Below are 72,089 nucleotides of genomic sequence, written 5' to 3' on the forward strand. Positions count from 1 at the left end.
TCATAAGTCATAAGGTGGAAGACAATGTTGAGTACCACAAAGGGAGTCAGAATAAGTACTCAAGTTATTTTAAGAGAAGACCCTAGCACTTCGGATGTTGGAAAGTATTTATAGATGCAGAACCCATCTTGACTTCAGTCATCTGATCACCTACTTTGAAGAAACCTCAAGAGTCTAAGATATGCTAATTCAGAACTGGAGGCCTTTAAACATCGAAGTGCATTTTCATGGAAGAGTAAATTCTTAGGGGTTACCCATGCATCCTATAATCACCACGAACAAGGGTGGAAATATGCAAAGCCATGGAACGTTCTAGAGCTATCTACCCTGGGGGAAGGTTAAGTTTCCTCTCTGATGGGGGCATCCTTAATAGCAAAGATGCCTTGTGTTTTGTGTACCATTGATTGTATAATGGTCTTCAACACCTCAGGATCGTTGTGTTGGCACCAGAACAGCCCCATAAGGAAGATTAGGAGGACTATTTTGCACTTTAATTGATTTCTTGAAACATTTCCTAGATGAGACCATTATTTGCATTTTCCTGATGGCTAATCCAAATGTACATCTTCTAATGGTTGGGATGTGACACACAATAAATTTGTGACAGTAAAAGTAAAAAGAGTCACAATACCTAGTCCCAAGTCTCCAGATGCTAAACCACCTTCTTTTCCTATTATCTGCCTATATGAATAAATGAATAGGCAGACTCATGGAATACAATTTCAAAGTATTACAAAAATTCAATTAAACCTACATGGAAACTGGTAATAGATGAGATAACTCTCAAAACTCCTTGTACTAGAATTATACAATACAAGGCAAAATCTAAATCACAAACATGACTGCCATTTGCCTAACCTTTATATCAGTCTTTGGTAATACAGGATCCAGAACAACAGATTAGCATTCAAATCCTTATTTTTCCAATTTACTAGCTATGGAAATCACTTCTCTATGACTCAGTTTTCTTATCTGTCAAATAGGGAATAAAAATACTCAATAAAAATACCCCAAAATACCCAACAACCACCTTGGGCAATTATGAGAACCAATGATATAATGTATGTAAACTGCTTAGCATGGGGCCTGCCACATAAAAATCCAAATTCACTCTTATTACTATTTTATATACATTTAATGTATTCTATACAGTACATTATTCCATATACAAATAATGCATTTTATATACTGGTTCTGATCTTTTTTAAAAAAACTCCAGAAAAGGTGGTGTTAACCCCTTTGTATAGGTAACACAATGCAGGTTCAGGCCAGACATATGACTTGCACCAAATTAAATAGCTGCTAAGTGTCAGAAACAGGTCTTTCTGATCCTGGAGTTCAGGTGTTTCACACAAGGCATTCTGTCTCTCAGAGTCACCTTGGCCCCCAAAGAAGCCATCATGCTGACTGAAATAACTCCCATCCTACGTCAGTTTCCACTGCCAACCCAGCACTCAGCTCTAAACTCGAGACTCCAGTAAGGCTGCCCCAGACAGAGACAAACCAACACGAACATGTTTACAACATGCCTTTCACCATGGAAACTGGCCATTTTGATGGGCATATTTTAGCAGGAAACAAAGTGGCTTGCTTTCCAGAGTGCTTGCTCTTGCATTTCATAACGGAAGGAGAAGAGCAGCATTTTTTTTTTTATTGGCCCATAACCTTTCAGTTATGTGAGTTTGGCACAAAATGACAGCTGTTAGCACAGCAGGCCACCTCTTGGCATTCCAGTGATGGCTATATTAGTGCCACCTCAGGCCCAGACCTGTCATAAGCCTTTCGTGAATCAAAGTGCCACTAATTTTCCTCTTATAAAGACCACAAGATGGTATCCAGGCTGTGCCTTTCAATTTATATTGTTCTGTCATGCAGCAGTGAGATCATGAATTTTAAATGCCTACTGTGATTTGGTCCTTTAACTGAACCACGGGCCTGATGCCATTACAGAGAGAATGGTGCAAAGTAAGTATAATAGTATTTTTACAGTGAAATCTACTTACAATAAATTCTGAGAATTGAGAATAAATTTTATGGAAGCTCCTCATTAACTACTAATTCTCCCTTCTCCTCCTTGCCCTCGCCTCACCCTCTCATGCATTACATAAACCTTATCTTAGAGGACTCAACATAGGACTAAAACAATCATCTCACTGCCTTCCATAGATGCTGGCAATAAAGAGGAGATGGTGGCAATAAGATAGAGTACAAGGGTAGAAAAGGAAAGAACTGGAGGCAAGTGTTGACTATGGCTTCATTAATAATTCATAATCTGTCTCTACAAACCCAGGCTTCCCCTAAACTTATTCTCTCAAGGGATGTAACCAATACTCTCCTAAACACCCAGGATTGAAGCAATGAAACCAAACCTTTGCCCTGTTCTCACTTCACCACTCACACGCAGCCACTAGGTCTGTGGATACTTCCTTCACAATATCTCTCAAATCCAACCTTTGTTTCCATTCCCACTGCCACCACTTTCACAGAGGTCATTATGAACTAACTACTGAATCATTGCAATTGTTGTTTATTTGTAAAGTAGATAAGAACTCAGCTCTTGATGCAAGAAAATCTAGGTTCAAATTCTTAATCAGCCACTTGCCAGCTGTGTGATCTTGGATCATTTATTGAATTTTGGAAATACTGAATATTTCCAAACTGACCCAAAGAAGAAAGAGAACAATGAGTGGCTACCTCTAGTGTTGTTAAAATAATCAAGATAATACATCCAGAGTGCTTACATTATTTTTTGACTATTTTGCATGATCCATTTTCTCCCTCTTTACTTCACTCTACATACCTATTTTATGTGCCAGCAAATTTGGAAGACTCAGCAGTGGCCACAGGTCTGGAAAAGGTCAGTTTTTATTCCAATCCCAAAGAAACGCAATGCCAAAGATTGCTCAAACTACTGCACAATTGCACTCATCTCACATGCCAGCAAAGTAATGGTCAAAATTCTCCAAGCCGGGCTTCAACAATATGTGAACTGTGAACTTCCAGATGTTCAGGCTGGGTTTAGAAAAGGCAGAGGAACCAGAGATCAATTGCCAACATCCACTGGATCATAGAAAAAGCAAGAGTTCCAGAAAAACATCTATTTCTGCTTTATTGACTATGCCAAAGCCTTTGACCATTCTACAATAAACTGTAGAACATTCTTCAAGAGATGGGAATACCAGACCACCTGACCTGCCTCTTGAGAAATCTGTATGCAGGTCAGGAAGCAACAGTTAGAACTGGACATGGAACAACAGACTGGTTCCAAATAGGGAAAGGAGTACATCAAGGCTGTATATTGTCACCTTGCTTATTTAACTTATATGCAGAGTACATCATGAGAAATGCTGGGCTGGATGAATCACAAGCTGGAATCAACATCGCCAGGAGAAACATTAATAACCTCAGATATGCAGATGACGCCACTCTTAATGGAAGAAAGTGAAGAAGATCTAAAAAGCCTCTTGATGAAAGTGAAAGAGGAGGGTGAAAAAGTTGGCTTAAAGCTCAACATTCAGAAAACTAAGATCATGGCATCTGGTCCCATCACTTCATGGCAAATAGATGGGGAAATAGTAGAAACAGTGGCTGACTTTATTTTGGGGGGCTCCAAAATCACTGCAGATGATGACTGCAGCCATGAAATTAAAAGATGCTTACTCCTTGGAAGAAAAGTTATGACCAACCTAGACAGAATATTCAAAAGCAGAGACATTACTTTGCCAACAAAGGTCTATCTAGTCAGAGCTATGGTTTTTCCAGTAGTCGTGTATGGATGTGAGATTTGGACTATAAAGAAAGCTGAGCACTGGAAAATTGATGCTTTTGAACTGTGGTGTTGGAGAAGACTTTTGAGGGTCCTTTGGACTGCAAGGAGATCCAACCAGTCCACCCTAAAGGAAATCAGTCCTGAGTGTTCATTGGAAGGACTGATGTTGAAGCTGAAACGCCAATACTTGGCCACCTGTTGTGAAGAGCTGACTTGTTTGAAAAGACCCTGATGCTGGGAAAGATTGAGGGCAGGAGGAGAAGGGGACGACAGAGGATGAGATGGTTGGATGGCATCACCAACTCAATGGACATGAGTTTGGGTGGACTCCGGGAGTTGGTGATGGACAGGGAAGACTGGTGTGCTGCAGTCCATGGGGTTGCAAAGAGTTGGACGTGACTGAGTGACTGAACTGAACTGACATACCTATTTTAAGTTTCTCTTACTAAAATAAAGCAGCAACAGGTCATATTCTGTTCCAAAACTGAACTATACTCCCAGCATGTGAGATGAATAACAAATACCTTGGCCTCTCATTGAAGACCTTTTTCTATCAGCTCCTAAGTTATCTTCCCACCCTACCTCCATTTCATTACTGTTCACAGGTCATAGCACTCTTTCCCCCTTCATTTCCATACCATCTCCATCATCCAAACACGTGCAAATTTAATCTACTTCAAATCCAGCATCCTTCATAAATGTCTTCTTGACACTTCAACTCAAACTAGCCTCCTTTCTCCACCAAACCCTATTTCCCACATCATTTATGTTGCAAGGGACATATTGCCAAACTTGAACTCCTTTTTTCAAGTATTTACATCTTATATTTGCAATTGAATAAGGATGTTTTTCAGTTGCAACCCAAGGGACCACCTTACAAGTGAAATGGTCTCAGACAAAAACCTTTTGATTCTTTAGTAAGTGATTTCTTTTGGTTGCAGTCCAAAATGTACACCTCACATGACACCTTACTTGATAAATTTCAGGAGAAAAACGGCTTTAAACAATGTGAACTGGGACCCAGAAAGGGCTAAGAAGATTTCAGTGTCCTTGATGTGGTAGTAGCCAAAGTGAAGCCAGTGGTGACTATCTAAGATTGAACACCTCTTCAATATAGATGTCTAATGCAGGTCACTGAAAACAGGGAAAGGGGCTCTTGGGTTTATGGCCATATGTTAATGGACAGAGATAGAATCCTTACCTCATGGGAAAGAGACCAAGGAGCCAGGATCTACCTCACATGTTGAGAGAGCAAAAGAGGAGAACCCTATTGTAGGTGACATCCTTAGTATTCCTGTTTCTAATGATGGAATTCATACCACAAAGCATGTTGTTCGAATGAAGCCTTCATATCATTCATTATGAAGTGAATCATAATGAATAAGAAATAAATCAGTTGTGAATAAATAAATAAATATCAGTGTGAATTGATTCTATTTTAGCCTTATAAAATAGAATCACACTGCATGTCCTTCCTCCATCCTTACCAAGCACGCAATCTGTTTTCCCAGCCCCAATTCAACAACAGTGTCTTTGTCCTGATCCATTTGACAAGTTATAAAGCCAAGTCCCTCTTTCCCAGAAATCAGTGACAGTTGGGCCTGGAGCACCAGAGAGTGAGCCGAATCAAAACCAGAAATGAACCAAACAGACCAGGGAAAAGTGGTGGTAGGTTCTTCTCAAAAAACTGTATCACCATGGCAGCAAAGGCGCAGCACAGGGAGGTCAATGCGAGATAAGGATGCCACAAGCGAAGAACAAAATAGCATAACCAGGAGAATGATGCAAGCTAACTAAAGGCAAATGTTTGGACTGTGGTAATCTTCATCATCATCATCATCATCATCATCACTGTCCCCGCTCTGGACCTCTTAGCCCCCTTAGAAGTGTTTCGGAATTCAGAATTTGTGGACTTTTGAGTCTATTGATAATATTAATTTAAATGCATCTGTATTTCTGCAGCAAATCACAGTAAGTGGGATTAAATAGAACCAGTAAATAGCTTCACGTCAGTTCAGGTCAGGCTTTGCCACCAAATGAGTTTTGACTCCAATTTACAAACAGAACAGCTTTTGTTTTTTCAGAATGTGGGGTAGGGGTGGTGTTCAGAATTACAAATGAGACTGTGTACTAAGAAAACATGAAGTGTCAGGTGATGAAGGGTATGAGGATCTCCACATCCCTAGGAGATTGAATCTTGGATACTGGGCATCATCTCTACTGCAAAATGATGAAGCTGAGGACCCAGGAGATTAACAACATTCTCACAGCCATCTCAAAGTTCGCTTACAACTTGAAAACACAACTATAGATAGGTACCTAATTTAGAGATAGAGATCCTCTTTTTTCTGACTATACAAGTAGTCACTTGGCAAGCCATTCACATGCAGTGAACCCAGATTTCAAAGAAAAATTTTATTTGAGGTAGATCTATTTAACTATATTCTAGGGTCTGTATTCTTCTCATATTACTGATTGATTGGCATTGCCATTGCTCTCAAATTGCTATTTTGGAATTCTTCCTTGATGACTTTGGGTTGTATTGGAATAAAGAAGGTCTGTTATTTTGATGTTGACCATTTCTTCTAATGACTATTTTTAGGGAATATGTCTAAGGTTATTTAAAAAGTCATTTGATTCTATAATATCACCAGTAATTATCTGGTATCATGAGGTCTGCAAGAGAAAATTTTGTTTAAAAGACTAATTTTTAAAAATGGTATGAGAAGAAAAGATCACACTGTCCTCAATACAGTCTGTAGATCATATTTGTGCCTAACTATTATGTATGGATGTGAGAGTTGGACTGTGAAGAAGGCTGAGCGCCGAAGAATTGATGCTTTTGAACTGTGGTGTTGGAGAAGACTCTTGAGAGTCCCTTGGACTGCAAGCAGATCCAACCAGTCCATCCTAAAGGAGATCAGCCCTGGGATTTCTTTGGAAGGAATGATGCTAAAGCTGAAACTCCAGTACTTTGGCCACTTCATGCGAAGAGTTGACTCATTGGAAAAGACTCTGATGCTGGGAGGGATTGGGGGCAAGAGGAGAAGGGGACAACAGAGGATGAGATGGCTGGATGGCATCACCAACTCGATGGACGTGAGTCTGGGTGAACTCCGGGAGTTGGTGATGGACAGGGAGGCCTGGCGTGCTGCGATTCATGGGGTCTCAAAGAGTCGGACACGACTGAGTGACTGATCTGATCTGATTTGATTATGGAAGTACAACAAACAATTACGTGTCTACCTGAACATGCAGGGGACAGCTTTACTGACAGACACTCTGTCCCTGCACATTGGCGCTTTGCTCTTTCACCTGATACTCACTCCCTCCTGAAGCCACTCCTTTATGTAGACATGCATGTGCATGCGTGTTCAGTCGCTAAGTCCAGTTCAACTCTCTGTGACCCCTGGGACCATAGTCCACCAGACTCCTCTGTCCATGGGATTTTTCAGGCAAGAATATTGGAGTGGGTTGCCATTTTCTTCTCCAGGGGATATTCCAGACCCAGGGGATTGAACCTGCATCTCCTGCTTTGGCAGGTGGATTCTTCACCACTGAGCCACCTGGGAAGCCCCCTTAAGGGAGCGTGCAGCTCCAAGTTAGACATTCTGTAAGCTCAGTGCCCTTGGCTCCTACTCCCAGCACCACTCTAAAGATGCCTCTCCTTTAGTCACTCTTGCATCGTGACTGACTCAGCTGAAACCAGATTGGGAAGGACAAGACAACAGACCAAGGGGGAGTGGACAGAAGCCACCCACCTTCCCTACCCTCTCCCCTATGCCTACTTTCTTGAGTTCCTAGGTCTTCTCATCAATGACCTCACTCTGTAACCAGGCAACATTCAGAGCAATTTTAAAAGCCATGACCCTTAAGAAATTCATCATCCAGAAACTTCTCCAATTTTCATGGTGCCCAAACTCTCTCCCTCAAGTAGACAGATCCTTTTGGAAAATAAATACCTATTACTTGAGATTTGTTTTCCCCAAGTATTGGTTTTCAAGAATAGAACCTAGTCACTTGCCACATCTATTTCCCTTTGGACTTGAATGTTCTGAGAAGTAAGTTGATTTCTCACACTTGAAACAACAAAAATGCAGTCGGGAGAGAGTGGAGTGTAGCTAGGCTAGGAGAAGGAGAGGCAGTCCTCCTGCTAATGTGTGCATGTGAAGATTTTCATTTGACGACTATTAATAGTAATGAGGGTGATCTGCCAAAATCCCTGTGCACTGAAATGAAAATATATGCTTTGGTATAGAGATTTCCTCTTACACTGTTGATAATTCATTATATGATGTGATCAACTTATACTATAATAATGGCACTTATACATCACACTTTGAAGATGCTTTTTATTGACTTAATGTGAATATTATTGCCATCGTTTATTACAGAGAAGTATCTTGTAGTAATTGAAATACAATACGGTATCATTAATCATCCTGAATACAAAATGTTAACTTTAAACTGGTCACACTGTATTAAATGCTCCTCTACCCATAAAGCAATTTGATTTGCAAGTCTGTAAAAACTGGATGTTTAGAATTTAGTGGGACTAGCACTTGGAACACATTTCTCTATGTTAGACTTCTCAACAGTTGGCTTTAACTGAAGTAAGTTTTATTGTTTCATTTGGCCAGGTTTTCCCTTCCAATGTGTACTTTACCGGATAAAAATGATTGTTTGAAGTCATTTTCATACAACATAAGAACAGGATTGTTTTCCCATCTCTTTAAATTGACCCTGAGAACTAGTTACCTACCTTCTTCATATTTGCAAGATTTAACAGACTGGGACCTTAAATAAAGTAAGTGGCACTGTCAGAGGAAAATAATTCATGGAGACTAGAGGTACGATTACAGATCTCTGCCCAGACATTATTCTGGTGTGCACTGCTCCAAAAGTCTCATTTGTTGTCAAATAGTGACTGATATTTTATAGGTTAAATGATTTGATTAAATTTTATAGGTTAAATTATTCATATTTCTTTTCACTCAACTGTATCTAATTAAAAAGTCACTTATAACCTGCAAACCACAGGTAAGGTTAAAAGAAGTTTTGTTTTTTTTTTTCTTTAGCTGATAATACACAAAGGAAGAATTATTTGGTTTTGGATATAGCATTTATTTTATAATGAAGAAACATTTCCGTTTACTTTTAACACATCTTTTAAATCAGAAAATATTTCTCAGACATATGACAATTTATCTACATTATTAAATTGTTGAGTGTTTAAGAAGCTGCTTTCTTTATTTCAGTCATTTACAAAAATAACTCACTGGGTGGTATTTTTATATTTTAAAAATTTGTACTAAAATTCCATTTTGGTTCAAAGTCTTTTGTGGATTACAGAAGTAATGTGTGCTCATTATAGATAATCTAAAATATACAAAGAAAAAATTAAATCACCCATAGTGCCTCAAGGCAATACTTTCAAAGGCCCATGTAAGCATTTTGAATGGTGCAGAGATGTTTAAAACATGCTCTGAAGACTGTTGCCTTTCCTTTTTATTCAGAAAATGGCTATAAGCAGTTTAGCAGCCTCTGTGTCATAGGTAACGGAGTGATTCTCTGTCATTTTAAATTCAACTTTTGTCAGTAGTACTTCTCTTCACAGAGACATTTATTTTTGACCACTTTGCAAAGAGATTAAAATGAAAATGTATGAAGAGTCCCAGAAGGTATTCTGCTTTGAAAAGCTGTTTACTTGCCTTGGGCATGATTTGGGAGGGTAAAGGTCAAGGATGAGTCACAGGAAAGCCCCACGGGCTGTCCATTCAGACGTGCTCAATACTCTTTCATCTCTCTCTGTTTTTGTTGACACCAGCTGTGTCTACCTTAATCCTCCTGTGAGTTTACATCTTTTTTTCTTAATAATCTATAAGCAAACCATAGAAAAGGGGCTTGTGCTGACTAGAAAGTAATGGTGGGGGAGCAGGTGATGGAAAAAAAAAAGGCAGAGGAAAAAGAAGTGTAACGGGCAGCAAATTCCTTTTTATAAAATGTCAGAGAAACCAAGAACATTTGACAAGATTTGATTTGACCCAGAGCATCAGTAGAAGCTGTGATTCTTAAATATCCAACACCTGAAACAAAGCAATGTTAATATGCTGAATTTCCTAAAGAATCTCAAAATGTTTCCTATAGATTTCTTTTTTGTAAGTGTCATAGATGACAAATATGTTTCATGATTTGAAGGCTTTGGTGATCTTCAACTTTAAATACAATTAACCTAGGAGATTATATGCAATGCTGGTATTTCATATGCAAGTTTCCAGACAGTAGGGCTATCTAAGTAAGATGTTCTACCTGAATACTCCCTTTCCTAAAGCATGAAAGTAAGGGTGACATAGAATTTAATGGATTTTAAACCCTTTAGTGTGGGAAGCATGGGAAATAGGTGATAGAAGGAAAACTGGTACCTTTTAGGCAAAAGAAATATGTGAATGCATGGAAAAGACAAAAGAGGGGAGTTTAAAAGAGAAAGAAAGAAAACCAAGAACAGAGACAACAAAAGTCCTGGAAAACTTTACTGACATCGCCAACTATCTGACAAATCCAATTAAGAACACATTAATTGCTTGACTCTAGATTGATACATTTATTGATGGATAATGACCAGTGGTGGCCCCACCTGTGGAAGGCAGCTGCTGAAACTCTGACTTTAGGTTTGTAGGAAAACCAGTGCTCATGCTGTGACCCACAAGGAAAAACAAAGGGCAACAAAGGCATCAAAGACAGATACCCTAGGCAACATCTAGGGATTTTTCAGCAGAATATTATCTCTTTTTTCTTCCAAAGGAAAAAAAATCTTTAATATGAGCCATCAAGGTTGGGGTGTGATGGAGAAAGGAAAGAAGAGTTGTCTGTCTCTCTGGAGAGATGGAGCTGAGCCTGGAAGTGATGGGTAGGGCTGAGATGCTGAGTGCCCTGCAGTAACCCATGGCAACAGCCATTCCCAGAACAGCTGTCAAGCAGTGACTTAAATGGATGACCCAAGTGCTTGGTTTGTTTTTATTTGGTTGCCTGTTTTTTAACCTCCTGATATATGGCTTTGAACACTGAGAGACACTGTTTTTTGCAAGAAATAAACTGCTAAATATTTTAGGTTGAGAATGTACGTTTTCTTAAATACCCAAGGGAAACAATTTTACTTCCAGGAGCACAAAGAACTAGTTCACGTATTACCCTTAAAAGCCCAGATTCCAAAATTTAGTGCATGCTTTGTGCAAATACTATTATTCGAATTAATGCTTTTTCAGGTTTTAAGAAAATAGTGCTGCCAAGGGCAAGTTCTCCATTCCTACCCAGCCTAGCAGAGGCTCAGTACCTGGACCTGAGCCTTAACTCTTCCACCAGCTATTAGTTCTCCAATTCAAGGCAACTATGGACCCCCTCCACTCCCAGTCTGTACATCTACAAAATAAGCGTGATCATAGCAGCACTATGAGATTTGAATTAATGCAGGGACAGCACTACACAGGGCATGGCTCCTGATTAATGTCCAGTAAAAGTGAGCTAGCTATCATTACCGTTTTTATCAAGTGCAAAATGCCATCACTGTATGATACACCATCGTTTTATATGCCACTAAAACAAACAATGGATGCAATACACTGCAACGCAATGCTTTCTTACTTGGCTTTTTTTTAATTTTCTACTTCTGCAAAAGTTCTTTTAAAGTTATATATATATATTATATAACACTCTAATGCATACATTAAAAGGGAAATGTACATTAAATAAATACCTTTGTATTCCTAAAAATCTTTTTAGCATTGAAGCTGGTTCCACTGAATTTCTTTTTGAATTATCAAGGCTCTGTACATAAAAACACTAGGAAAAATTGCTGATGATACAAAATTGGGTTTATTAAACTGCTGAACAAGGGAAAACACCACCTTGATCGAGTCTCAGCAACGTTTTTAAAAGAGGAGACAGGGTAATTTTAGGATTTAGGGAGGTCTGTGAGTAGTCAGAAGGTGGTTAGGGGCAAAAGACTGTAAGCAGGATAGGTCAAGATTTGTAATGAGATGAGTTGCCAGAAGTCCCATTATCTTGAAATGAATGGGTCTGAATAAGCTGATGTTAAAACACTTAGTTTGCCATGTATATCATGGTTTGTATAGCTTATCTGCTTTGTAATTATACTACAGTTTTGAAAGCTGTGTTTCTGTTTTATTTTTGACCCATTGTCATCGATGTCCACATTTTTCCACCCAATGTCATGCTCTGTGCCCTTAAGGCCGTTAGTGATGCAGTACCTCTTAAGGCCTCCAGGATTCCTTTGCACTGCTGCTGCTAAGTCGCTTCAGTCGTGTCCGACTCTGTGCGACCCCATAGACGGCAGCCCACCAGGCTCCTCTGTCCCTGGGATTCTCCAGGCAAGAACACTGGAGTGGGTTGCCATTTCCTTCTCCAATGCATGCATGCATGCTAAGTTGCTTCAGTCATGTCCGACTCTGTGCAACCCCATAGACGGCAGCCCACCAGGCTCCTCTGTCCATGGCATTCTCTAGCAAAGAGTAGTGGAGTGTGTTGCCATCTCCTTTGCACTAGCTGGCACCTGTTCTGAAGATTTCGATGCCCATGTACATTGGCAACCCCACTGACAACCACATTTCAATGGCTGTCCTGCTTATGGTGATCTTGAGACACCTCCTGATTTCAGAATTGACAAATATGAAAAAATGTGTCTTAGAATCAGTGAAATACAGTAATAACTTGATAACAACAATATCTAATTCTCATCTTGAAGAGAAGAACCAACTATATATTTATGTTCGCATTAGAGAATAAGCCACTTACAAGAGATATGTGAAAGATCTGTCATAAAATTACAGGACAAGAATTCTTATCCCTATAGATAAGCCCATATACCCCCTAAATGAGTCTGAAGGGGAGTTTTTATTGTTTGGTTTGTTCTGATCCTTATCATTCTGGCATTAATTTTGTTTCCTTAATTTAACAGTTCACTCACTTTTCAAATCTTTTTCTAGTAAGAAGGTATCTGATCAAAGGAGAAATAAGCTAAATCATGTAGACAGGAAAGTCTGACGTGTCCTGCCTATAGTATTGTCCTGCCATTGTATGAAACTAGAAGAGATATAGATACTCAAAGGTATGTTTTTAATTGGATTTTTAAAAAACAGGTAGCTTTAAATTTCATTCTGTTGTTCCTTTCCCAATGGCAAAAACTATTAATAAAAATGAGCACAATGAACACTCTCAAGAAGAGAAGTCCAGAAGCAAACAATCCCTCCAGACCCTGACCTTCAGCCTTACTGTGATTTCCAAGAACCAGTGAGTATGTGTCTCTGTGTGTGCCTGTTCATATGCTGGAGGGAGAGAACAGAAAATCCATTTCTAGTATCAATATTATGCTTTCCTCTGCAAGATTACCCAAGTGTCAGGCTTACAGAAAATGGTTATGTCACCTTATGACTAGAATGGGTCAAGGAAAAAGTCTCATATATTACCAGGGAGAACATGACGTTCTTTGGAGATTCCATATAGTAAATGGGACTCTGTTCCCTTCCTTATCTGATAGGGACTCAAATTAAAATAATACTAAGTCAAAATAAAGTGTAAAGAAACTCAACAATGTCCTGATTTCTCCATGACTATGTTGATACATTTTTTGAGATGAAAAGTCTGGGTTTTTTTTGTTTGTTTGTTTCTTAACAAAAGAACTATGAGCTACCCCTCCACTGCTAATGTCCTGAGCATATGCTTTGTCTGCCTACTGGGTGATCCACACTGGGTGGCATCTTGGTTTGCTTTTGGATCCGGAAATGCTCTCAGCTTTAGGCTGTGCAGAACAGAGACATTCAAATAAAATTGTGAACTTTTTTTTGTGTTCATTTATAAGCAACGTCCCTCCCCTACCCCTATCCTAACCTGATGTCAAATGGGTTGCTTTTCCAAGTATGATTTAAATTTTTTTCACTGCAGATTATTCACCCTGTTGGGTTTCTTTATCTGAAATTATCCCCGGGGAAACTCTGTGTTTGAAGCACAAAATGATATGAAAAGTCAAGCTAAAAAAAAAAAAGGCAAAGCTAAAAGCTGAAGGCGGATGTTGGAAGCAGGAAAATCATTCCTTGAACTCCCCAGGAGTTGATCAAAGAGACAGCCATAAATTGCAACAAAGGCAGAGATCTACTCTGCTCTGAAAGCCAGCCAGAAACACTGGAAATGTTTCATTATTTATTTCATTAATTCTGTGATAGCAATCTCTACTGACAAGATTTGCAAATCTAATCATTTATTAATGAAACGTGTCTAGTGGGTTGTGCCCAAGATCTTCCTCAGGTCCCAGCCTCTGAATGGCTGAAACCCTTTGCTGGCTGCCAGCTTTCTCTCTTGCCACAATACGACATTAGGATTTCCAAGGTCCTCACCAGGGACTCTCTCTCTGAGCTCATAGGCATATTCAAAGATGGCTGCCTGCACAGTCCCGCTTTGAGGACAGCACGATGGCCATTTTCCAGTATGAGTAAACATGGCTTCATCTATTCATAGAAAACCTTCTCTGAGAATCACAACACCATGTGTGTGGTTTTAAGTCATGGCACAGACAGGAGTGGATCTTCCAGGCTGTATGTGCATTGTTGTTACTCACTCTGATGCAGAAAGGCTTAACCTGACTCTTGACTAAGACATTGATTTTTCCTGGAAATTTCACCATGGTTTCAGATATTTCCAAAATCTCAGCCTGTTTCCTTGGCAACTGTCTAAGCTTTATTCCCTATGAACCCATGTGGCATGATTCATCAGTAAACAGTGAAGCAGCAGCCACCCAACTTACATGTTTCCTAAAGATTTCCTGGAAAGTGATCCTTGCCCTGAGCTATTGATATTTCACAGGCACTGTTGTTGATATTTCATAGAGCACAGCTAAAAAATAATAAAAGTCCCATAACCTTGTGCATAGGGAACAACAGCATTTATGGAGATAATGAAATGCAGAAATGAAAACCCCTCAGCAAAGCCCCTTTAGATGTGCCTAAGCTATGTTCATTAATCTGTGATAATTAGACTTATTTGCAGAGGTTAACAGCAGTGGCACATGGTAATTAAGCACTCCCTCTCTACCAGAGGGATCGAAAATGCTTCTCGTGTGACACACGACCAGTCTTCAAGACATTTTACATTTGCTTTAGGGCTCAGGTTTCCTATAGGGGAAAGAAATTGTATTCTATACAGCCATTACCAGATATCACTTTCTATAATGTGCAGCAACATTGAATTTCAGTTGTTAGTTCTAGAGTAAGAGTGACCTAGGGTTAGAGCAATTGGCTCCATTACTCACTGGCTGTATCAATTTGGACAAGTTGGTAAATCCTTTTGCCTCAGTTCCACCATCATAAAATGGGGCTGAAAATACCTTCTTCAGATTGTTCTGGGTTTTGTTATCAATGATGATAACATTCATTTGCCATTCACTGGATGTTTACAATATGCATGCACTGTTTTAAGCCCCTTACAAATACCCATTAAATCCCATTTTACAGATGAGGAAAAGAGTATGAGTAGCTTGCCTAAGACTACACTTAGGGAGCAAATAATTTAATTCACTTTGAGGCATCCAAGTCCCTTGTGAGCTTCCCAAAGTGAGTGTGAACTCACTCTTTTGAAAAAACACATTTCCCTTTTTCCTTTAGAATAAGAATAAGAGTTATGCACAAAAACAGCTTTATCTTTGGCAACAGTCATAATGTGGGCTTAGGCTAGGTGTAGTGGCATAATTTTATCTTTGAAGGAATCCACTAATAAAGAATTATTGGAATGTAGAAAGTAAATATAATCATAAGGGATTTGATTCAGGTCATACTGAATGGTCTAGTGGTTTTCCCTACTTTCTTCAATTTAAGTCTGAATTTGGCAATAAGGAGTTCATGGTCTGAGCCACAGTCAGCTCCTGGTCTTGGTTTTGTTGACTGTATAGAGCTTCTCCATCTTTGGCTGCAAAGAATATAATCAACCTGATTTTGGTGTTGACCATCTGGTGATGTCCATGTGTAGAGTCTTCTCTTGTGTTGTTGGAAGAGGGTGTTTGCTATGACCAGTGCATTTTCTTGGCAAAACTCTATTAGTCTTTGACCTGCTTCATTCCGTATTCCAAGGCCAAATTTGCCTGTTACCCAGGTGTTTCTTGACTTCCTACTTTTGCATTCCAGTCCCCTATCATGAAAAGGACATCTTTTTTTGGTGTTAGTTCTAAAAGGTCTTGACAGAACCATTCAACTTCAGCTTCTTCAGCATTACTGGTTGGGGCATAGACTTGGATTACTGTGATATTGAATGGTTTGCCTTGGAAACGAACAGAGATCATTCTGTCGTTTTTGAGATTGCATCCAAGTACTGCATTTCGGACTCTTTTGTTGACCATGATGGCTACTCCATTTCTTCTGAGGGATTCCTGTCCGCAGTAGTAGATATAATGGTCATCTGAGTTAAATTCACCCATTCCAGTCCATTTTAGTTCGCTGATTCCTAGAATGTCGACGTTCACTCTTGCCATCTCCTGTTTGACCACTTCCAATTTGCCTTGATTCATGGACCTGACATTCCAGGTTCCTATGCAATATTGCTCTTTATAGCATCGGACCTTGCTTCTATCACCAGTCACATCCACAACTGGTTATTGTTTTTGCTTTGGCTCCACCCCTTCATTCTTTTTGAAGTTATTTCTTCACTGATCTCCTGTAGCATATTGGGCACCTACTGACCTGGGGAGTTCCTCTTTCAGTATCCTATCATTTTGCCTTTTCATACTGTTCATGGGGTTCTCGAGGCAAGACTACTGAAGTGGTTTGCCATTCCCTTCTCCAGTGGACCACATTCTGTCAGACCTCTCCACCATGACCTGTCCGTCTTGGGTGGCCCCACAGGCATGGCTTAGTTTCATTGAGTTAGACAAGGCTGTGGTCCTAGTGTGATTAAAAAGCCTATTGATGAAAATGAAAGTGGAGAGTGAAAAAGTTGGCTTAAAGCTCAACATTCAGAAGACAAAGATCATGGCATTTGGTCCCATCATTTCATGGCAAATAGACGGGGAAACAGTGGAAACAGTGTCAAACTTTAATTTTGGGGGCTCCAAAATCACTGCAGATGGTGACTGCAGCCATGAAATTACAAGATGCTTACTCCTTGGAAGAAAAGTTATGACCAACCTAGATAGCATATTGAAAAGCAGAGACATTACTTTGCCAACAAAGGCCCATCTAGTCAAGGCTATGGTTTTTCCAGTTGTCATGTATGGATGTGAGAGTTGGGCTGTGAAGAAAGCTGAGCGCCAAAGAATTGATACCTTTGAACTGTAGTATTGGAGAAGACTCTTGAGAGTCCCTGGGACTGCAAGGAGACCCAACCAGTCCATTCTGAAGGAGATTAGTCCTGGGATTTCTTTGGAAGGAATGATGCTAAAGCTGAAACTCCAGTACTTTGGCCACCTCATGCGAAGAGTTGACTCATTGGAAAAGACTCTGATGCTGGGAGGGATTGGGGGCAGGAGGAGAAGGGGATGACAGAGGATGAGATGGCTTGATGGCATCACTGACTCAATGAACATGAGTCTGAGTGAACTCTGGGAGTTGGTGATGGACAGGGAGGCCTGGCATGCTGCGATTCATGGGGTCACAAAGAGTTGGACACGACTGAGCGGCTGAACTGAACTAAACTGAACTGAGAAAGTAAATATTCCAATTCTCCCCAGTTTTAGTAATTATACTAAATAAGGGAATACATGCAAAGCTCTTTGTGTGATGCTTTGTGCACACTAAATACTCAATAAACAATACCTACTATTATGATAGAAGTGAACGGGCAGAAAAGCCACAAAAGGGTGAACCATATTTTTTGCTACACATATGCCCATGAATGTGGACTTACTCAAGATTGCAGTCATCCCTAAGTTCATACATGGTAAGATTTTGATCCATTTCAGTCAAATAGTAGCTAGATCTCTTGTAGTATTTAAAAAATGAAAGATTGAAAACTGAACCCTTAGATGAAAATCAACTAAAAATGGATTAAGACTTGAATTTATGATCTGAAACTGTAAAACTTCTAGAAGAAAACAGGTGGCAAGCCCCTTGATATTGGTCTTGGCAATGATCTCTTTGTATTTGAAACCAAATACAAAGGCACTAAAAGCATACAAACAAGTGGGGTGACATCAACTAAAAAGCTTCTGTGCAGCGAAGGACACATCAGCAAAATAGGAAAGCAACCTAGGGAATGAGAGAAGGTATTTGCAAACCACATATTGAATAGATAAAAGGTGAATATCCAAAATATACAAGGAACTCATGTAACACTATAGCAAAAAAATAAACCTCACAAATAACCCAATTAAAAAATGAGCAAAGGACTTAAATAGAAATTTCTCCAAAGATGTCTAAATGACCATCAAGCACATGTAAAGACATTCAACATCACTAACTACCAGGGAAATGCAAATCAAAATCACAGTGCCGTATCACCTCACACCTATCAGGATGTCCATCATCAAAAGTACAAGAGATAACAAATGCTAGTGAGAATATGCAGAACAGGGAACCCTTGCACACTGTTGGTGGTAATGTAAATTATTAAAAGCACTATGGAAAACAGTATGGAGGATTCTTCAGAAGTTAAAAATAAAACTACTATAAGATCCACCAAATGTCACTTTTGGATATATATCCAAACAAAACAAAATCACTATCTCAGAGAGATATCCGTGCTCCCATGTTAATTACAGCATTATTCACAATAGCCATGGTGTGGAAACTACCCAAGTGTCATTGATGTATGAATGGAAAAGAAAATATATACACACACAATGGCATATTATTCAGTCTTAAAAAAGGAAATCCTGTCATTTGTGACAACATGGATTGAACTGGAGGACATTCTGCTAGGTGAAATAAACCAGATAGAGAAAAGCAAATACTGCCTAGTATCACTTATATGTGGAATCTAAAAAGAAATGTTGAACTCATAGAAACAGAGTGGGTAGAATGGTGGTTGCCAGAAAGGATTAGGAAGAGGCTAGTAAAAGTGTATAAGCTCTCAGTTATAAGATGAATAAGGTTTGAAGATTTCAAGTATAACACGGTGGACTATGGTCATTAATACTGTATTGTATAATTGAAATTTGCTAAGAGAGTAGAATTTGGGCTTCCCTGGTGGCTCAGATGGTAAAGAATCCACCTGCAATGCAAGAAACCTGGGTTTGATCCCTGGTTTGGGATGATCCCTCAGTGGAGGGCATAGCAACTCACTCCAGTATTCTTGTCCATGGGCAGACGTGCCTGGGACTATAGTCCATGGGGTCTCAAAGAGTTGGACATGACTGAGTGACTAAGCACAAGAGAATAGAATTTAAACATTCTCATCCAAAACAGAAGTAAATATGTGAGATGATGGATGTGTTAATTTGATAGTGAGAATCCCTTCACAATGTATACAAATATCAGATCATCATATGGTACACTTTAAATATATTACCAGTTTATTTGTCAATTACACCTCAATAAAACTAGAGAAAAGTAAAGAAGGGGAGAGGGAGACAGAGAGGGGACAGACACATGGAAATGGGGGGACGAAGAGAGAGAGAGACATATAAATAGCTTAAAAAGGTAAGCAAACTTTCCACTTAAATCCTGGAAAGCGAAATTTAAAAGCTCCCCAGGCCTTGAGAAGGAGAGAGGGGTTTTTCCTATATTTTAAGATGCTATCAGACCAAGTCAGGAAGGAATAATGGGAGTATAGCTGCTTTGCCTCAAGACAAGGCAGCTGCTCTGCCTCTTTAAAATCAGGATAGCCTCACGTTTGTCACCCTTACTTTCTGTTCAGGTTCTGGTTGAAGCCATGCGCATCTCGCACGCAGTCTAGAATAAGGATCTCAGCAGAGAAACGAAAGCCCAAAGACTGAGCTTGGCTGATTTTCCACACACAGCTGGTACATTCATTAGCAGTTCCTGACTCTTCTTTCTGCACGAGTGTGCAAATGGGCAGCACGGCACTTGTTTTTGCAAATCCTCTTTTTTTTACTTTTTTTTTTTTTTTAGCTTTTGAAAGACAAGCATTGACACTTCCCACAAAGAAAATCCCTTTGCAGCACTAAGGAAAGAATTAAAGGAGGCCTAAGGAATGATCTGGGAAGTTCTACCAGTCCTCATTCACGCGGGAAATGAGTTCCACGCCTTTCTGCAGCTTGATGGGAACAGAATGTCGTCTCCAATTCACGCCTGCTTTGCTGGGGCTTCACCTTTGTCGTCTGACTTGAATTTCCCCAGCATGATCAACTTTATTCAGCTTGTGGCATGCTGACATTCTTATAGAAACTAGGTAACACTGACATCAACACAGCTTTAGTTGCTTTAGGGTTTTGTTTTTGAGGGAAGGGCAATTTTGTAAACTGGCAACAAATGGCATCTTTTAGAGGGGTTTTCTATTCATACATTGAAAGGAGACACAAGGTTCAACTACATAATTCCTCAAGAGTAGGACTTCATCCACCCCCATTCTGTGATATTGAATGGACTCGATGTGGTGGAGTTCTCTTAAAAAATTTGTAAAGCTCTTCAGACTGCACAATTTCCAGGACAGGCAGGAGTCTTTCTTTTCACTAATAGGACCAGACAGAATATGAATTCTGGCCTTTCCCTGCTCTCCAAACTGTCTTTTCATTTGATGGCCTCTTTACTTAAAACTCCTTCTTCCCCCCGACCCTCCACCTCCAATTTATGACACTGGATTTCATGATGCAAAATAAGAGATAACCCTAAGCCTCACCGATAAGGTTCTGCAGGGGATTGTTCAAGTAATCGTGTGTCTTGGGTTTGAATGAAGAGAATCTAAGCTGGAAGGACAAAGATTGAAAGAGATAGAAAAAGATTTCTCTTGTTAAAGTAAATTAATTAGTTGGATTTATATGAGGAGACAGAAGGGAAGAAGCCAGGCTGTGCCCCATATTAATAACTCACTTGGGAGAAGCCAGATTGGATTGAAAGCAAAAGATGGGGGGAGGGGGAGCACTGTGTCTCCTTATACAAGAAGTAGCCTCAGTTTTCCTCTCTTTGCACTCTGTAACCTTTACATACACAAACACACACTCAGATTCTTGACATGAAAATGATGTCATCTTTCTTTTTGACTCACCAGCTAGACTACATTAATCCCCTGCAGCGTGAAGGCCAGCAGGAGGTTGCTTAAGGGACTTCAGGCCTGTGAATAAATGATGACCCAGTGGTTAGGGGCGGCAGCCTAGATACATTCAGGATGCATTAAAGCAATTAGCTAGAAGAGGAACGAGTACAATTTCCAGTCCCCAAGAAGGACCAGGCCTTATTTGGAACAGGGTGAGGGGCTTTACTGCCGAGGGCTGGTAAGAGCCACTTAGCAAAATGGCTACGCATGAAAGGAGTGTGGGGCTTTCTCCCTTGGCCTTGCTTGATACTAAAGCCCTTTAGGAGGGATTTCAGGATCATGGGAGCTATGAAACTAATTACTTTTGCTAATTGGTAGAGACAATGGTAGAGACAAATTGACGGAACCAGTCTTGTCACAGATGATTCCAAATCATGGTTTGCATACTGGTGTGCCACTGGTTGAATCTGGTCCATGGATGCTTTTTGCTTGGCCAGACCATTCAGTTTAGTGAAAGCGAAAGTGTTAGCTGCTCAGTCATTCCAACTCTTTGTGGACCCGAAGGACTGTAGCCTGCCAGGCTCCTCTTTCCATGGAATTCTCCAGGCAAGAATACTGGAGTGGGTAGCAATTCCCTTCTCCAGGAGATTTTCCCAACCCAGGGATTGAACCCAGGTGTCTTGCACTGCAAGGAGATTCTTTACCATCTGAGCTACCAGGGAAGCCCCATTCAGTTCAGTTCAGTCTCTGAGTCGTGTCCAACTCTTTGCAACCCCATGGACTGCAGCACACCAGGCCCCTTTGTTCATCACCAACTTCCAGAGCTTACTCAAACTCATGTCCATTGAGTCAGTGATGCCATCCAACCATTTCATCCTCTGTTGTCCACTTTTCCTCCCTCTTTCAGTCATTCCTAGCATCACGGTCTTTTCCAATGAGTCAGTTCTTCGAATCTGGTGGCCAAAGTATTGAAATTTCAGCTTCAGCATCAGTCCTTCCAATGAATATTCAGGACTGATTTCCTTTAGGATTGACTGGTTTGATCTCCTTGCAATCCAAGGGACTCTCAGGAGTCTTTTCCAACACCACAGTTCAAAATCATCAATTCTTTGATACTCAGCTTTCTTTATAGTCCAACTCTCACATCCATACCTGACTACTGGAAAAACCATAGCTGTGACTAGATGGACCTTTGTTGGCAAAATAATGTCTCTGCTTTTGAATATGCTATCTAGGTTGGTCATAACTTTTCTTCCAAGGAGTAAGCATCTTTTAATTTCATGGCTGCAGTCACCATCTGCAGTGATTTTGGAGCCCCCCAAAATAAAGTCTGTCACTGTTTCCATTGTTTCCCCATCTATTTGCCATGAAGTGATGGGACCAAATGCCATGATCTTAGTTTTCTGAATGTTGAGTTTTAAGCCAACTTTTTTACTCTCTTCTTTCACTTTCATCAAGAGGCTCTTTAGTTCTTCTTTGCTTTCTGCCATAAGTGTGGTGTGATCTGCATATCTGAAGTTATTGATATTTCTCCCAGCTATCTTGATTCCAGCTTGTGCTTCATCCTGTCCAGCATTTCTCATGATGTCCTCTGCCCATTCAGTTTAGGCCAATATTAAAAAGTCAGAAAACTTCACGAAAACAAACAAAATCACCACCACCACCCAAACCCCACAAGTCTGGAAATGTTGCATCAGTGCTCCTGCTTGACACTAATTTGCTGACGCTGAGTACCACCTTTCCTCTTATACCAGCCACATGCTCTCCAGTTGGCCACAGTCCTCACCACTCCCCATGGCATTACACTTAACCCACTAAACTCACTTACTAGACTCATTCACATCTACCTGGGCCCCATAGGGAATTGAGCTTGTGACCTCTACTCAAAATGGCTTCTGAATTAGGTTCAACCAGAAACAAAAGGTTAAATTCTAGAGTCCCTGAGCACAGTTTGCACATGGACACTCCTCAGTCCCACTCCTAGAAGGGTTTCCTCTAGCGTCGTGTAGGAACCCAGACTGTTTGTGAGGCTGCCACCCTCTCAGATGCAGAGTTGTAGCCTTGGGATGCACAGACAGCTATCTCAGCTTGCTCAGGAATGGAGATCATGAAGCAGCAACCAGAACAAAAGGGCATCTGAATACAATTTTAAATTCAGTGACAGGTTTGGGCAGTATCCATGCCCACCGAAATCTGAACAGTCAAAAATGTCACAAGCTAAATAAAATGCCAGCCAAGAACAGTCTCAGAGATCCAGAAGCTGCTTGGCATGCTTGGTGACACATCACAGCACAGCAAGATGTGAGGACAGAGCTCCTAACAGACCAGAAGTCCCCAGCCGAGGTCCACAGTGCTGATGCCTCTGAACAGACACTAGCCTCTTCCCATAATACTTCCCACATACTTAAATCAATACAACTTTGTCTAGGTTTTCTCTTGTTCAGATGAATCTCCAGTTAGAAATGTCATTTAAAGACAAAGAGCTCCAGTGACCTAAGGAAACCAAATCACACATCTTCCATGAAACTTCCACCTTCTTCCTACTCTCCCCAAACCTTCACATGCTTTTCTCACTTCTTGCTTTTAATCTCTCTTCTTCTCCCTCACAATCACTTAGCCCCAATGGGAATGAAGTGCTAAGTGGCTGCTCCCTTCTTCCTCTCAGCTGACGCTTTTGGAGCTTCTAAAAGGCATCTTCCAGACTGCTGTTGACACAAGAGCCTATGTCAGTAATCCCTTTGCCTCACACTAAAAGACAAGGCATGTTTCAAAAAGATGGCTGAAAAACACGCATGACTATAATGCCCCCAAAGAGACGGTAACAGACTGCAGTAAAAAGTACCTGGTACAGGGTCAGAAAATGAATAATTCAAACCTTCCTCACATGCTGAATTAACCTTGACTTATTTCATGCTTCCCCGCCCCCATCCACTGACTTTTGCTTCTCTCCAGCCTGACGTTGGCTGGAGTCATTCAGGTGTGCATTTTAATCCCTCTAGGAAACTTCTTCTGCTCTATTTGGATCACAGAAAGTGAGAGCGGTTGGATAAGCTTCTTGTCCAGTGAGAAGGGGTGTCATATGGAAGCTTGCAGAGATGGGGCCCTTGGGGCATCTGCCCGCGCATGGAAAATGACCACCAAATGTTCTTCCACTAATACTGATAGCCAGAGGCTAAAGCAACTTGGGATTTAGAAAATGTCCCTCTTTCTAATTTCACAACACTCATTTTTCTTTAAAGATTTTTTTCCCCAGCTTCCTCACTCACATTACCAATCACAGCAACAACAACCTCCTTTGCCACATCAAAAAAAAAAAAAAAAAATCAAAAATCCTTTTTCTCACTCAGTTCTTGCAAAGGAAACAGAAGCAGGCACTCGTACCTGCTTTAAAGTCACCTCACCCATCCCACAGTCCATTACAGAGTTCGGCGTTATCTTCCCATCATTTTCCAGGCACAAAGCCATGTGGGGCAGCAAGGTCTGTGAGAGCTCAATTTTCACCTAAATTGTACGCACAGGCCTTTCACCCTGATGAGGTTGGCAGGAAGAGCGGGAGCTGGTTAAGAGACACATGTTCACGTGTGCAGGACTAAGAGGAAGATGTGGGCACATCTGGGCATACAGTGTGCTTTCTTGGTTATGGTTTGAAATAAATACTGTATGTCTTAAATGCAGTGCCACTGAGACAAGATAGTGTGCTCCATGGCGAAAGGGAATCTGGGTTTTATCTTGAGAAACTTGTTCTTGTCATTATGGTAATTTCTGTGAGAATCCTTTCAATGTTATCCAGTAGAACATTCTGCAATGGAAATGTTCTTTATCTGTGTTGTCCAGTATGATAGCCACCAGCCACATGGGACATTGAACACTTGAATTATTTCTACTGTGACTGAGGAACTGTATTTTTAATTTTATTTTAATTAATTTAAATAGCCACTTGTGGCTAGTAGCTATTATATTGGACAGTGTGGGACTATATGTCAAGACATACCCTGTTCTCTGTTCTATTTTGTTTTTGTTGTTATTGTTTTAACCAGTTTAACGTCTACCAGTTTAACGTCTTCAAATGCTTCCTTCATAAATTTCTTCAGTATTATCAGAAACAAGGAAGGCAGGGAGCAAACTCTGGACTATGCCTCCTCCTGGCCCAGACCTGAAAAAGGTGCTTTGGTGCACGAACCTCATTTACGTTCGGTTACAACTTTACAACTCTGTTCTGAATGCTAACTATCCCCATGTCACAGCTGAGGAATCTGAAGGTGATGAATTTCAGTAAATGGCCTAAAATCACAAGATGAATAGCTTGTAGAACTGGAATTTGTGTCTTTGGATCTAGCCCAGTACTAGTTCCATTATAAATAAATGGTATTATTCTCAATCCTATTCTCATTTCACAGACAGGGGGGGCAAAAGTCATTAATTACAAAAGAAATTTCAAGAAGTTACTCTATGAGTGGCAGGCATGGAGGTTTGTGGTCTTTAGCTACAAATTTCTTTCAGATCCAAGTGCACAGTGAAAAGTATTTAATGAAGGAGCATATGGCAAACTTGCACTTCTTGGTGCCAATGGTGTGGTCTGAAATGACTAGTTCAAGGTCATTCTTACTGCTGCTGAAAGATTTCTGAGAACTGCAAGAAGAAGGAGGTATGTATTAGGCAAAGCCGGATCGAGAGATTTGGAATGTGTCCAAAATAAAAGGTCCTAAGAGTCAGGAAGGAAGCACCCTTCATCCAAAAGAACTCAATGCCTTGACTGGGGGAGAAAGTGGAAGAATTACCAAGGTTTGGGCAAGTTCTGTTGAAAGAGGTGTTTCTTCTCTTCCCAGGCCACAGCTGGAATCCCTGGCTACGGTACTAACCAGGAGGGTAGTGAGCAGAAAGCTCTTGTCTGCTGGTAGCCACTCACCCAAGAAGTTCCCTAGAAGGTGATGCTGATTGTAATTAGAGCCTCATCTCTGAGAGGGGGGTTGTCTCAATTCCCAGTCCTGTGCAGGCAGCTGGTGGCGGGAAGCTGCCGCCTGGCACGCTCTCCAGAGAGAGTCTCAGCTGTTCCTGCCGTCCAGAATCATCACTCGGTTAAGTTTCCCAGGATAGGGGTGGAGTGTGTCGGGGGAGGGTGCATGGCAGCGCTTCTCCTTGGGAGAAGCCAGTGGACCCCCCACCACCCAAACACACACACACACAGGAGGCTTCTCACCGTGTGTGCCTTCCCAATCGGGGCGGCGGGCTTCAGTTACCCCCCGGTCCCTTGCTGGCTGTTCATTTTCTACGCCAATAGGCTCTGAGGTGACAAGTTCAATTCCCAGTTCTGTCAAACCTGCGTTTTCTTCCCTGACCTACTTTTCCCACTCTGCAGTGTTGGAACAATGCCTCGCTCTGTTCCCTCTTTAGACCCATCTTTTGCCTGAGCTGGTGCAGAAACCCAGACCTTTGCCAGGCTTTTTTGCCTTGAATCCCTGACAAGTGTTGATGGGAAAAGAGAAAAAAAGGAGAAGGAAAAAATAATCCTCACTATAAAAGAGTTCGGTTCCCCCACAGACACCCCGAGTCAGGTGGGAGTAAACGCTGCTGTGGGTAAGGGAAGAAAGCTAAGATCAGGCTCCTCCACTCATCCCTCTCCCCTTCACCTCTCACCCCCACCCTCAGTTCCCAGGCATAGTGAGAAGCAATTGAGGCCATGCCAAGAACACTCCTGACCCCCTGAGCATCAAAGAAGCGGCTGCCGAGTTTGAGGACTGGCACCGAGGGCCCCTACAAGACGGCTCCCAGCCACCCTCACTCAGCACCTCCTCTGTGACCGGTTCCCGCAAGGAGCCTGGGGCAGCTGCTCCCAAAACCCTCCAGCACCAACTGTGGGGCTGGCACCCCCCAAAGTTTTCTCAGGCTTATGGCCACAAGGTGCTATAAAAAGAGTTCTAATGAGGTGGATGAACCTAGAGCTTATTATACAGAGCGAAGTCAGAAAGAGAAAGACAAATATCGTATATTAACACATATATACAGAGAAGGCAATGGCACCCCACTCCAGTACTCTTGCCTGGGAAATCCCATGGACGGAGGAGCCTGGAAGGCTGCAGTCCATGGGGTTGCTAAGAGTCGGGCACGACAGAGTGACTTCACTTTCACTTTTCACTTTCATGCATTGGAGAAAGAAATGGCAACCCACTCCAGTGTTCTTGCCTGGAGAATCCCAGGGACGGGAGAGCTTGGTGGGCTGCCATCTATGGGGTCGCACAGAGTCGGACACGACTGAAGCGACTTAGCAGCAGCAGCAACACATATATATGGAATCTAGAAAGATGCTACCAACGATTGTGCAGGGCAGCAAAGGAGACACAGACATAAAGAACAGACTTTTGGATTCAGAGGGAGAAGGAGAGGGCTGGGATTATTTGAGAGAATAGTATTGAAACATATACATTCCCATATGTAAAATAGATAGCCAGTGCGAGTTTGACGTATGATGCAGGGAACCCAAGACTGATGCTCTGTGACAATCTGGAGGGATAGGGTGGGGAGGGAGGAGGATGGGGTTCAGGATGGAGGGGACACATGAATACCTATCAGTTCAGTTCAGTCGCTCAGTCATGTCCGACTCTTTGTGACCCCATGAATTGCAGAACACCAGGCCTCCCTGTCCATCACCAACTCCCGGAGTTCACTCAAACTCACATCTATCAAGTCAGTGATGCCATCCAGCCATCTTTAGAGCCGATTCATATTGATGATGGCAAAAAAAAAAAAAAAAACCATCACAGTATTGTAAAGTATTATTCCCAATTAAAATAAATGAATAAATTTTTTTAAAAAGAGATAGAGTAGTGTAACTCAAGAGCCAGGGAGGAAGCCCAAGTGAAGTTTCTCTGTGATCTGTAAATCAAATGTGAAAGTGTTAGTCGCTCAGTTGTGTCAGACTCTTTGCAACCCCATGGACTGTACCCTGCTAGGCTCCTCTGAATTCTCCAGGCAAGAATACTGGAGTGGGTAGCCATTCCCTTCTCCAAGGATCTTCCTGACCAAGGGATCAAACCCAGGTCTCTCACATTGCAGACAGATTCTTTACCTTCTGAGCCACAGGGAATGCCAAAACAAATGTGAAGATTTGCAAATAAGTGCTGGATAATCCAACATGGGGAGAGGCAAGAGGTAGAGAGCAATAATAAAATCACGTCATCTTTAGAGACTGAACGTTGTATGGGGGATTGTTCTGTGAATTTAATACACTAAGTGAATTTACATACACCAAGTGTCTGTCCATCTCAAGATCCTATAAGACAGGTACTGTAACACCCCCAATGGTACAGATGGTGAGGTAGAGGGTGGTCCATGGCTAGTCAGTGGTCATGTTGGGACATGGACCCAAAGAATCTGCTCCCGTTACCCCCAGTCTGGACTCTGCACCTCCGCCCTGCTAACACCATCCTCTCATCATGCTTTTCCTGGCTCTCCATCTTACACTCAGGATAACTTGGTCACGGTGTCCTCTCTAGCACCCTAGCAACCTTCCTGTCCCTCTTCACCTTCCAAGTCTAGGCTGCCCACCCAGTCAGTCCTGTTAAGGCAAGTGTGTGGGGAAATCTATGGGTGGATTCCGGGGAAGATTTTCTTCTCAGAGAGGAGAACTCTCCACAGGAAAATGGTTTTGCTTGCATCCTCCTTCTTGCTGGTTCTGCTGCTACGTGAGGACACAGAGCCTAGTGCTGTGGCATCTATCTTGCAGCCATGAGGGAATTCACCTCTAACATACGGAGGATAGAAACAAGGGAAGAAAAGTGCCAGGAACTTGAAAATGCCATTGAGCCACTGCACCAGCCTTAAGCTGCCAACTTTCTGATGTATTGTTTGATTAAAAAAAAAAAAAAAAACTTTAAGCCTTATATTTGTATCTACCAATAGTTAGGGATTCTATTACTTGCCACCCAAAGCACCTACTATTCGAGGTACCTAGAAGCAGCCCTTCAGAAAGGGTGTGAAGGACATCCTGTTCTCAGTGTTGGTCACTGTCCACCCTGACTCACACATCTACTCCCCTCCCCAAGGACACTCCAGGAAAGATAACCTGGCCACCACTCTGCCTCTTTCCAGGTGGCGCTAGTGGTAAAGAACCCACCTGCTAATGCAGGAGATGTAAGATATGGGTTCAATAGCTGGGTCTGAAAGATTCCCTGGAGGAGGGCATGGCAACCCACTCCAGTATTCTTGTCTGGAGAATCCCATGGACAGAGGAGCCTGGCGGGCTACAGTCCATTGAGTCGCAAAGAATCAGATAGGACTGCGGTGACCTGGCCCGCACAGGCATTCTGCCTCATTTCCTGGCCTTTGCCCTCACTACTCCTTTCTGCAGGGAAAATCTCTCCCCAGAGCATCACAGGGCTGCATTTTTCTCTTCACTCAACTTCCCATCCTATATATTGTGTGTTTCCTATGTAGGTAGGAATTGTTTGTTCAAAATCTCTCCACACTCTACAGTCTGTCCATCTTACTTAGAACATGGCCCAGCTCATAGCAAGTGTTACCTGGAACATGGCCCAGCTCATAGAAAGTGTTCAGATATTGGTATGCAATCTCCAGCTAATTTTGCGGTGTTTGCTAAGGTGTCTCAGTGGGTCCTTCTCCTCTTCTTCCTGCACCTCCTCCTTCCTCTTCTTTTCCTGTTTCTCCTCTTCCTTCTCTTTCTTCTCTTCCATCAAATCTGACTGATGCCCTTTATGCTTCCTTTGATGGTACAGATGAACTCTTTTCCAAATTAATCTTCCCAAATTTGTAGAATCACTGCTTGTGTTCAAGCAGCTGAAATGTCAATTTGATCATTTCCAGTGAGAATCAGTTTTAAGGGTATCATTGCAAATTGGGATGCTTTGATGGAATGACAATGTAAGGATGTTTTCAAGCTTCTTATGTTCATTTCACCATATTATTATAGTGGTTTTCAGTCTTTCAGACATTTTAATCTATGCTTAATTATGCTCATTCCCAGAGGCTCCTTAAAAGCAAATGACACAATTTTTTTAATCAAATAAATAATACACATGAGGCCTGCTAAGACTTGATAGAAGCCTGTGTGATCAACTGAAGAGAATGACTGTGATCAGAGGGCCTGAGAAACAGGGGTTTGTAAAGAGTCATCACCTTCCTCTCTGGCATTTCTAGTAGCTCAAGGAAAGTCTTCCAAGGCTGAGAAGATATCATTTTTGCCAACATTGTATGCTAGCCTGTCCTCTCAGCTGGGATAGAATCTGCTAAACCTGATTCTTCTTGGTGATCAGTTTTCTATGCAGAAGGATAAGTATGGTTCATCTTCCCTCCCTCCAAGGTGGCACCACGGAGTCCATCTGGCTGCTTTGAGAAAAGGAGAAAGAACCTCAGTCCCAACTGCTATGATAAAATACAGCCTGAGTGGCTTAAACAACGGACACTTATTTCTCACAATTCTAGGAGAGTCCAAAAACTCTTCCAAGGAGGCTATGGAGTCCAAGATACAGATACTAGCAGATTTGATGTCTGTTGTGAGTCCTCTTCCTGGTTTTCAGATGGCCTTCTTGTTGTGTCCTCATATGGCCTTTCTTTGATGTGTACACATGGAGAGAAAGAGATCTCATTTCTGATCCTCATTTTATAAGGATATTTATCCCATCATGAGGGCCCTACCCTCATGATTTAATCTATCAATAATTACTTCCCAGAGACCTCAACTCCCCAGAACCATCACACTGGGGATTAGGGCTTCTACGTATGAATTTGGGAAGGGCATAAATACTCAGTCCCATAGCAGGCTCTTCTGCCACTTTGTAATAACGACAAGAATCAGTATAAGATGAGGGCACTGGGCATCCCTTTCTAGGGCAGTCAGGCAACTTTCAGCTCATGATGGGTATCCATCACATGATTTAGCCTGTCCAGAGCTTTGTCACCCTTCTTCTGCTACATTTTGTAATATTCCCTCTTAACGGTTTTCAGAAGGACTATCAGTTAAAGCTCCTCACCCTTATCTAGCTACGAGGTTGACATGAGGCCCAAGATGGGTAAAGCAGATTCTCTTGGGAATTTTCATCTTGAAAAGAACAAGGACGTAATTGGAAGACAACTCAAAACACTGGTATTCCCCTAAAGAGACTGTCCACTGCTTCATGCTACCTAATTCTTTGAAAGTGAAAGAGAAAATGTGAGCTGCTTCTATCATGCCTGACTCTCTGTGACCCCATGAACTGTAGCCCACCAGGCTCCTCTGTCCATGTAATTCTCCAGGCAAGAATACTGGAGTGGGTTGCCATTCCCTTCTCCAGGGGATCTCCCTAACCCAGGGACTGAACCCAGGTCTCCTCCATTGCAGGCAGATTCTTTACCATCTGAGTCACCAGGGAAGCTCAAATCCTCTGGTTCTAGTATTTTCTGACACTTGGTCTTCAGCTTTGGCTTTTACTAAATGACTACTACATATCCTTCAATTAATTGCTTTTTTTCCCTTGTGAGTTGCCAGGTTAATATGTGTAACTTACAATAAAAGGACCCTAAATTATAGACTTTTTAAACAATGAAGCCCAGAGCTCTACACCTGCTCCCACCACTGAGGCCTCTGAATATGTTTATGTTATGTGTCCTCTTCTAACTCTGGTAATCAGTGTGAAAAAGGACCAAATAATTGAAAAAATAAAAATAAAAAACCCAAAACCCTGGGTCACTCTCTTCCCAGTTTGCCATGTCATTCTCAAGTAGAGAACAAAAGCAGCAATTCCAGAGGCTAAAGAAAAAAAGAGTCTTGAAAAGAAATCTTATCTGTCTTAAAAGCCATGAATGAAATAAAGGAAAAAGTGTTCATCACACCTGACTCACATGATTACTCTGGGCCAGCCATCAATATGTAGATAGAAAGAAAATAATTGGCATAAGCTCCTTGAAATTTCTGCCTCCAGCCTCCCCAAGGAGGCCTTGGGGAGATTCAGATACCATTTGAACAGCTAGGGCTTCATAATGAGAACTGACATTCTAGTGTGTACTACAAAAGACACTTTCCTCCTGGAACCCTGAAAAGTCCTTTAATCAGCCAAAAAGTTGCTACCATAAAAAAAAAGGTGGGGGAATAAAATAAGTTCCTCATTTATTGTTTCTCTGCCACTGCCCTGCCCGCCTCCTTCTCACAGTCCAAGCCCCCCCTGGCATTATCTATGCCTACCTCATTAATGCCACTTGCTCATCGCTATGCCAGAAAGCCCAGCTGATTAACAGGAAACCCTGAGCTGAAGGTTGCCTGGGTTTCAAGTTGCTTATACACACAATTCACACTCCATGTGTTAGGAGTTCCCTCTTTTCCTCAAGTCACTCCACGAGTCTGGCAAGTGGGAAATGAGCTTTGAATTGTCTCTGGCTCCTCGCTGACCAGTCAAACCCCAGGGAACCCGTGGAATATTTGATTAGTTGTAAACTCAAAACAACCATCACAAAGAAAGATAAAAGGTTAAAACCACAAGCAAGGCACCCCAGAGTGAAAAGCCTGAAAGATTGGAAAAGGTAAGCTGAAAAAATACTTAGACTTCCCCAGCAGCAGCTAAAGATAAAACGAGGCATGTTTCATGCCCAAGGCAGAAAATTAAAAATTGAACAGATTCCATTCTGAGAGATGTATTGTGAGGAGAGGTCTCCTTCATACCCCACCCCCAGCCAGCCCCTATCATCCTGTCTGGAGTCCAGTCTTACCTGCCAGCGTGCTGTGTTTTCCTTTGTCCCCTCACTTCTAGCTGGGACAAATGCCCTGTAACTAACAAGTGTGGTCACCAGTATCATCAACAGACAATATTTTCAAGGCAACAATCATAGAAAATCTTAGGCATCAGATCCTGAGGGCTTTGCGTGTGCAAAGTGGGTATCTCTGCAGACCCCTCTGTACAAGTGGCCAAATGCATCCTTAGCACATCTTCTGAATCTAAAGGCTGGAATATGACCAAGGTCATGCCACATTCCTGGGGGCACTCTGCCTCACTCTACTGGTCCATGTGGAGTATATAGACCTGGGCCCCTTGTCCTGATTTAAGATATCTCTGATAATTCTATTCCAGGTCCAGACTACCCTAAAAAAATGGTAGAAAAAAGCTGTGACTGCATTGCAGTTTAACATTTCCCCCTGTTCAATCCTGTTTTATTCACTCCCTAAACAATAATATCCTGAGAGTATTCCTCCAATCAACTTATTGCATTAAAAACAGTTTGGTTTTTTTTTCCCCAAAAGATAGTAGATTGAAAGGTCTTGAAATCCAATGTCCTACCCAGTCACTTCAGAAATCCCTTCTGTGATATCAAATGGCTTTTTGATGAAACTTCTCAGGACTTCCCTAGTGATCCAGTGGTTAAGACTCCATACTTCCACTTCAGGGGCCAGAGTTCTATCCTTAGTTGGGGAACTTATATCCCACATACCGTGGGCATGACCAAAATTTAAAAAGAAGAAACTTTTCTGTATTTAGGGTTCCACATTCTCACACAGGAGTTAAGAGGAGGTGGTACCACATCAGGGGTCGATCTCTGACATCAGGGTAGCTATAAAACTCAGTAAGATGATGAACTGTGTGCCAGAAAAAAAGAATACAGCTTCTTGGAAGGGGCACAAGAATGATATGTAAAGGTTTTAAAAAGTGAGAGTCCGGTAAATACGAGTGTCCAAGAGCTCACAGAAAAAATACCGTCAAATAGTATAGCATCATTTTCCTTGCAGAGGCAAGCTAATAAAAGAATATAGGGGGCCATCCTGCCAAGAGTGGTATAGAAACAACACAGAGAATTTATGATGAAAGGCCAAGGAAATGGGCAAGAAAAATAGGAGCGAAGGATACAAGGACACTACAGAGAGAACCGTTAAACAAGCACCATGCCCCTGGCTTATCTCTTTTGCACACCGAGCTCCCAGAGGCTTCCAACAGAGCTCAGCATGGTGGAGATTGACACAGAGAAAGCTTGGCTTGTCACATATCTAGCACGGCAGGGAAAAGTAGAAGGAGAGCCTCTGAAACAAGGAGTCAGCTGACTTCTAGTAGTCAATTGGGATGATAATTTTTGTAGTTATTGTTGGCAGACACGATCCTCAAACTTCTTGATGATGACCTAAACTAGTCTGGGCAAAGCCAAGATGAAGAATAAGGGAGCTGGTGATGAGCTGGTGGTGGGGGTCTTCTTTTGGTGGGAGGATATCCACACAGGAGTTTGAAGGGATACCAGAGAACATATGGATTGTTCAAGTAAACTGCAAAAAAAGAGGACAGGAGATTTGCACAAGTGTGTTATGGGTCCAGGATAAGACAACAGGGAGTGATGAGAAACGTGGACCTTTCTAAGGCTTTACCTAGCAAAAGCATTTTCAAACATTTTTCTGTCTAAACTGCTGTGTTTATGGCTGAATCTGATTCCCAGGCTGTGAATTTGCAACCCCCATTCTAAAAGATGAAGACCTTCCCAGATTATCTCCAGCAGTTGCCCACTGCTGCCATTGCTCATGCTCACCACTGAGTCGATGGTCTCAATATCAGGTTTATGTTCTGTTCCTTGTCAGAGAACAGCCTCCCACATACCCCTGTCTATGTCTTTGCTGCCACCATTCTTATCACCATTTCTATTTAATAGCTACTTGAAGTCAATGCAACCACCAAAACGGAGGGGAGAAACTGACCAAGTGGAATTAACAAAATGAACATTTAGCAGGAAAAGTGAAGGCCTCCAAGATTGTTCCAGTTCTTTATACAGAATCAGACCATGGCATCTAAAGATCGCTTCCTCCTTCTGAGGAAAAGGAAGTCCATGGAATACCTGGACTGTGCCAAGAAATTCCAAGTACTTTCCTAGAGGAAATCAGGAGAAAGAAGGGTGGGGATAGGACTATAATGTGCATTTTTTCTGTGGGCCATGTGGACTCTGATTCTCAGGCCTCGTAATCTCAGCTGCCCAGCTGATTTTCCTTATTTTACAAGTCATTATGCCTGTGAAAGCAGTTACGCAGGAGCCGAAGAAACAATCCATATATTAAATGTTTGTAACTGATAATAAGACAGAACAAAAGGAACAAACAGAAGCTGACACTGAAAACATGGATGAGAAACTTCCTTCTAGTCCCAAAGCTCCTGAGCAAGGCTTTGTTTGATGTCAGCTGCTCGCTTCTCCGAGACTGTGATCAAAGAGCTGTCCAGGCACCAACTGGAGATGGAAGTGGGAAGAGAGGCTACAAATTTAAAATCAAAACCAAATGGAGCCATTTCCAATGGGACCACACAAACCTCACGTTGGAAAAGAAATGGAGGAATTTTTCAGGCAGAAAGACCTTCCAGATTGTTTCATTCATTTCACAGACGAAGGTACTGAGGTCTGTGGTGACACGATGAAACTGGATTTACGTGCCGACTGTCATCGAGGATTTTGACCTAGATCACGACTTCTAACTTCAGACTTAATCTCCAATTCATTACATAATTCTGCCTCATTTCTGAGATGTTTTTATGCCTCAGCCTTTCCCTAATTTGAAAACACCCTCTCAACTCCTAAAACTCTACATTGACTTATTTCACAAATATGTATCGAGCTCCTAATGGGTACCTAGCCCTACTCTAGGTGCTGGAGATGAAGTGGAGAAGGGTCAGTGGAGAACAAGGCAGATAAGCAAGAAATTTATAGTCCAAAAGGAAGATGTTCGGCAGCATTAGTTGGCCAAGAATATCAAACTTATTAATAGCCTTTCATTGAAGTTAATTTTTCCATGGAAGTTAGTTATCTTGTTTCTTCACATAGGAGTTCTTACATAAAAATAACTGAGGCTTTCTTAGAAACTAAATCCAGACTTACGAGTTGTCATACGTACCCATATTATTGTTATTACAGTATCAAAAATACTAATGCTAAAGCAGGTCACTGTCACTGCTTGCACCCACCCCCATGACCCCTGAACACCAGCCTACATTAGAATTAGCAAGACCTGAACCTGTCACTGGGGGTGGGGGTGGGGGGGGATTGGAGACAGACTGATTAAAAAGGGAAAAGAAAAGAACAGAAGAGAAAAAAATGGAGAGAAACAGCCAGGAGGGAGTAAAATAATACTAATTAAAAGACAGAAGTTATGGGTAGAGAATGAAATAGAGAGAGCATGGGTATGGGATGCTGGAACCAGGCTGAGGCCATAGCAGCACCTAGAACATTAAGTTCAAGTAGTAGCAGTTTAGTCACTAAGTCATGTCCAACTCTTGTGACCCCAAAGACTGTAGCTGCCAGACTCCTCCATCCATGGGATTGTCCAGGCAAGAATACTGGAGTGGGTTGCCATTTCCTTCTGCAGAGGATCTTCTCAACCCAGGAATTGAACCTGGGTCTCCTGCATTGCAGGCAGATTCTTTTATCGACTGATCTCCAAGTTGAAGGTCACTCTCAAAGTCTTGCAAGTGTCCAGACATCTTGCTTTCCCTCCCCAGTCCCAGAACTGGTGGCCAGAGCCCTTTAGTAACCTTATCAGTGTCACTGGTACCCTACACTGGCCCGGATATGTGCAATACCATCTTCAGTTTCCCTCTCCTAGATGTAGGGGCAGAAGAACTGCTGGAACTTGAGCTCCTTCTACCTCTCGTCCCACCTCATTCCTGAAGCTGCTTTCTCACACCAGGCCACACCACACTTTCCCTCTTCCTTGTCCAGGGTTGTCGAGCTGTTGAGCACTTGCTAATTGTGTCATGGTTGTAATCTCTGCATCTCCAATTGGCATTTAAGCAGTTTGAGGACAAGCACCGTGTTTAATGGACTTCCCTGGTGGCTCAGAAGGTAAAGAATCTGTTTGCAATGAGTGAGACCTGGGTTTGATCCCTGGGTTGGGAAGATCCCCTGGAGAAGGGAATGACAACCCACTCCAGTATTCTTGCCTGGGGAATTCCATGGGCAGAGGAGCCTGGCAGGCTACACCCCATGGGGTTGCAAAGACTCAGACATGATTAAAAACTAACACTTTGATTTTGACCATATCTAATAGTCCATGAGGTCAAGGAAGGTGATGGGGGCACAGTAGATTCTAATAAAGGGACTAAATTAATAATTAATTGGTTGGTTAGTTGTGATGCTGCTGCTCAGTTGTAGAGCTAGAAACAGAGATAATGACCTTCAGCTTGTAATTCACAGGCTTCCCAAATCACACCTTGGCCCCTAAAGTACAAAGAGTTGCCACTATCATGTCTCTCCTGAGCAGCCATGTTGTCACACACAACAGGTGTTGTGAGAAGAGAGCTGAGGGTGATACTAATGAGATTGTCATAGGCCCCAGTGGATGACAATAGAAAAAGACAAGCAGAATATAGAGCAACTCTCTTTGTGGAAAGGATAATGAAACTTGAGGAAATGAAGAAGCTATTATCTTTACTTCAGTAAAAGAACACCCAGATTGCCATATACCTCCACTTATGGAGGGGTGGGGGGGTGGGGAGGGGAATCCACTGTGCATGTAGCTGAAATTCAAAAGAAGCCAATTTCCATAGAACATTCCCAATTTCCAAACCAGTTAGAAGACTGTTGAGATGTTAATCCCATCACTACAAAGGAATTATACTCATTGGGTATCTTTATGTGTGTGTCTGTGCATTAGTCAGTCTCGTCCAACTCTTTGCACCCCATGAACTGTAGCCTGCCAGGTTCCCCTGTCTACGGGATTTCCAAGGTAAAAATACTGGCATGGGTAGACATTCCCTTCTCCAGGGGATCTTCCCGACCCAGGGATCGAACCCAGGTCTCCTGCATTGTAGGCAGATTCTTTACCATCTGATCCATCAAGGAAGCCCTTGGGTATCTTTATGTTCATAAATAATCCTCTAAGTACAAGGAGGAGTCTAACTACTGGATAACCCCTGTCTGGGACATGAGATACCTTCTCTGTCCCTGTAAGCCAGCCTGGGCCATTGGCAGAACAGGCACAATCTGGCCTGTTCAGGTGCGTTGTAAACCATTACAGGTGTTTAGGACAATCACCCTCAAACACCATTGCATGATCTCGGCAATGCTTGGATTTTGATCCTATCTAGGCTCCACTTCTTGGGATAGGAAAAGGCAACTCACTCCAGTATTCTTGCCTGGAGAACCCCATGGATAGAGGAGTCTGGCAGGCTACAGTCCATGGGGTCACAAAGAGTTGGACACGACTAAGCATGCAAGCAGGCACCACTTCTAGAACACTGAATCTACAACACTTTTTAGGCTAGCTTCATTTTTTTTTTTTTTTTTAATGTTCTGGCCATGCCATGTGGCATGTGGGATCTTAGTTCCCCAGCCAGGGATGGAACCCGTGGCCCCTGCTTTGGAAGTGCAGAGTCTTAACCACTGGACCACCAGAGAGTCCCAGGTCATCCTCTTTAGACTCCTCTTTCAACAAAATCTCACTGGTACCTGATCCTCGGCTTTCTCCTCCTCTGGCTTTCCAGGTCTTGAATTACTTCCCCTGGCCAACACAGCTCTTGCCCCGTGGAACATATCATGTGGCTGGTATCCTGAATGAGCCAACCCAAATGGCCTTGTGAATGCAGTGACTCAAATCCTGGGAGCCCATATACAATCCACCTACCAGAAATGGCAGCACTTATCAAGGTCTCGGTTGACTGGAATGAGGCTGGCAGAAACAGCTAGGCAAAACCTCTCCCTCTGCTCTTACCTACTTTGACTCCTTTACTTGGGGCTTGTGGGGACCCCAAGGGAATGCACAATTTCTGGGGTTCAAACATATGGACACATCTAACAGAACAGGAAGGAAGGGAGAAGGGGAGGCAACCTAAGTTTGCATGGAGGAAATACAAGGCACCTGAGAAAGGCCCCACCATGAGGGAAAGAGCCTGAAGTGTGAACCAGACCCAGTAGCAAGCCCCAAAATCCAAGGGAAGTCATGGTTCTGGCTGAAGCTGGTGGCAGATACCTGAATGCTTCCATTTCAGCTCAGGGATATATTTTGATGAAAGGGTGACAGGATGGAGAAAAGCCTTACACACTTTGATGGAGTTAGTGGTGATGTGAGTACAAAGGGAGTGGGACCTTCTTCTTGCTCACCTGCTAGTAAAGCTTGGGAATATGTTAGTTATAACAGAGCATCAAATATCCTCGTTCCTTTTTAAGGACGTCAGGAGATGCCTGATCTGCCAGAACCAGTCCAAGTACCTTGTCTCTGATCTAGCAATCAGGAACCAGTAACATGGGCACCATAAAGCATCGGCACCTTCATGGTTACAGAGAAGTGATCTCTTCCTGTGCAGAGAAACAGGAAGCAGTTCGTAACCACCACATCCACACAGGCCCTTCACCCCCTCGTGACAGCCACCTCTCCTATCAAGGCCTTCCCCTGCTCTAGCCAAGGTGCCTGGAAGTCTTTACACCTATATCCAGTATGAGCCTTGGCATTTACAATCAAATGCTGTCTTTATTGTTCTCTGTCCACCTCCAGCCTAGAGGATGACAAACACAGGGATCTTTTCATGTTTCTAATCATCCCAGACATGCCTCTGGTTTCCTCCCTGGCTCTCCAAGCTTATGATCTATTTCCTTCTGTGGTGAAGTTGGGCAAGTCCCCCGGGCTGGGCTGGAGAACCATGAGTCATGAATCTCCGCTGCTTCCCCTACAAGGCCCAAAGAGTCCAGTGGGATCCAACTCTGACCCCACGGAGCTTTGTATCTACGACTGGTGCCTTCAGGAATGTGTCTGTGGGAAGCATGAGAAGTTTCAAATACAATGAAACGAGTCACTGATTTTTTTTTTTTTCTTTCTCTGCCTGATTACAAGAGAGTCCCAAAGTCTGGTCGACTCCACAGTTAAGTAGGCACAGAGAGAGACCTCAGTCCAACTGCCAAGCCATTTCAATGTTTTATATCTGGCTTGCTCAGGGTAGGGAAAGGAACAGGGCTCCCAGTGGAGATATCATGTAACCATGGTCTAGAAGTATTTTTTTAATACATGAAATTTAGAAAGAATTTGAATATTCCATGCTGGGGAGATAAATGGTCGAGTGGAATGGTTGGGGACAGGAAACATTCAGTTCAAGTGATACCAAAGGACATTCAACTAATCTAAAGATTTGTCAAGCTGACTCACTGCATCCACTCTCACCTTCGTGAAATCAGTATGTTCAAGTCTAACACAGGCGTCTACCTCTGAGTCTGGAGAAAGAACTTAAACCTGACCTGGCATCTGGGAAGGGAGAGGAGAATCAGACAGGGAGTCACGTCAGGGGAGCCTTTTCCACTCGGTGAGAGATCTAAAACAAGTTGTGAATCCCCTTTGAGTTAGTTTTTCAATTCTGTGACCCAGTGACAAGCTTCAGCTCATCTAGGCATCAGGAATAATGTTTAAATACTGAGGACGGCATATGTGTTTTTTTTGGAAAGATGCAAGAACATATCTGTTAGAACAAGTGCTTCCTCTTTTGGCTTTAGCCTTGACTGGCTCGGGATGCAGACATACTCAGCACAGAAGGCATGGACAAGGCCGAACATGCTGTTTTCCTCACTTTTTAAGGAGTTCCCTTAAGACACCTGTGTCAAGGCTTTTCCATTCTCAGTCATTTGAGTTCTATTCCCCAAAACAAAGAAGAGCCCATTGATTTAACATTGTGTTCCACCAGATGCCTGCAGGTTGAGAGCTGTCTGGCATTAAAGCACCCCTGATGCTTGCCACCTTCTGAGGTGGGTTCCTAAGATATTAGCACCTCACTGAGCCTTGCCCGGAGGGCCACATGGAATTAGGTGCTGGTCCCTTGAGCGTGAAGGAAAACCAGGGAGGATGGCGATCCTGAGGCTCCCACTGGCCACAGAGGAGTCTTCACAGCTGTGCAGACTGTGGGGTATCCAGGGGCTAGTTCCTGCCACCCCTGTCACCACCACTGTGCAACCAAGAACATGCTGAATCTTGTGACATCTATGCTGATAGACAGATAGAAAGGCATTTCTGGGCCTCATTACAAGCTCTTTATGTGCTTCTCTGGGAAGAGACTGGTAGCCATGAGCAGTGACCCCTTTTGTTGTCACCCTCAATGTGATAGAGGGATTGCAAAAATGTCCCTACTCCTTTCCCTCTCCCTGTGGTCACACCTTTGTAATGCGATTTTTTCATTTCCTCCTGTCGATAAGTGGAGTTAATTTCCCCTCCCTTGAAGTCTGAACTGGCTTTATGATTCACTTTGACCAACAGAATGAGGGGTAAGTGATGATGTGCCAGTTCTAAGCCTCAGCCTGAAGAAGCCTTGAGCACTTCTGCTCTCTCCTGAACTCTGATCATGTGAACAAGCTGGGACTGCCGAACGAAAGAGCTGCACAGCCCAGTCCTACTGTGATCCATGTTGACAAAAAACTCCCAGGCTTGTAAGAAAGTAAGACCTTCCTGAACCAAGCAGCCCTTGGCCAACCACAGATGCATGAGTGAGCCAAACAAACTTGGCCAAACTTGGCCCTAGTTAGCGAGCTACACAGCTGACCTATAGACTTTTGAGCCATAGTAACTGCTTGTTGTTTTAAGTCACTATGTTATGGGGTGATTTCTTATATAGCAACTTGTGCATTTAATCATTTAAGGGAGAAGGCACATGCATGACAGGATGGAGTAACTCTACCCTTCAGGTATTTACATACGCATTTATTCTACAGATTTTGGTTGAACTCCTATAGAAATCAGGTATCACTCCAAGTTCTGGGGACACAATGTCCCTGCTCGCTTAGAGTTTGCATTCCAATGGGTAAGGACAGACTATAAATAAGTGAGTGAATAAGTAAAAATATTAGCTTTGTTGTTGTTGTTCAGTTGCTCAGTCTTGTCTGACTCTTCATGATCCCGTGGACTATAGCATGCCAGGATTCCCTGTCCATCACCGTCTTGGAGCTTTCTCAAACTCTTGTCCATTGAGATGGTGATGCCATCCAACCATCTCATCCTCTGTGGTCCCCCTCTCCTGCCTTCAATCTTTCCCAGCATCAGGGTCTTTTCCAATGAGTCGGCTCTTTGCCATCAGGTGGCCAAAGTATTGGCGTTTCAGCTTCAGCATCAGTCCTTCCAATGAATGTTCAGGACTGATTTCCTTTAGGATTGACTGGTTTGATCTCCTTGTAGTCCAAGGGACTCTCAAGAGTCTTCTCCAGCACTGCAGTTTGAAAGCATCAGTTGTTCGGTGCTCAGCTTTCTTTGTGGTACAACTCTCACATCCATCCATGACTACTGGAAAAACCATAGCTTTGACTATATGGACCTTTGTTGGCAAAGTAATGTTTCTGCTTTTTAGTACTCTGTCTAGGATTGTCATAGGTTTTCTTCCAAGGAGCAAGTGTCTTTTAATTCCATGGCTGTAGTCATCATCTGCAGTGATTTTGGAGCCCATGAAAATCTCCTTCATCCAGAAAAAAAAAAAAAAATATATATATATATATATATATATCAGATGCTGCTGCTACTGCTAAGTTGCTTCAGTCATGTCCGACTCTGTGCGACCCCATAGATGGCAGCCCACCAGGCTCCTCTGTCCCTGGGATTCTCCAGGAAAAAATACTGGAGTGGGTTGCCATTTCCTTCTCCAATGCATGAAAGTAAAAAGTAAAAGTGAAGTCGCTCAGTTGTGCCCAACTCTTAGCGACCCCATGGACTGCAGCCTACCAGGCTCCTCCATTCATGGGATTTTCCAGGCAAGAGTTAATGGAGTGGAGTGCCATTGCCTTCTCCGATATATCAGCTAGTAGTAAGCAATACATAGGCCATTTTGAAAGGGTATACGATAAACAGTAACTGTGTGGTTACCTTAGGTTTATGGTCAAGGGATTCTCCTTGCCAAAACATTTAGACTGAGATCTGAAAATCAGTATAGAGTGAGTCATGAGAAGATGGGGGAACAACAGTCTATGCAGAGGGAAGAGCAGTTGCAGAATCTTGAGTCTAGAATACAGGTTGTCTAGGGAATAGCAAGAAGACTATGCATCTAGAGCATGGTAGGAAAGGGGAGGTAGTGGGTGCAAAGAACACATATAACTTTTAAGCCAGGAAAAAGAATTTGGATTTTATACTAAATGTACTAAGCAAGCTATCATCGTTTTTTAACTCAAGAAAGAGTAACATAATTTGATTAATGTTTAAATGAATCCCTCTGGCTGATGGGCATAGAGTGGTTATTAAGGGGCAAAGTGGAAGAAGGGAATCAGTTAAGAAGCTCCTGCAATAATTTAGCCTGAGCCAGGGCTATAGTAATGGAGATTAAGAGGAGTATGTTTTAGGGGAAGAAGTGACAGGACTTGGGATGGATTGGATGTGGGAGATAAAGGAAAGAGAAGAATCAAGGGTAATGCCTAGATCTTTGTTCAGCAATTAGATGAGCTGAAATGCAAGAGGTTAGAGAAGGGAAGGCTTGAGGGCTGGCCAACTTGAGTCTGAGACGTCTATTAGGACAGTGAAGAGGCCAAATATGTGAGAGCCATGTGGGCCTGGAGTCCTGAGGAGGTGTCAGCCCTGGAGGAGTGCCTTGAGGCCTGCAGATATTAGACTTGGGGTGCATGATGTCACCTGAGGACAGTGATTAAAAGAGACAGAGGCCTGGGACATGCCAACATTCACAGGTTGAGCAACGGAGAAGAAGCCAGCAAGGGATACTGAGAAGGACCAACCAGTAAAGGAAGGGGCCAAGAGGAGGTACATACAGTATTACCAAAACATAGAGGGTAGAATGGGCAAGAAGAGGATGTGGTCAGTAGTGTTGAATGCTCCTGACTCAGACGGAGGACTGGGACCTTCCTGCAATCTTGGATGTGGCAAACATTCAAAGACCTTTTTCCCTTTTCAGGGTAATAACACATCCCAGAACATAAAATGGATTGTAAAACTATTTTCTGGACTCTGTCTCTGTGGGCTTCTGCCACTCGATTAACTGAGATTATTAATATCAACTACCCCACACCCCTCCTAATCCCTGTTCTCCTACATTCAGCTATACCCCAAACCCCCACAGGCCTGGAAATATAATGATGTATCAGGTTAGTCGATATAGATTCTCTGGAAACTCTAAGCTTCATGGCAACAGAGATGGCATTTGTCTTGTTTGCACTGTATGCCAGCCCCTAGTCCTGTACCCAACCACAAATAAATTCAAACACTGACTACATACTATGCTATGCTATGCTAAGTTGCTTCAGTCGTGTCCAACTCTGTGTGACCCCATAGACGGCAGCCCACCAGGCTCCCCCATCCCTGGGATTCTCCAGGCAAGAACACTGGAGTGGGTTGCCATTTCCTTCTCCAATGCATCAAGGTGAAAAGTGAAAGTGAAGTTGCTCAGTCGTGTCCGACTCTTAGCGACCCCATGGACTGCAGCCCACCAGGCTCCTCCGTCCATGGGATTTTCCAGGCAAGAGTACTGGAGTGGGGTGCCATTGCCTTCTCCGACTGAGTACATGATGGAATGTTAAATCCACTTGATTTTGCACTTGGCATCGCCTGGTAACCATGCTGCCCCTACCATATCCCTCTGTGGACAGACACAAAGATTTTTCTCAACATCCCCCAAACTGAGATTTCTTTATAGGGGAGGATGCTGCGGCTGAGCCCAGGACCCCAGCACCACTGCCGACTTCTCCAATGTGGATTTCTCACTGGCAGGTGGGACTGCTCATCCCAACAGCTGGGTATCCCCAAGTCATATGTTATGGGTATCACCTTAACTATGTTTAAGTGGCTCATTTCTCCAGAATCTTGCCTTTAAGATTCTAAAAGCATTTATTGTTGTGGAATTTTTCAGCTGCTTTGTATTCATTTCATACACATGCAAGGTCTGTATGGCTGGATGCTAGACTGAGTCTGTCAGCTTGACCCCAAATGCTGTCTGTTTCTAAAAGTCAAGGTTAGAGTACCTGGCGCTGATATCTGGGAAAGTCCACATGACTTCTTGACCCCTGAAGGGATATTACTTTTTGGCTCCAACTCTGCCCTGGATTCTTATGTGTGAATTAGGATCAAAGTTTATACTTCTGGTAGTTCATTTGGACCCTCTCTCAAGGAGGGCATTCAGTAATCATTCCAACCGAACCAACAAGGACGTACCTGCTAATCCCAGTGCAATTCTGATTTCTGTGACAGTCAGGTGTTAGGAGGCAGAGTGCTGAAAAGTTAACCTCATGTGACCTGGGAAAAAGGGCATCCTTTTTCACCTTTAAAATTATTTCACCTTTAATAATGAGGGGTTTTTTCCTTTTTCAACTTTTAAAGGCTTTAGTAATTATATTGGGCTTAAACCTGTAACTATTCTGCTACCACCTTCTACTGTAAGGAGCTCATATTTGTTTGCCCTGTGAAAGGAAATTATCAGAGAAGCAAAATCAGATTTTAGCTGAAGTCAAAACATGTATTAAATCTGATGCTTCACAGCTGACTACAAGCCCCTCCACCTCTGACAGGCTTCTCCCGGCTGTGTGCAGACACTTAATAAATGATTTTGATGAAGGTCCCTCTGTCTTAAAGGAAATTAGATTGTTCTGACACTATCTCCCCATCACTAAACTGTTGGCTATTATCCAGCAGCCTAAGATCCTCTGGGTGTTTGCAGATTGATTATTTAATGTTTTGCATTCCTCTATGTCCACATTTCCAGGGTCAGCAGCCACATCCACAACTCCCAGTAGGTGTTGTGTTTGTCCTTTGCTGGTCTGTGGGCATTTCACCGAACACACACACACACACACACACACACACACAAGATTTTTGTTTCAGAATAGTTTCCCAAGCTCTTCGTTTATTCCCTTATTTGTAAGTTCAGTTCAGTTCAGTTCAGTTGCTCAGTTGTGTCCGACTCTTTGCAACCCCATGAATCGCAGCACACCAGGCCTCCCTGTCCATCACCAACTCCCAGAGTTCACTCAGACTCACGTCCATCAAGTCAGTGATGCCATCCAGCCATCTCATCCTCTGTCGTCCCCTTCTCCTCCTGCCCCCAATCCCTCCCAGCATCAGAGTCTTTTCCAATGAGTCAACTCTTCCCATGAGGTGGCCAAAGTATTGGAGTTTCAGCTTTAGCATCATTCCCTCCAAAGAACACCCAGGGCTGATCTCCTTCAGAATGGACTGGTTGGATCTCCTTGCAGTCCAAGGGACTCTCAAGAGTCTTCTCCAACACCACAGTTCAAAAGCATCAATTCTTTGGTGCTCAGCTTTCTTCACAGTCCAACTCTCACATCCATACATGACCACAGGAAAAACCATAGCCTTGACTAGATGGACCTTTGTTGGCAAAGTAATGTCTCTGCTTTTCAATATGCTATCTAGGTTGGTCATAACTTTCTTTCCAGGAGCAAGCATCTTTTAATTTCATGGCTGCAATCACCATCTGCAGTGATTTTGGAGCCCCAAAAAATAAAGTCTGACACTGTTTCCACTGTTTCCCCATCTATTTCCCAAGAAGTGATGGGACCAGATACCATGATCTTCGTTTTCTGAATGTTGAGCTTTAAGCCAACTTTTTCACTCTCCACTTTCCCTTTCATCAAGAGGCTTTTTAGTTCCTCTTCACTTTCTGCCATAAGGGTGGTGTCATCTGCATATCTGAGGTTATTGAGCACTAAACATGTATGGACTAGCATTGGGCTAATTAATGACCAGGGATACACTGGAATGCAAGATGATGTAAATTCATGTCCTTATGGAGCTTAAAATCTGGTGATTATAATTTCGTATCGTAGTTAGGATTGTGGATTAAAGGTACTATGATGGAGGTTAAATGGGAGGGGGTCTGGACAGGGAAAATTTAAGTTGAGATTTAAAGAATTAAAGGGGAATGGGTAGCCTTAAAAAGCGCATGAAGAAAAGCTGAACACAAGGGTGTTCAGCTCTCACATGGGGTGAGAGTTTCATTTGGTTCAGAACCTAATGGAGGACAAAGGGGAGTGAACTTTGGGAAGAAGGTAACAAGAGGGGAAGGGGGCAGCCACAGTATCTGTTACTCACAGGAGCCTTACAGGTGGTATGAATGTACATCCCAGTTTGCCAAGAACAGTCTTTGTTTAGACCTTTGCCTCTGTGTATTATTATAAGGCCTCCTTTCCCTCATGAAAATGTCAGTTTGCACAATAAATTATATGGTCACCCTACCCAAAGGCATGTCAAAGAGCTGGGGGATTTTATTACATGTAAGATAGGAAATCATTGAAGGGTATTAAGCAGAGGTATGATATGAGTGGATGTATGTTTTCAGATTGCTCCTCCTTTAGTCTGAATGGGGCCGCGTGTGATTACTATAGTGGCCCAGGGTAAAGTAGATGGTCAACAAAGCATCATGTTTAGAAAATATCTTATGTTAAGTAACATACATTCTACCATCTTTCTTTTCATGCCCCCAGTGGTGCTTCCAACAGATTAGACACCGTGGTTCTCTGTGGAGATGTCCCTCCCGCTTCGCCCTCTCACCTTTAGGACTGAGCCGCTCACTCCCCCACTGGCAAAAGTGGGAGTGCTAAGTGGTAGAGGTAGGTTTCTCCGCAGGGGTTGCTGAAGGGAGTTGCATAGCTCAAAGACACACCCACTCCCTGGGGCAGCACACATCTAATTGATCCATATTGGGCTACAAAGGCCCCACTCCCTTGCCTCAATTCAGGATATCTCTGAAGGGCCACTCACAATGCAATTTCTCCTCCACCCCACCCTTCTTCCCTTACACCCTCACAGGGATTGTTCCCCAGAGCTCTCTCCCCAGTCACCTGCATGCAAATATCCAATGCAGAGTCTATTGCCTGGGGAATCTGATTTATAATCCAATGTAAGCATGGCTTTCTGTTAAAATGTGTATTTGTGTTACCTTTCCTGGTGTCTCCACATCTAACCAAGAGGTAGAACTTCCCCTCACTTAATGGCAAATAGGTGAGGAAATAGTGGAAACAGTGACAGACTTTATTTTGGGGTCTCCAAAATTACTGCAGATGGTGACTGCAGCCATGAAATTAAAAGACACTTGCTCCTTGGAAGAAAAGTTATGACAATCCTAGACAGCATATTAAAAAGCAGACATTACTTTGCCAACAAAGGTCCATCTAGTCAAAGCTATGGTTTTTCCAGTAGTCATGTATGGATGTGAGAGTTGAACTATAAAGAAAGCTGAGCGCTGAACAAGTGATGCTGTTGAACTGTGGTGTTGGAGAAGACTCTTGAGGGTCCCTTGGACTGCAAGGAGATCCAACCAGTCCATTCTGAAGGAGATCAGCCCTGGGATTTCTTTGGAAGGACTGATACTGAAACTCAAGCTCCAATACTTTGGCTACCTGATGTGATGAACTGACTCACTGGAAAGGACCCTGATGCTGGGAAAGATTGAAGGCAGGAGGAGAAGGGGATGACAGAGGATGAAATGGTTGGATGACATCACAGACTCAATGGACATGAGTTTGAGCAAGTTCCAGGAGTTGGTGTTGGACAGAGAAGCCTGGCATGCTGCAGTCCATGGAGTCGCAAAGAGTTGGAAACGACTGAGCAACTGAATTGAACTGAACTGAGAACTTCCCCTAAACTTTTCTGTTGGGTATATAAAGGATCTTTTCCCCATTGTCCCTTATGCCCTTTGTAAATTGAATCACGTAGTTTGTTTTGACCTGGATAATTTTATCCATAAATGGTTGTATTGGTTCACGACACTGGTTCCCTGTAAGCCGGCACACTTCCAAGTGGTTATTTCAGATCTTTTAAATAACAGCTCTTCTTTAAATACCTTGATTCTTGATTACCTGAATTTAGTTTCTTATTTTGGTGCTTGAATTATTTCCTTAAAGAATGTAAATATGTCATAAATTCCTTTTATTTCTTTTATTCATGAGATTATTCCTAGTATTTCTGTATAGTAACTTGAAATTTATTGAAATAAGTTACAGTGGGATCCCATTCTTTATAGCTTGTTATCACCAAGAATGCACTATATCATGGATTAAATCATGCTCTCCTAAAACATAACTACAGCCAGGAAAGGATGGATGTGAAGTCATTAAGATATAATAGGAGAGAGAGTTGGTAATCTTTGTAAAATGACACATCAAGTCTTCATTCCCGTACAGGCATAAGAGGGATAAATGTGCATGGAGATGATGGGGAATGGGGACCCAGAAGCAGAAAACGCTCACACACTTTGAATACTGGGGCTGGCCTCTGCCCCCTGGTGAAGTCTGGTGACTGATTTCCAGCTACTCAGTACGTGCAGTGTCCCCGTCCTAACCTCTGCTCATGGTACAGAGCACGTGGGAGATGAAAAGAATGTCTGTCCACATAGACTTGCATACTTTAATTCTTCCAAGTCAGTCATTCAGCAAATATTCCTGAGCACCTGCTACTGGTGGCACTATACTAGGCACACAGCATCTTGGAAAATCATTTGTGTCCTCTCCACCCACCCACCCCTCCACACCAACTTTCATGGCTTACATTATGCCTCTCGGTAGTGAACCTCAAAACAGGGTAATAAAAATATTCCACTGTTTTTTTTTCCCTTTTAATAATTTTCCTTTCATTAAAGTTTAAAACTCCTATTTCAAATCATCTACCCTAAGCATACCTCCTATTGTGGAAATCTTTAATCCCTCAATTAATTTCTCCAGCTATCACAAAGATTAGGTCAAAAAGAGTATCTTCTTTAGTTGACTCAGAACTAAACATTGTTCTTGACACTTTTCAATAACTTACTTACACCCTCATTTCTAAAATATTAATTGTGCTACATACTTACCATCTCCAGTTTGTGTCATAGTAGAAAATATGCAGAAATCAATCATGACTTCAGCTCTGTTCTTTATGAACTGTTGGATTAGTATCTTTATTTAGTCTCTCAGATCCTCAATCTCCCCACCTGTCAAATGGGGACAGCACTTAACTTAAAGGACTTTATGAGGATCAAAATGAATCTCAGTGGTAGGTTTGAACCATGCCTGGTATATTTTAACTATGTGTTCTCACTTTTCTTGCTCAGAAACTCTTCATTTATTCATTTGACAAATACACATTGATGGTTAAATTGTGCAAAGCACTGCCACAGTCTCTAAGGGTATAAGTAGGACAATGTACCTGCTGGTGTGCAGCTTCTATTCTAGTGGGAGGAGACAGACAGTGAATGTACAAAAAGAGAGCAGGCACTGATAAGTGCAAGGATTAAAATTAATCAGAGAAGTGTAACAGGAATTAATGGTGTAGGAATAGGATTTATAGAAAACAATTATTGTACATAATAATACATAAACATCTGCTGGATCATTGAAAAAGGAAAAGAGTTCCAGAAAAACATCTATTTCTGCTTTATTGACTATGCCAAAGCCTTTGACCATGTGGATCACAATAAACTGTGGAAAATTCTGAAGGATATGGGAATACCAGACCACCTGACCTGCCTCTTGAGAAACCTGTATGCAGGTCAGGAAGCAACAGTTAGAACTGGACATGGAACAACAGACTGGTTCCAAATAGGAAAAGGAGTACGTCAAGGCTGTATATTGTCACCCTGCTTATTTAACTTACATGCAGAGTACATCATGAGAATCGCTGGGCTGGAGGAAGCACAAGCTGGAATCAAGATTGCTGAGAGAAATATAAATAACCTCAGATATGCAGATGACACCACCCTTATGGCAGAAAGTGAAGAAGAACTAAAGAGCCTCTTGATGAAAGTGAAAGAGGAGAGTGAAAAAGTTGGCTTAAAGCTCATGATCTTCAGAAAACGAAGATCATGGCATCTGGTCCCATCACTTCACGGCAAATAGATGGGGAAACAGTGTCAGACTTTATTTTTTTGGGCTCCAAAATCACTGCAGATGGTGATTGCAGCCGCTTACTCCTTAGAAGGAAAGTTATGACCAACCTAGACAGCATATTCAAAAGCAGAGACATTACTTTGCCAACAAAGGTCCGTCTAGTCAAGGCTATGGTTTTTCCAATGGTCATGTATGGATGTGAAAGTTGGACTATAAAGAAGCTGAGTGCCAAAGAATTGATGCTTTTGAACTGTGGTGCTGGAGAAGACTCTTGAGAGTCCCTTGGAGTGCAAGGAGATCCAACCAGTCCATCCTAAAGTAAATCAGTCCTGGGTGTTCATTGGAAGGACTGATGTTGAAGCTGAAACTCCAGTACTTTGGCCACCTCATGCGAAGAGCTGACTCATTGGAAAAGACCCTGATGCTGGGAGGGATTGGGGGCAGGAAAAGAAGGGGACGACAGAGGATGAGATGGTTGGATGGCATCACTGACTCAATGGACATGAGTTTGCATAAGCTCCAGGAGTTAGTGATGGACAGGGAGGCCTGGCATGCTGCGGTTCATGGGGTGACAAAGAGTCCGACACGACTGAGTGACTGAACTGAACTGAACTGAACACAATAATAATTAAGTAATCAGAGGGTCTCTCTGGTTAAGTAAAATCTGAGGTGAGACCTAAATGACAAGAAGGAGTTAAGCCACCTGAATTAACATCTGAAAGAAGAGCTTTCTAGAAAGAGGGAATAGCTAGCAGAGCTCTAAGGCAGGAATGAAATTGGAGGGTTTTATATAAGAGTGGAAAGTGGTGGGCAGACACATATCCATTGTAGGTCATCTGGTCAGAGCAAAGAGTTTGTGTGGTCTTTTTTTTTTTTTCCAGTGCCACAAGGAGCTGTGGAAAATTTAAAGTGAAGTGGGGAGCAAGATCTGTCCTACCTGACACTGAACACCTTCAGGAAGGATAGTTGTGGGAGAACAAGAGTAGAGGGAGATAGATTATTTGAAGGCCATTATATAGTTATCCAAGTGAGAGATGCTGATGGCCTGACCACTATGAGGGCCACAGCGATGGTTAGAAGTAAACAGATGCTGGAGATCTTAGACTAAGAGTCAACAGGACTTGGTAAGACAGGAATTACACCCTACCAGGTATAAAATAAATAAATGACAAGGATGTAATATACAATACAGGGAATGTGGCCAATATTTTATAACAACTTTATATGGAGTATAATCTGTATACAACAAGTCTCCTACATATGAACTAGTTCTGTTTCAAGAGCATGTTCGTAAGTCCAATTTGTTCCTAAGTCCAACAAAGTTAGCCTAGGTATCCAACTAACACAAAAGGCTATATAATACTATACTGTAATAGGTTTATAATACTTTTCACACAAACAATACATGAAAAAACAAACACAAAAAATTAAAGAAAAAATTAACTTTACAGTACAGTACCTTAAAAAGGGCAGTATTACCAGCTACATCGCCACTGCTTTTAGGCTTTATTATGGACATCCTTGGCTTGAAATAAAGACATCGTACTACTGTACTATATATAGTAATGTACAGTAATGCACACAAAAGCACAACCACTTATACAGGAGGCACACATATGACAAAGTACACCAGATACATGAACTAACTTATGGGATTGGACGAGCAAACACACATTCATATCTTTGAAAGTTCACAACTTAAGGGTTTGTATGTAGGGGACTTCCTGCAATTCACTATAAAAAAAAAAAATCACTTTGTTGTTTACCTGAAACTAATACAGCATTTTAAGTCAACTATACTTCCATAAAAGAGAAGAATCAACAGGACTTGAGCTGTATTGAATACAGGTGGGCATGAGGGAAAAGCAAAGCATTCCAGCGAAGGTTCCAGAGATTTAACCTGAACCACAGAGGTGTCATTTACTGAGAAAAACACAGGAAGGAACATACTTATGGGAGGAAATCAAGATTTCAGTTCTAGTTATTAAAAGTTTGAGAGGCCCATTAAACATCCAAGTGCGTATGACTAGAAGGCAACATATAATTAAATTTATGAGCATGGATTTCAAGGGAGGGATCAAGGCTGAAGACATGGAGATAAATTTGAGAGACATTAGTCTAAGGATTGGATTTAAAGCCATGGAACTGGATGAGATTCCCAGAAAAGGGGATGCAGATGGAGAAGAAAGGGGGTGAAAGTGCAGGGCCCAGGGCAAACAAGCAGAGGACTCTAAGGAGAGGAAAGGCCAAGATAGAAAAAACAAGAGAGTATAAAGTTACAAAAGCCCAGAGAGTGTTAAGCAATGAGGGTATGATTCGCAATTTTTATAGCCACTGGGCTTGCTTCACAAATACCCCATTAACAGCAAACCAACATTAAGCCCAACCACCAACCTGTCAACCCCAAGAACCATTTAAGTGCTCCCTTCTCAAATATCTCAGTGTTATGCTGAATTGTGTCAACACATTAAGTTACATTGCAGTCTAACCCCAAGCACCTCAGAATATGACCTAATTTGGATATAAGATCTTTCCAGAGATAATCGAGTGAAAATGAGACCATTAAGGTGGATCCTAAGACAGCCGCTGTCCTTACAAAAGGAGAGCACAGACACACACACAGAAGGCCATGTGAAAATGATGCCAGAGATCAGGCGATGGAGCAGAAGCCTTATGGCCAGCATGTCACCAGAAGCTGGAAGAGAGGCCTGAACCAAATTCTCCTTCATTTTCCTTCAAAGCCCTCACAGCCTTTAAAACAAGCCATCTTAATTTCAGACTTTTTGTCTCCAGAACTCTGAGACAATAGATTTCTGTTAAGCCACCCAGTTTGGGGTACTTTTGCTAGATGGCCCCAGTCAACTAAGATAGTCGTTTTATCAGACGGGCAACCATAGGTCTGCAATATTCTTGTAGCTGAGGTCTCCTTTCCCCACCAGCAAGGAACAAATCAGCCTCTGGAACAGTGCTGACCACTGCGGAACACATCCATGGCCTTTGTTCTTGGTGTTTGAAAATGAAACTTTGCTGCCAGCACTTATAAAAACTCTGGGAACAAAATCAGCCATGATGAGTGCTGTCAGACAGAGGGCTGATGGTGCAGGAATCCCACTTTTGCCAAGAAGCAACCAACCCAGGGATTGAATCAGGATCTCCCGCATTGTAGGCAGATGCTTTACCATCTGAGCTACCAGGGAAGTCCAAAGGAGAGAAGGGTGCAATCTTCAGGGCATAAATGAAATAATATGATGGAATGAAACATAAACTGAGTGTGTTTATCCAATATAGAACAGTGAAGAGTTGTTGTTTAGTCTCTAAGTTGTGTCTGACTCTTTCGCGATCCATGGACTGTAGTGCACCAGGCTCCTCTGTCCATGGGATTTCCCAGGCAAGAATACTGGAGTGGGTTGCTGTTTCCTTCTCCAGGGGATCTTCCCAACTCAGGGATCAAACCCTGTCTCCTGCATTGGCAGGTAGATTCTTTACCACTGAGCCACCTGGGAAGCCCCAGAATAGTAAGGAGAGCCTTCCATAAAGGAAAGCATGGCTCATGTGGCATTTGGATCCACAAGTAACCCTAGAGGAAGGGAAGGTGCAGGCTGCCTTGCTCCCCATTAGCCCAAATTAGAGATGGCTTGTTTTGACAAGGTGCACACTTTGAAAGGCTTCTCTTTCACTCTGCCTGTTTCTGTTCCCTCGAGGCACACACTTGGTTTCTATTTTTATCCTGATTTCATAAAGTTCAAGAGAAAACGTGACTTTTTTTGCATTCAAAATTTGGAAAGTACCCTAAAGGTGTTACAGTTAAGCTGTTTTTGATCATAAGGAGCAGATATTCACAAATGTGTTCAACTCAGATGGAGTCTGGGGGGCGGGGGTAGTGACTGCTTTCACAACCCACATGAGGCACTCTTGGTCGAAACCAAGAGCAAAGTAGATCACGTATAGTGTTCCAGACATCCTGATAGGTACTCTCACATGTGTTAACTCATTGGTTTTTCACAGTACTGCTATCAGGTAGATACTGTACTTATACCCATTTTACAGATGAAGAAACTAAGGTACAGAGAGATTAAGTACCTTGCCCACAATTACAAAGGCAGTAAGTGATGAGCCAGGATTTGAACCATGGGGTTGCACAGACTCATACTCAAATCCTATCCATGTCACATCATTTCCTATCACACCTTTCTGATTAATGTTAATCTTTGCATGTATCACTGCATGCTCTCCTTTGAGTACTAGTCTGTGTGACCCCATGAGAACTTGAGTGGAACTGTAGCAGATTAGGGATTTCTCCCTCTTGTCATCCTTCCCTCCACATTTCTTATCATCTCTTCCTCTTGGTACTGTTCTTCCACCCTTCTCTTTCCACTCTTCTCTCTCTCTCTCAGCATTTCTATGCTCCCTCCTTCATGTGTCTACTCCAGTCTCTTTCGGCCCCTGAATTTCTGTATGCTCTGTGTTACCCTTTTCTAAAGGAGCCCCTCAATCTAATCAGCTACGTATTGAGTCATAAAGAACTGAACATGGCAGCCACGTAGGGCCAGGGCCAGGGCAGCCACTAAGAGTGATGCCTAGTAAGCAGACTGCCACCTTTGTTTTTGTCCGAAACACCATCTACTGATCAACTCCGTCACAGACAAGCCTGCCGGTCCAGTCCCTAGCCGGTTCTGGCCCGTGCCCGAGCAGACGATGCTTCTGGTGTAGCAATGCTGGTACACGCTGTACATCTCTGTGCGATGGCAATAGCTGATTGCGAGGGAATAAATGAGAGTCTTGTGTGGCTCCTCCAAGAGAAGACAAATGGGCTGCAGTGGCAAGGCATATCTGATCAAAGGAGAACCCAGGCATGCAGAGGAGGTAGGAGACAGTGAACCACATCATTCCATGAGGAGGTTCAGCAGAGGCTGGCCTCTTCAATACACCAGAGTTCTCTGTCTGTGTTGGGAGTAAAAGCTGGAAACCAGAAAAGAGAAGCTGCCTGGGTAAAGAGACAAAAGGAATGCAGCCTAAGCCAGGGGTAAGCCACTATTTGAACTAGAAAGAGAACCCTGATTTCTCCGGGAGCACAGAGAAGCTGAGCTATGATGCGGCTGGACTCAAGGAGCAGACTAAGACATCTTAGTCATTAGAGCACGAGGGATCCATCAGGCTTCTGCGGTCACTGAACAGTGAACTAGGCTCTGTAATATGTATCTGCACTTGCTCACCTGAATACATAAAAGCGTTTAAAAAGCAAGTCTTCTAGCAATTTTTTCTTCTGATTCTATTCCAAAAAAGGTAAATACTTTCAATGACACATGGCTAGGTTTCACATACCTTTTAACAGATTTGAGCAGATTTGTTATAGTGCTGGACAGGTGTTAGAATCTTAGTATTCCCAGTCTTTCATACCTTGCACAATCACTCAGCTTTCCTTCTAAAAATTTTGCTCGTCTCGTTGATCCACTAGATTGACTGAAAACAGGTTTTTTGATACACTTAGAGAACAAAAATATTTTTTGCCTTAAAAATAGAATCCCAACAGGCACATAGACTGATATTTAAACAAAGGATATACCCAATCTCAAATGCCGAGACAAATCCATTTTTCAGTACTTTCAGAAATACCTAACAAACTATCTGACCACTTAATCAGAATTTCTGGAAGTAGCATAATGTGTTGATGATTAACCTTGTTGACTTATTTTTTAAAGAATCCTCATCTTGTATGCCATGGTAGTAAAGGGTTCCCCTCTCCCATGCGTGAAGTTCCAGAATGAAAGTGGGTTGTCACCATGGCAACAGAATACAAGGCAGAGAACTTCAGAGAAGGGGGAGGTCTCTATACCCAAGGCCACAGCTACAAGAAAGCCCGGGGCCCCAGAGTCATGGCAGCAAAGAGAAGCAACGCGCTGTGACTTCACACAGCCAGATGGCCTGCTGTTGACACAGGGTTCCCCCAATTGCCAATTATTTGAGTAATTCTGGATCTTTCATTCAAAGAAAGGTAAATACTTCACTTAAGGTATGCATTGATATACTTGTCAGTTTTTCTCTTTGAACAGCCTAGTATTGGAAACTTTCCCCAAGCACCTAACACAATGCCTTACACACTAAGAAGTATGAGTTCAGCTCTGTTCAGCCTCTTCTTGAGGCAGGTATTATGCAAGAAACAGAGATGAAAAGGACGTTAATAGGTTCCTTCTCCTCCGAGAGCTCACAGTTGAGTGGGTAGACAAGCATATAGGAAGATCCATACAACCTTCTATGTCAGCTTATGCTATAGTCTTGCCCAGGTTATCAGAGGGGACGAATCCAGAAGACAGTCACAGCCAAGAGGAGAGAGAGGAAAAGAGAGGCAAGTTATTGCCACACGATCTGATTTTGAATGATGGATTAGGAGTTATGGGTGTTCCTTCTCCGTTGCTGGCTGCTTGCTTTGAGACAGTCCTAGCAGAGAGGGCTGCATGAACAGAGGTTCACAGGTAAATAGCAGCACTGTTTCAGGTGGCACTAGTGGCAAAGAACCAGCCTGCCAATGAAGGAGACACAAGAGACGTGAGATCGATCCCTGCGTCGGGAAGATCCCCTGGAGGAGGGCATGGCGACCCACTCAAGTGTTCTTGCCTGGAGAATCCCATGGACAGTGGAGCCTGGCGGGCTACGGTCCACAGGGTTTCAGAGTCGGACGCAACTGAATTGACTTAGCACGTACAACATGGTGAAAAGCATACGCAGCTTGCTTTTGCTGAGTAAGAATCCACAAGGCAGAGAATGGTAGGAGCTGAAGCTGGAGATCCAGGTGGCTAAGGTATGAACAGAGCATGAGTATCCCTCCCCTGGGAGGGCCTAGACTGCATCTTCCTGACAACGGAGGCTCCTACAAGCCAAAGCCCTCTTTCCGGAGTACTTTTAGCAGCATTGTGGAGAATTGCTTCACAGATAACATTGGAGTCAAGAGGACCACTTCCAGGGCTGCTACAGACATCCAGGCAAAAAACAGTAAGACCTTGAATCAAAGCGGGGTATTAGGGATGGAAAGGGTGAGGACAGATTCTAAGAATATTTATTGACTAAAACCATATATCTCCTCAGCAGGATTCACCTCCCCAAATCCCTAAGACTCAAAATCTCCATTCTCCTCTCCATACTGACTCTAACACTAAAAAAAAAACCCGGGCAAGGAAGGATAGGATTGTCAGCGACTGAAACTCCTTCAACAGTACATAGCTTATACAATCACTGAACCACTTAAAACGATGGCAGTCACTTTTACTTTAAAACCTATTGGCTGAGTTGATGGACAGGCAAAAATATTTCTCTCTTGGATTTATTCCAGTACACTGTTTCCCATCATTACTGGTCATGGAGATCAGAAAAAGAAAGGAGATTTTTAGAGAGATTCTGAACAATATATCATTGCCAACTCAGAGTGGCAGGCAAAACAAAACTGATAATGCTTCGTGTTGAGATAGGATCGTTCCTCTGAGGCTCTCCTGCTATCATAGTATATATTAATTTTTAAAGCATTCCTATAAAGTGGACAAGTGGCAAAAGGGGTTGGCTTCATTTCGGTGGAGGCAAAAAAAGATACTAATGCCTGGAGAGATGAACTGACTTATCAGAGGTAAGGAGCTTCCCAGGTAGCTCAGTGGTAAAGAATCCACCTGCCAATGCAGGAGACTCAGGAAATGCAGGTTTGATCTCTAGGCCAGGAAGACCCTCTGGAGAAGGAATTGGCAACCCACTCCAGTATTCTTTGCTGGAGAATTCCATGGACAGAGGAGCCTGGCAGGCTACAGTGCGTGGGGTCACAGAGTCAGATACGACTGAGCAGTCGAGCGCACACACACATCAAAGGTAAGGCTGGTTGGAGACAAGCCTGAGGGCAGAGTTTGGGCTTCTTGGTTTCTTTTCCTGGTTTAATTATCTAAACCTATCCTAATTAGGTTACAGTATTTAACACAGTCTGTCCAGATCCATCTGAAAAGAGGAAGCGAAGACCTGGGTAATTTTCCAGATAATTTCTTTAAAAGAAAAAAGCAGCCCCTCTCTCCTCCAAATTGTTTATAATTGATGCAACACAGGAAGTCTCACTGCTTTTTAATGAGCTCCCAAACTCAAATTCTGCCATTTAATTTTTTTGTGAGATCTGCATTTGCCTGAAATATCTCAGTAATTCTTGTGGAAAGGGAGATTTTACCTAAATTATGAAGATAACTTCGATATACTTTTTGGTGTAACGAAGGGAGAACGAGGCACTGCATGGTATGCAGGCTGTAAGATCCCAGCCCTTTCCCGTGGCCTGAGGTACATGGATCTCCTTCGGTGCTGAATGGGGACAGAGAGAAAACCCCATGCTCCCATTCAGTGCTATGATCCCTTCTGTTTTCCGTGAGAAACATGTGCACGCTCCTCACTTAGCATTTACCAGACTGCAGGAGATGCCACCTGCTATGTTGCAGGGGAAAATAGAGGACTTAGGCTAACAACTGGAAGAAATGACTCAGTTCTTACTAAAGGGTCAGCGTTGGACTCTCTTTTTTAATGTATTTATTTTATGGGTAAATTGAGCTAACAGTGATGAAGCAAGGAAATGACTGCATTCCTTGCTTTTTTTTTTTTTTTTTTCCACCAAAGCACATGTCCCAGCTCTTTGTCTGACTCTGCTCCCTGTTATCTGCCACGTGGCTTTTGTCTCTCCTTCTTTTCAGCCAGCCACTCTTCCCTTACTACTGTCTTCTCTCTCTCTCTAGCTCAGTGAAAACCTTTGATTACAGTGCGGTCCATGGGCAACAGTTCCAGTGAAAAGAAGGACTATCCTACAGCTATTTGGGGGAGAGGCCCTGAATCTCTAGGGGGACCCCAGGAGTTTACCTGTTTTCTGGGGCTTGAAGACAAAAGCTTCAGATTTTGATGATGAACCGAGGCAGCTCCTTTGGGCTGGTGTGGGGTCTGTCCTGCTGTGCCCCCACCGCCGCAGCTACCCCTCCCCCCAGCCATAGTCAGAGGAGTCAAGAACAAAAAATGCTCACCAGGCCACCCTAGTACCCCGCAGGAGCAGCTGGGAGTCACACACACACTGCTCCCCTGCGCTGTCAACCACCCTGCCCAGCTCCCTTGCACACACACCCAGCATGGGGCTCTCTCTTCTGCATTGCACATCTTCTGAAAGGAGGGCCCCTTTCTGAGACTGTATCACTTCATTTCACACCCTAAACAATTAGACATGATTTCCCCAAATGTAAGAGCAGTCAGGAGACCCTATCCAGATTAATCGGCTCTAAGCGGTTAAGGCAGGAGGAGAAGCGAGGAGGGAGAGGGGTGGGGGAAAGGAAAGCAGAGACTCCAAAGTCTTTGTTTCTCTCCCATCTGGCTGGAAGCCAGAGGCGAAGATCGAAGAGACCTATCCTTTGTCCACTGATCTGACAGTCAGTTCCCACACGGCAAAATCAAAGTGGAATGCATTCACACACTCGTGGCCACAGCTCACAAGGTTACTGAGAAATCTAAGTCTTCTGTGACTGGTGGAGGCAGGATTTCTATGCAGCATTGCTGTTTTCAAGGTCATAATGAAATTAAGAAAGAGTTCCACTTTCTCACTGGAGTCTGTCATTGTTAGCACTCTCCTGGTCCTCCAGGGGACCAAAAGCGTGTGCTCTGTGGCTTTAAGGGAGGAGAGAATCCTTCTCAGGCTCTCTCTATCAAGTCTGGTTAGGTTTTAGCATGTAAAGTTCCAGGCCATAAATAATTCAAAAGGCATGAAGAAGATTTTCTTCATTCTCCATCTATCCCCGCACATGACACCCTCCCCCCTTCCTTTCTGGCTTATAACAAATGCTAATTTAATCAACTGGCAGTAAATTGTGCTGGTTGCTGACTCATGCCAGACACAGCCCCTATGGACTTCACCGAGGTCTGCCATCTCATTTGGAAAGGAACAATAAGGAGGTGCAGTCCTGAGCTGCCCACCTTTCTTCTTTTGTCCTCCTTTGTTTCCTCCTATTCCTCCCCCCTCCCCCAAAGAGGACTCTTCACAGTGTGCATGCAGGGAATTCACATCTCAGCCACGCTGCCTGCAAAGGTCTGTGCTCCCTGCCAGTTGCACAGCCTCCTAACCGCCCTGATGACGGGATGGGGATGTCCCCAGTGCTCCCGAAGGATGCTCTCGGGATAAAGCATGTGGCAGGGGAAGGAAGGGGTGGGGCGCTGAGACGAAGAGTGGGAAGGGGTGTGAGGCAGAGCCAGCCCTCGTTATCCTAGCTGGGAAAGCATGTGTGTCAGAGAGGCTCCTTGATGAAACCATAGCGTGGGGATAGAAGCTGATGAGAGGTGGAGGAGCAGCTCCCGTCAGTGGGCCCGTTTCACCCCCACCCCACCAGTGGAGTAGGGGCTCCTCCTGGGGACAGCTGTAACGGAGGGTGGAGGGGACAAATCTCCTTGGAGACAAGGCAGGAGCAGCAGGTAGTGGGCTGGGGCTGGAGAGGATGAGACAGAAAGAAATGCCTCTTAAAAAAAAAAAGACCAAGAGATGGGAAAATATTTATGGGAAGCCTAGGGCCTATTTCCTTTTCCTTTTGCCCTTTTATTTTAGTTATAAATATTTATCTTATAAAGAAGCATTCTCCAGCCCCACCCCAGAGGGATTCCTTTAAAACCCTCCCCATCATGATCACCCAAATACGTGCTGTGGACTAATGTATAAGGAGGAAATGGAATCTCACTTACCCTCTTGTCTTCAAATGTCTTATGAAGCACTTGCAGTGTTCCAAGCAGCAGCATGCCTTATGCTGTTTGCTTGCTCCTCCTGACCACCCTGGGAAGTACAGAGCTGGTAGCATTAGGTCCCTTCTACAGATCGGCTAGACTCCAGGCCAGAGCTGATAGACAGAGTGGTCCTAACTGATGTCATTCCCACTAGACACTCCGCTACCTAAGGGGTTTGCACACAGTCGGCCTTACTGCTTAGGTATTAGGCTTATCATTTACTAAACAAATAGAATAATAGCTCAGCCTCAGTGAAGCTCCAATACTTTGGCCACCTGATGCAAAGAGCTGACTCTTAGGAAAAGACCCTGATGCTGCAAAGGATTGAAGGCAAAAGGAGAAGATGGTTAGATGGCATCACCAACTCAACAGACATGAGTTTGAGCAAACTCCGGGAAACAGTGGAGGACAGGGAAGCCTGGCATGCCGCAGTGTGTGGGGTTGCAAAGAGTCAGACATGACTTTGCAACTAAACAACAATAACAGCATCATCAGAACTTCTGAAACAGTCTGACTCCTGGGTCATCACACCCCACCCATGGTGTTCACCATTTGTGCTTTGGTTTAATTGAACCTACCCGCCTCACTGGATCATAAAGTCCTCCCAGCCAGATGTGGGGCGTTGTTATGTTCCTCACAAGGTGAAGAAGCAGGCCTGGGTTTACAGAGAGCAAATTCAACTTTTCTGGTTGGTGACAAGCATACCTGAAGGCTTTTCAAGTGAGAAATTCTGCCAGGCAGGGCCACCCTGGCTTTCAAGTCCCTTCACTGAGGCTGATGTCTTCGATGACACTTCCTCCAGTTTGGCAGCTACGCCTCCATTCTTTTGGGCTCTTCTTCAGCTGTGTGTGCATGTGTGTGCACGTCCCCATACGTGTGTCTTAAACAGACTGCATTGTTTCATGCCTCTCTTTGAGGGTTTTTCTGTTTTTTTTTCTAGAAGGCTTCCTGCAGCCAAACAGGATATATATAATGGCAAAAGAGCCTCTGCCTTAGAAGGCACACTGGCTTCCTGTAGGAAACACAGAAAGAGGAACAAACAGGGCACCTCCCCGCAGCACCCTCTGTCCCCACACAACCCTCTTCCCTTCTCTCTTCGAACGAACGCACTGATGGCTGGGGAGCCGGTCAAAGGTCAGCCGGCCCTGGGGGAGGCCCCTGCACCAGCACAGGGCACTCTAAGGCACAGACTTCACTGGCCAAGAATGAAAGGCGTGGTTCACTTTGTCCTTATTTGACCAGAAGGCTCGGTCTGGAATGCTGCCTCAGTGCCTCCCTGAGACTCCCGGCCGTCGGTCGTAAATAAGCATGAGGTCTGGTACGGCCTCTTGGCTAAACGTTTGCACAGTAACTCAAATGAGGCAGCAGACATGAGTCAGGAGGGAGAAATCAGCTTAAGAAGCGGGGCGTGGGGAGCCGCAGCGTCTCAAGCTGACAAGATGGTCCTTTACCCGTTTACCCAGAGACGCTCGCCCAGCCTCCAGGGACAGACTTCCTGTCCTCCCCACAATACTGCACCACCTGCTGGAACCATTAACAAAGCAGCTGGTAAGAGCAGCTCAGTGAGCAAGCCCGCTTGTCCACGCTGCGTGCTCGAGGCCAGCCAGGACCTTGCACAGTGCTGAGAGGGGCAATAAAAAGATATTAAGTATTTTATCTATTTTGAACACTCACAATGCAAGCCAGGACTATAGACAGACGGAGGACATAAAGTCTGGGGATAACATTGGTTCTGCAGTATCAGGTTCAATGAAAATATGAAAAGATAATAGCTGCTTAATCCCAGTGATCTCAGTTATGTGTGCAGCAATCAGTGGATCACCAGATTTATCCTCGCCTCCCAGAGCCAGGGCACCAGCAGCTGGTGACCAGAGGTTATTAAGCCTTCCCCAGTATGTTTCATTTTCTCAACTGGGGACCATGAAAGGGAGGGCTTCTTCCAGCTGCTTTGTGCTACTCTCTAAAGGTCTGAAATAAAAGTGTATACTGAAGGATGAATGGATGCCTTCCTTTATTCATTCACAATAAAACTCAGGGCTTTCGTGAAGTTGTGCTTCTCCATTTTAAGTCTGTCTCTCCCTCTCTCAGCTTCTTCTTAACAGTTGTGTCAGCCCACATCAAGGGCTGAGTAACAGAAATTTCTTTTCTTACAATTCTGAAGGCAGAAAGTCCTAGATGACAGTGTCCATGTCTTTACATGGTCTTCCCTCTGTGCATGTCTGTGTCCTAATCTCCTCTTTCTATAAGGACACACCAGTCACAGTGGATTAGGGCTCACCCATATGACCCTTAATTCCTCTTATCATTGTACCTTATTTACTCTTTTAAAGGCCCTATTTCCAAACTCTGTATCATTCATAGGTCCTGGTAGGTAGGACTTCAACATGTGAATTTGGGGACAATTCAGCCCATATAAACAATGATTGTTCTGCATTGCAGGACCAAATATGTGAGTCTCTGTGTGCATAAACATTTTGGTAAACACATGTCCTGCCATTGACACAAGAATACTCAGGCTCTGCCCCAGATGTCTACTTACCCACAGCCATGACCATTCCCCCAAGCCACCCATCCACCAAAGCAAGACCAAATAATTCCACTGCATTCCAGGCAGTGATAACAGAAAAGAAGGGGTTTTATAAGCATTGGCTTTTTAGTCCATTGTTCCACGGCACAGGAGGAAGGAAGCAGCAATAACTGCAGCGGGGCGGGGGAGGGGCCTGTCCACTCCTTGCCCTTATTTCTCCACTTCTGCCAAGAGAGTCCCTCACTTTGGTCCCTTTGAGTGAAGGCAGCTTCTGCCTGACTGCCTCTTGATCAACACTGAAAACAAACAATCAGTTTTGGTCACAGAATGATGGTCCATTGGTTTGGAACTTAAACTGGGACCCAGCATTTGACCGACCTAAGTTACAGGAAAATGCCAAGTGGCAGGTGCATGCCTGACTCTCTCTATGCTGTGTTTTTTCGCCACCCATCAAGTGGCGGTGTCACACTACCCCAGGTAAAACTCACCAAAGGAGCCTCTTTTCCTAATCCACCCCCCCCACAAGTCTATACCATTTGCAATCTCTCTCTGCTAGGGCTGTCCCAACCATGCACTCAGCCCATTTGAAGACAGGGATGCAGAGGCCTTTTCAACAGCTGAGTTTTGGCCTCATAACTACAGAATAATTAAATGGATGAGAGTCAAGAAAAAGCACTCTTGTGAAACTTTTTTTAATGCTTCAAAAACTCCCATTTAAAATTGTTTTGGCCTCAAAACCGTTTTGTGTGTGTGTGTGTTGTTTTTTGAAATACTCTTTTGAGCCTGCATGCTGGAGACAAGACAAATTTGGTATTTCAATCCATATGCCCATTTGAATTCTAGGAATGCACACTGGTTAGGTTTTAAGAACATTTTCTGCTAAATTAAGTCCGAGGTAGATATTGATGCTGATATATACTCAAGCAGACAAGGAAAATTAATTGTAAGAAAAGGGTAGGAAAATCTCTCCCATTTATCTTCTTCCCATCTCATAATTTGTGGAGAAGGCAATGGCACCCCACTCCAGTACTCTTGCCTGGAAAATCCTATGGGTGGAGGAGCCTGGTAGGCTGTGGTCCATGGGGTCGCTAAGAGTCGGATATGACTGAGTGACTTCACTTTCACTTTTCACTTTCATGCATTGGAGAAGGAAATAGCAACCCACTCCAGTGTTCTTGCCTGAAGAATCCCAGGGACGGAGGAGCCTGGTGGGCTGCCGTCTATGGGGTCCCACAGAGTCGGACATGACTGAAGTGACTTAGCAGCAGCAGCAGCATCTCATAATTTGAACTTACATTTCTAGAGATTTAAAAATATTATAATAAGAAAGTCTTAATTGACCAAAATTCCAAGCATGAGTCTAACTCCAGGGAATTAATACTATTTGTATCAATTAATACTATTTGTTCATCCATTGTATACAGGGCACAGAGAGATAGATAAGTACATCTCTGTCTGCCAAGATCACGGAATCAAAGTAAGAAGACACATATAAAGCCATAATTAACAATGGAAAGCTGGAAAAGCTGGTCGTTTCTAACCAAGGGTGACACTCAGTGCTGTTGGGGTTTGAAGACAAGAATGATCACCACAGCACATGGGTCTCCAGGGCTTCCCTGATGGCTCAGACAATAAAGAATCAGCCTGCAATATGGGAGACCTGGGTTTGATCCCTGGGTCGGGAAGATCCCCTGGAGAAGGGAAAGGCCACCCACCCCAGTATTCTTGCCTGGAGAATTCCATGGACAGAGGAGCCTGGCGGGCTACAGTCCATGGGATCACAAAGAGTCGGACACGACTGAGTGACTTTCACTCACTCATTCACTCAACATGTCTCTCAGGGGTCTCAGTGGAGGTGATATTTAAACCCAGATTAGTAACCTGGACCTGCTCTTGCTTTTAGCGGGGATGGGCTCACTGAAGGCTTTTGAGCAGGAGAATGATATTATGACAAAATCGGTATTGGAAGCAAGTACCCTGGCATGGGCACAAGATATGCTGGAACAGGTAAGAAGCAAGGCTGGGAGACCAGCTTGCAAACTCTGGCGGGTGGCCCTGGCACCAGGATACTCACACCTGAGCTGAAGGTTGGCAGTGGAGAGAAGAGGAAGAGATGGATCCTACAGGCACTGTGAAGAAGAAGAAGTAGAGCTTCAAGTCCTACTGACTGTGAGAGCGGGGTACAGGGTCCTGACCACTGACCAGCTACCCAAGGAAAATGACTGCCCAGAGGGAAGGTCTAGGTCCTGGCTGGGCAGCTCTCCCAGCCTCCCTCCTCTCCCCCACTTCCTAGAAATAAGCAAAACCACCCAGTACACCAGGTTCTCCAGGGGGAGTCTTAGGTCATCCCAAGAATGTAGTCTTGCCCTCTGAACAGACAGGAAGAATGTTCAGGGCACAGGGATTAATTATGGAAGGCCGTCATCCAACGAAAAGTCCCAGAGCTCCCTCTGGCTTCAACCCCAAACCCAGACCTCCATCCAGATTGTCCTGAGATGAACACAGGCTGGCCATGACCTTGGACCATTCAGACTTCAGATCACATACCTCTGTCCTTTTTTGGATTTTGTAGTGATTCTTTGCTGGCTCTATGAACATCTAGTGTCTTTCTTCCCTGTCTGCAACAGCCCATATCTCTCTGAGTCTCCCACATCATCCCAGGGGGGTCACAGAGTCTGGATTCAGCTCATCAGGGCACTCCATCCACCGGCCCTTATCAGCATACATAAGCTCTTGGTCCAAACATCCCCTGAAGCCAGACACTCCTAAACCAAAATGTCACTTATATGAAATATCTTTGTTGTTTGAGCTCTGTATTCTATCCAAAAGTCCATGACACGAGCTCCTTGTTGATTGGTATCATTGTGAGAAGGGCACTGAAAGGGAAGATCTCTGTCCCTCTTGAATGAGCTGGCCGAGTGACCTTTGTCAATGCGCCGCATCAGTCTGGGCTTCAGCTTCTTCATCAGCAATGTGAGGGGTTGTACAAGCCAGGCTCTAACAATTCTTCTATTACTAGCTTTGACGCTGGGACTCTACAGCTCCCAGTGTGTTGTCGAAGACCTTGCAAACTTGCCTATTCACCTCCTGATCTCTTCCAAGACAGCCTTGCCACTGCCTCTGTCTGACCCCACACTGTGGCCTATGAGCCCCTTCCAGAAGGACGGAAGAATCAAATGTGGCTCCAGGGTTCTGAACACATGTAAACATGGATTGATTGCAGCATGACCAGAAATAGAGAGTCTGTGTTTTCTTTTTCTGTGGGGACAGGGAGGATACTGGGAAGAGTCAGGGAGGCATGAGTGGGAGTAGAAATCCAGGTCCCTTTTGGCATATGGAACTGGGGTGAGTGGGAGATGGCCAAAAAGGTGCATTTAATCCACTGTGCAAGGTTCCACTCTAGAGGCAAGGTTCCCAATGTTCCTGTTGTTTCACTCACTAAATCGTGTCAGACTCTTTCATGACCCCATGGATTGTAGTCCACCAGACTCTTCTGTCCATGAGATTTCCCAGGCAAGAACACTTAGAGTGGGTTGCCATTTCCTTCTTCAAGGGATCTTCGTGACCCGGGATAAAACCCCTGTTTTCTGCATTGGCAGGCAGATTCTTTACCACTGAACCACCAGGAAAGTCTGAGGTTCCCAAACTTGAGCATAAAAATAACCAGATGATTCTGAAGTAAGTGAGGATTAACAGAAGGTCAGAGATAGAGAGACCCTACCTAGAGGGGCAGAGGCAGTGACACAGAGGGGAGCGCTGACCCTGGGACCAAACAACTTCCCGGGGGAGTGGGGAGAAAAAAGATAAGCATCTGCAGGACTTACACCTGACAGGCCACTATATATTACGAGGAAAAGAAAGAGGAAAAAGAAAGTTTAGTAGAAGGTAAAGGAGGAAACCAAGAAAGGAACTCATTTCCCCTGAGTTGCTGCTATGCGCTGGGCTCTTCACATATTTCAGTGCATGGAAAACCTTGAGAGTGAGTGTGATGAAAGCAAGGAGGGAGCACACCGTCTAGGAAAGGCATCCTGGGCTTCCACAATGGAGAAGCAGGGAGGGGGCAAAAGAGGGAGCGTGAAGCCAAGTCCTGGGCACACCCCAAGAACAGTGGGCCCCCATCTCTTGCATTAGAGATGGGAGCAGACACTCCGGATGTCCTGCACCATAGCCCCCACCTACATTTATGCCCATTCAAGCTTACTCCCATGGCCACCTCTCTCTGCTTTTCAGCCTTAGGGCCCTTTCTGAAGCTGTAGGAGCTTCGCACAAGGAAAGCTCAAACAGCGGAGTTAATGCTCCCCTCCCCCAGCCTGCAACTACCAAGAGATCACTGCCCATGCATCAGGGCCCCAGGCCCTTTCTGTAGATGGTTAGCAGAGACCTCAGTGATGTACTACGGTGAGACCCTGCCTCAGTCTCTCCACTCCCTCTCTCCCAATTTCTGATCTCGGAAAACAGTCCTTGACCGAGATTCTTCTTTCAGGAGAACCCAGACCAAGAAGGATGAGTCAGCCTTGTGGTGGCAGACCGAGAAATGCAGGCAGAAACAGGAGTGTGCATTTCCTTTAAAGCCCTGAAACGTTGAACAAATAGAAAAGGTTTCTGTTCATCTCTGTAACAGCTGAAGGCTGAGCTGCGTCCTGTGGGGCAGGCAGAGATGCTACTTTGGATACAATCCATGAGCCCACGGTCATAAATCCCCTCTCAAGAGGGAGAACAGGAAGCACTAGCTCTCAGGACTCTTTGTCGAAAACACAAACGGGCTGGAGACCCATCTGCATCTCTCCCCTCAGAGGGTTACCTGTTCGAGGACCCCCATGTTGGAGCCGCAGCCTGGAAGCCTGCAGCAGTAGGAAGCCCAAGAAAGTGTTTTGTTTCACTGTCTGACTCATCCTCACAATGTTTTAAAAGCCAAGGTTACTTAGCAGATGTGAGGCTTAATTCCAGTAGAAGGAGCTCAGCACTTTCACTTAGTATATAAGTTTATGCTAAGCACCTTCAGTCCTTGCTGCTACCTGCTGACCCTGGAGGCACTGGATTCAGCAGCTCTCATACCAGCATATTGGAGAGAAGGGGCGTTTGTCTCAGTCCTCTTGTGTGGGGTCCTCCAGCTGTGTCCTCTCTACTGTCTGGCTCCTAAGTTTCCATCTCTATGCCATCTTGGACTCCTCTGATGCACTTGCTGTTCACCTCCTCGGACCTGCAATAACCATACAGAGATGCTTCCACCCTTGGGGGGAAGGGTGCTCCTGGGAAGGTTAGGTAGCACTCTCAGTTCTCCTATCCCAGCTTGGACTCTGACCCACTGCATAATTCCCTGCCACATTAGCTGTAGCAGATCACTGACTCTGCCAGAGTGTTGAGAAGATCACAGAGGATTTCAAAAGCCAGAAGAGAAACACCAAAGTTGAGCCCTGATCTCTATTCCCTGAGTACATCAGCACCTACTGGTTCTCTCCTTGTTCAAGGCCCCTCTTGTTGCTCAGGCTCTGCTCCTCCTGGGCACCTTTTCTGTCCTGCCATCTCTCTCTCTTTCCTCCCTGTGCTAGTTTCCAGACTCCAATGTTGGGCTGCTACTGAGACGTCCTCCTCTTCCCTTTTGAATACCCACCAACCGTCTTTTGGCAGAGTACCCTCTTTCCCTGGGTACTTTTGTAATTTTTTTTCATTTAAGAAATTGCCTTAATACTTTAATAAATTAAATTGCCTTAATAAAGCCATTATAACTCTTCATTGAGCCAACGTCTCCTTTTAAAGGAGACTCAGACTTTCCATATCCACTGGACTATCTGAAATCTTTCTTAAAGTAAATGGAATGGGGTGGTATTAGTTTAGCATGAATCGACACTCAGGCTTTCACCCCAATCTGCATTTGATGCACTGTCACGATTCCATTTAACCCTCACAATACCAAACACATCCTGTACCATTTATAAAGACTGTCAAGATTTAGTATTAAAAAGGAAATAGAGTAAAACCTGTGACCCAAAAAGAGCTCTTGGCATTTTCCACCCAGTGCTCATTCAAAGCTAGGGATATGATAGCTGCCTTAGAGGCAGAATGGTCTCAAGGCTAGACATCTGCCCACGGATTTCCCTTCTGTTTGCTCCTTTAATCAAGTGCAATAATTATCAAATTTCAGTGTGGAGAGAAATTAGAACACAAGGTTGTATGTCTTGTGGGTGATATAAGGGCTTTTCAAGGGTAATACTAAGTTTATATGATGTTCACGTTAGGTGTTGATTATAGAACCTAAAAATATCACTGCTAAGATGTGACTCTTCTGTCAAAGCTTCCTTCAGTAAGAATTCTGCCTTCAGACTAGAATTTCTAAATGGCTGAGAATTTTTAAATGGTGGTTATTATTTTTTCCTTTTTGGTCTCACTACCTTTGGAAAGAGAATACCACCATCCCCCCACCTTGGATCTGGAGTATCCTGTTGAAAGGCACCCCTGACCCCCACATCACCACTAAATAGCTTCTGTCAATCTGGTATAGTTAGAAGGGGAGTAGGGGCCTGGCTTTCTCACTAACCAGTCAGATGACTTGGGGCTGCAAAACCCAGACCTATCCGTTTCATCTTGACGTTCGAAAGCAGAGATCTCCTAGAGACCATCACGTGTCCTGAATTTCCCAGCTTCGTTTCGAGACCTATTTTGTCTGTCGCTGCTTATACCTCTGCTCGGGCTCATGGTAAATGGTCTGCTTCTGTCAATGACTTTTTCATCTATGTCAGGCAAAGGCCCATTAGACAAATCCAATGGGACAAGTTCAGAGAGTTTGTCAGTTCCTGTCACTTTCAGGTCTGGCTGTGCAGTGAAGCACGGACGCAAAACAGACTTGTCAAGATGGGCAGCTTCTTCTGGAAGAAGTTTATCTCAATGGAGAGGAACACGTGATGGCTGGAAATCATCACAACACGAGCGCCTCAGCCTGGGAACAGCACAGGGGGCCGGAAGAGCTGACTGTGAATGAATTAAGTATCAGTCTCCTGTGCACAGGAGCAGTGGGGAGATGATGCTATATACCCCAGATATTTGGGGGTGCTGGGTACGAGGAAGCCATCACTTCTTATCATCAATAATTATTTTCAACTTAACAATCAATAATTATTGATAAAGATAAGTGAGAAGCTAGAGGAGAACTTCCACATAACCTTACTGCCAAGACGGCTAAGCCCCCACATCCTCCCTCAACCTCATACACTTGACACCCCCTGCTTTCTGCAATGAGCAGAAGGCCCTGGAAGCAGTCGAAGCCCAAATCCTCTTGTGCATTGGAGTCTCTTGCCTTATCAACTCGCCAAGCACTCACTCCTAGAGTTGTCTGCCTTCTGCATTATCAGTTCCTCTCCATTGGTCATTGCTTTCAGCTTAACCATGCTGTCATAACTGCCACTAAAAACTTTAAAATCCTTAAACACCTTTTAATCGCCACCCAAATTTTTCTGTTTGCTTTATAGGGAACTTACTTTCTTTCTCAACTCCCTCCTCCTTCCCTCAGTTCATTTCAGTTCAGTTCAGTCACGCAGTCGTGTCCGACTCTTTGTGACCCCATGAACCACAGCACGCCAGGCCTCCCTGTCCACCACCAGCTCCCAGAGTACACCCAAACCAATGTCTATTGAGTCAGTGATGCCATCCAATCATCTCATCCTCTGTTGTCTCCTTCTCTTCCTGCCCTCAATCTTTCCCAGCATCAGGGTCTTTACAAATGAGTCAGCTCTTCACATCAGGTGGCCAAAGTATTAGACTTTCAGCTTCAACATCAGTCCTTCCAATGAACACGCAGGACTGATCTCCTTTAGGATGGACTGGTTGGATCTCCTTGCAGTCCAAGGGACTCTCAAGAGTCTTCTCCAGCACCACAGTTCAAAAGCATCAATTCTTCGGCACTCAGCTTTCTTTATAGTCCAACTCTCACATCCATACATGACCACTGGAAAAACCACAGCCTTGACTAGATAGACCTTTGTTGGCAAAGTAATGTTTCTGCTTTTGAATATGCTGTCTAGGTTGGTCTTAACTTTCCTTCCAAGGAGTAAGTGTCTTTTAATTTCCTGGCTGCAATACCATCTGCAGTGATTTTGGAGCCCCCAAAAATAAAGTCAGCCACTGATTCCGCTGTTTCCCCACCTATTTGCCATGAAGTGATGGGACCAGATGCCATGATCTTAGTTTTCTGAATGTTGA

This window comes from Bos indicus, chromosome 2, assembly GCF_029378745.1.
Source record: "Bos indicus isolate NIAB-ARS_2022 breed Sahiwal x Tharparkar chromosome 2, NIAB-ARS_B.indTharparkar_mat_pri_1.0, whole genome shotgun sequence".
Taxonomy (NCBI): domain Eukaryota; kingdom Metazoa; phylum Chordata; class Mammalia; order Artiodactyla; family Bovidae; genus Bos; species Bos indicus.